Here is a 66,988-nt window from a genome sequence, read left to right as displayed (position 1 = left end):
CTTACTATAGAAGAGTTCCGCCCATGAAGCGAAGGTCTTTGAGGGCAAGACCAGGCGTCTTTTCTTTGGCATCAGGAAGTGACGTTGGGTAGTGGGAGGAAGAAGGAAGAGAGTAGCGCTCTGTCTGATGTTACGTATATTTGTGGGAGAGTGTGCCACTGTCTTATGGGAGGAAATTCTATAGCTACTTTTCTTAATATGTAATTTCATTAAATGCTTTTGCTTTGAACTAATTGTGTGTTCTGACTGACTAGTAAAGTAAACCAAAAAGGAGGAGCACACTGGTGGAAGTGTATAAATTATAGTGTTAGGACTACAGATCCACAGGGTACCCTTTAACCTGGAAGGAATAGCTATCCTTTGGGGACCCAAACTTAGGTCTTTTTTTCTTCTTCTTAAAGAGCCATAGCTTACTGGTGCTCGTCTATTGAACTTGTAGCTAGTCAAAACCTTAGATATTTTCCACAGTATGTCAGTAGTGAGGAAATTGAAAAATAAACAAATCTGACTCCTTCCTCTTCCTCGACAACCTATTCTAGAAGTTGGAAGACACCAACCTCCCGATCTAGGGAAAAGAAGATCACTCTTCATGCTGCAAAGAGAAGACCAGGATCCCTTGAAATTCAATCACAAAAATCCACAGAACCATCTAGACAGTTTGGGTAGAGGACCAATTAAAATTTTATTGGTAAGAGTTGGATTAGTAGACCCTCTTTACCTCATTAAAAATCCCATTTATGCTTATACATCTCATTCAGCTAAGTAGAAACTTTTTGCAGAAGCCATCTTGTACTTAGGATTATAAAATTTAGGAATTAGACCATGGAGAACATCTTCCTCCAACAACCTCTTCATTTTACACATGAGGAAATTTAGACCTACGGAGTCAGTCGTATTCTCCCCCTGCCTCAAATTCATTATTTATTTATTTTAAACATTCTTTAAAAAAAAATTGATTCTGAATTCTCTCCCTCCCTCCTGCCTCTCCCCCAGCCAGTGAGAAGGCATGAAATATGATATCAATGATACATGTGAAATCTTGCAAAGCAATTTTTAAATTAGCCATTTTGAAAAAAAAAGGCAAGAAAAATAAAGAAAGTGAAAAAAAAGTGCTACAGCTTAAAATCTAGTACTGCCAGAATACATTCATTTACATTTTTCTTCATTGATTCCCTTGGTATTCTTGACCTTTTGTTCTTCCAGATGAATTTTGTTATTATTTTCTTCTAGCTATATTAAATAATTTTTCATAATTTGATTGTCATAATGCTGAATAAGTAAATTAATTTAGGTGAAGCTGTCATTTTTATTATATTATCATGTTTTACCATAAGCAATTAATATTTCTCCATTTGTTTAGATTTGTCTTTATTTGCATGAAAAGTGTTTTGTAATTGTGTTCATATCATTCCTGGGTTTGTCTTGTTAGGTAGACCTCCAAATATTTTATATTGTCTGCAGTTATTTTAAATGGAATTTCTCTTTCTATTTCTTCCTGCTGCACTTGGTTGGTAATATATAGAAATGCTGATGATTTATGTGTTGTTTTTTTTAATGTTAAGAACTTTGCTAAAGTTATTGTTAGTAGTTGTTAATTATTAGTTTACTTTCTAGGATTATTTAAGTATATCATCATATTATTTGCAGAGTGATAGTTTTGTTTTCTCATTGTCTATTCTGATTCAATTTCTTTTTCTTATTGCTATAGCTAGCATTTCTAGTATAATGTTAATTAATAGTGGTGATAATGAACATCCTTCTTCACCTCTGATCTTATTGGGAAGGCTTTTAGCTTATCCCCATTACAGATAATGCTTGATGATGATGATTTTAGATAGGTACTACTAATCATTTTGAAGAAAAGCTCCATTTTTCCTATGCTTTTTAGTGTTTTTTTGAAAGGAATAAATGTTATTTTGTCAAAAGTGTTTTCTGCATCTATTGAGATAAGTATATGATTTCTGTTGTTCTTACTATAGATATGGTCAATTATGCTAATAGTTTTTCCTGATATTGAACTTGTCCTGCATTCCTGGTATAAACCTCGCCTGGTCAAATTATATGATCTTTGTGATATGTTGTTATAATCGTCTTACTAGTATTTTATTTAAATTTTTGCATAAATATTCATTAGGGAAATTGGTCTATAGGTTTCTTTCTCTATTTTTGCTCTTCCTACTGTGTTGATTGAAATTAGATGGGGGTGCCTATCTCTGTCCCAAGTTTTAGGGAACTTAGCTGGGGTTTCTAATATATTGCTACTTAGAAATGAGAGGCTACAGCATCAGTTTGGGGCATTAAGCATTTATTAAAGTATATTAAATATTAGTAGAGAGCATGTGGTTCAGAAAGTTCAGAAGGGAGAGAGAAAGAATAAGGCGTGGGTGCTAGTCCCAAGTCCCAGGCCAAGAGTAAGAGAGAGTGTAAGCTTCCTGCAGTCTGGAGGAGAGGCAGCCCTTACACACTGCTCCAAGCTAATTGGCTAGCATCATTCAAATCTATTGGTTTACTGGACTTGAGAGTGGTCCATGAACAGTATGTGATGAGGTCAGAGACTCAGAAGACAGACCCTCTGAGGGGAAAGGCTTTCAGGTAGGTGTGGTTTTAATCTCTATTATCTGTATTCACAGTCCAAGGTCCAATTTGACTGACTCTGGGCTGGCCTTAAAAAAAGTCAGTTAGATCCTCAAGTTCAGAGGCCTCTGTGAATCCCCAAACCCATTGTTATCTCACACTGGTTTAGGTATCAGCAACTTATTTGTGTCATAAAAGAAATTAGGTAGAACTTCTTTGCCTATTTTTCAAAATAGTTTATATAGTATTGAAATTAATTGTTCTTTAAATGTATGATAGACTTCACTTGTGAATTCATCTGGTCCTGCGGAATTTTTTTCTTAGGGAGCTCATTGATGGCTTGTTCAATTTCTTTTTCTAAGATAGGGTTATTTAGGTATTCTATTTCCTCTTCTATTAACCTTGTCAATTTGTATTTTTATGACTTCATTCATTTTACTTAGATTGTCATATTTATTGGCATTTAATTAGGGAAAATAGCTCCTAATAATTGCTTTAATTTCATTTTCATCAGTGGCGCATTCACTCTTTTAATTTTTGATACTGGCAATTTGAATTTTCTTTCATCCTTTTTTAAAAAATTAAATTCACTAATTACTTATATATTTTATTTTTTATTCACAAATCACCTTCTGCTTTTATTTATTAGTTCAATGTGGTTTTTTTTACTTTCAATTTTATTAATCTCTCCTTTGATTTTCAGAATTTCTATTTTGGTGTTGAATTGGGGATTTTTAATTTGTTCTTTTTCTAGTTTTGTTTAACTATATGCCCAATTCATTGATCTTCTCATTCTCTATTTTATTGATGTAAATGTTTAGAGATTTAAATTTTCCCCTAAGTATTGCTTTAGCTACATCCTATGAATTTTGAGATATCATTTTGTTGTTATTCTCTTTGATGAAACTTGATTGTTTCTAGGTTTTATTTTTTGACCTAATCATCATTTAATTAGATTATTTCATTTTCTAATTAATTTTTAATCTATGCTTCTGTGGTCCTTTATTGAATGTAATTTTATTGCATTATCATTTGTAAAGGATGCATTTAATATTTTTGCTTTTCTGCATTTGTTTGTGAGGTTTTCTGCTCTGATACATGGTCAACTTTTGCAAAAGTTCCATGCACAACTGAGAAAAATGTATACTCCTTTTGATTCTCAGTCAGTTTTCTCCAGAGGTCTATCCTATTTAACTTTCAAAAAAATTCAATTCATTTCCTTACCTTCTTTCTTACTTATTTTATGGTTAGATTTATCCAGTTCTGAGAAAGTTGAGGTCCTCCACTAGTATAGTTTTACTATCTGTTTCCTCCTGCAACTCATTTAACTTTTCCTTTAAGAAATGGATGCTATGCCATTTCATACATATATGTTTAGTATTGATATTACTTAATTGTCTATATTACCTTTTAGCATGATATAATTTCCTTGTTTATCCCTTTAAATTAAAAAAAAAATTGGGTGAGGCAATGAGGGTTAAGTGACTTTCCTAGAGTCACACAGCTAGTAAGTATCAATTGTCTAAGGCCAGATTTGAACTCAGGTCCTCCTGAATCCAGGGCTGGTGCTCTATCCACTATGCCACCTAGCTGCCCCTTGTTTATCTCTTTTAATTAGGTCTATTTTTGCTTTTGCTTTCTCTGAGATCATGATTGCTACCCTTGCCTTTTTCTATCTCTGCTAAAGCATAATAGATTCTGCTCCAGCCTCTTAATTATTCCTCTGTGTGTCTTTCTGTTTCAAGTGTGTGGTTTTTTTAATAAACAATGTATTGTTGGATTCTTCTTTCTAATCTATTTTTCTATATGCTTCTGTTTTGTGGGTGAATTCATTCCATTCACATTTATAGTTATGATTACTAACGGTGTATTTCCTCCATTCTATTTTTGCCAGCTTGTTGTTGTTGTTGTTGTTGTTCTTCTTCTTCTTCTTCTTCTTCTTCTCTTCTTCTTCTTCTTCTTCTCCTTCTCCTCCTCCTCCTCCTCCTCCTCCTCCTCCTCCTTCTCCTCCTTCTCCTCCTCCTCCTCCTCCTTCTTCTTCTTCTTCTTCTTCTTCTTCTTCTTCTTCTTCTTCTTCTTCTTCTTCTTCTTCTTCTTCTTCTTCTTCTTCTTCTTCTTCTTCTTCTCTCTCTCTCCCTCCCTCGCAATCCTCCTCAAAAATCTATTTTGCTCTTGACCACTGCCTTCCTTAATCCACCCTCCCCTCTATCACCCTTCTTATCCCTTTCCTTTCCTACTTCCCTGTTGGTAAGATATATTTCTATACCCAACTGAGAGTGTATATCATTTCCTCTTTGAACCAATTCCAATAAGAGTGAGGTTTAAGCATTAGCTGCCACCCTTCCCATTTTCCCTTCCACTGTAAAAGCTCTTCCTTCCATGCCTCTTTTATGTGAGATAATTTCCCCCATTCTTCCTTTCCCTTCTCCCTTCTTCCAATGCATCTCTCTTTCTCATTCCTTATTACTGCTATTTTTTTTCAAGATCATCTCATCATAGTCAACTTACACTTATGGCCTTTGTCAATGTATAGTCCTTATAACTGTCCTAATAATGATAGAATTCTTAGGAGTTACAAATATTTTCTTCCCATATGGGAATGTAAATATTTAACCCTATTAAATCCCTTATGATTTCTATGTCATATTTACCTTTTTAACTTTTCTTGAGTCTTGTGTTTGGATGTCAAATTTTCTATTTAGCTCCGGCCTTTTCATCAGGAATGCTTGAAAGTCCTCTATTTCATTAAATATCCATTTTTCCCCAGAAGGATAATACTCAATTTTTCTGGGTATGTTATTTTTGGTTGTAATTCTAGCTCCTTTGCCTTCTGGAATATCATATTCTAAGCCCTCAGCTCCTTTAATGTGGAAGCTGCTAAATCTCATGTGATTCTGACTGTGGCTGCATGATATTTGAATTGTTTCTTTTTGGTTGTTTGCAAAATTTTCTCCTTGACCTGGAAGCTTTGGAATTTGGCTATAACATTCCTGAGAGTTTTCATTTTGGGATCTCTTTCATGAGGTTATTGGAAGATTCTTTCAATTTCTATTTTATCCTCTGGTTCTAGGATATAAAGGTAGCTTTCCTTGATAAAAAAAATTCTTAAAATGTGATTCTAGGCACTCTTTTTTATCTCTTTTAAATTATCTCTCCTCAATCTATTTTCTAGGTCAGTTATTTTTCTGATGAGATATTTCAAATTTTCTTCTATTTTTTCATTCCTCTGACTTTGTTTTATTGTGTCTTGATATCTCACAGAATCTTAGCTTCCACTTGACCAATTCTAATTTTTAAGGAATTGATTTTTTAATGAGCTTTTGTACCTCTTTTTTTCCCATTTGACCAATTCTTCTTTTTAAGGAATTCTTCTCTTCAGTGAATTTTTGCTCTTCTTTTACCGCTCAGCCAATTCTAGGTTTTTTAACATGTTATTTTCTTCAATTTTTTTTGGTGGCTCTTTTATGAAACTGTTAATTCTCTTTTCATTATTTTCTTGTATCATAATTTCTTTTCCCAATTCTCTCTCTTTCACTCTCTCTCTTTATCTCTCCTTCTGTCCCTCCCTCCTTCCTCCCATTCCCCTCTTTCTTATTTGATTTTTTAAATCCTTTTTGAACTCTTCCAGGAATTCTTGTTGGTTTTTTGACTGATTTACATGTTTTTTCTGAGGCTTTGCTTGTATCTGTTTTGACATTGATGTCTTCTGAATTTGTGTCTTGATCTTCCCTGTCACCATGGTAGATTTTTATGGTAAGGATCTTTTTTTTTGTTGTTTGCTCATTTTCCCATCCTATTTCTTGACTTTTAACTTAATGTTAAAGTTGGAATCTGCTGTTGAGGTGGAGGGGGCACTCTTCCGAGATTCAGGTTTTTTGTGCTGCTATTTTCAGGATTAGTCCTGGAGGTTCTGGGTACTTACAAAGTGGCATGATCCAAGGAGAGGTGTGGTCAGTGCTCTTCTGGCTTGTGGTCAGGTCTTTACTCAGGCAGAGACCTTGTTCTTCTATAGCTACAAGTGTTAGGGCTTTTCTTGGCCCTGGACTGTGACCAGATCCTCTCCTCTCTTCTGGCTATAAGCGCTAGTGCCCCTCTTTGCCCTGAAACTGCGACTTGGAACTGAGTATGGGCAATACAAGAGGGTCCTGCACCTAGTGGCAGAAATGGGTCCCCTATAATCTTTCTGACCAGTTGTCCAAATCCCTTACTGTCTCTGGGCTGAGAGTTTCTGAAGCTGCTTCTGCTGCTATTGCAGCTGCCTCCAAGGCCTGCTGCTAGAATTGACCCTGCATGCCCTTCAGGTTGGCCCCCACCCCAGTGTCACAGACCTCTCCTGCCAATTTCCTAAGGTGGCTTGGGCTGGAAAAATACCTCACCCCTACCTTTTGTTGACTCTGCTACTCCAGAATTTGATTTAAGGCATTGTTTTAAAGTTGTTTGTAGGGGAATATTGGAAGAGTTCAGTCAAGTTGCTGTCTGAACTCCACCATTGTGTTCTGATGCGAGACAGTAGATTTCCAACAATACATGGCTGAGTGAGTGGCAGAGGAAGGATTTGAACCTAAGTGCCCTGACTCCAAATCCCAATAAACCAGGGCTTCTCACACAGATCCACCAAAGGTGCATTCTAGGACCTGGACTTGTGGTGTAGCATTGACACTCTATGTTTATAGAGTCATTTCCAGCTCACCCATTTGGCGACATGTCCAGGTTTAAAGCAGGCAGGAGCCACTGAGATCCATAGTCTGCTGAAGCTGCTGCCATTAGCTGAGGGATTGGGAGAGCCAGCTCCTTTGTTAGGCTAGACCTCTGCTTGAAAACAGTCTTGAACTTTTAAAGGAGCATGACTTAAATCCTGGGGTATATGTAGTCTCTTGTGTTGATTTGGGAGTTCTTTAAAATTTGGTTGGACATAGAAGAAATGTACCCTTTTCTAGAAGTGTTGAGGGTGAGGGGTTTTTTTTTGGGGGGGGGTAGTTATGGTACATAATGAGCAAGGCCAAGGTCATTGGTTCAGACTGACTGTCTTTATTAGTTTCTGCCTCCTCTATTACCACACCACATCTTTAGGGCTCCTTCCCTGCCTGGCCCAGACTTTCTCCTCCAGTGGCTTCTCAGTCTTAATTCAAATAAACAACACTATCTTCTAGTGATATAGCATTTGAAGATTTTCATTACATTTCCCCATCTTATTATCTCCATGTCTTTTCACTAGTTGAAAGATCACTGGATTTGAAGTCAGAAAACATGGATTTAGTCTCCAGCTCTGGTCCTTCCCAGCTGTGTGACCCTGGACAAGTCATTAACTTTCTTTGGACCTTAGTTTCCATATCTACAAGTTGAGGAGTTTGGACTTGACGGGAGGTTCTAGCTCTAAATACTAGGAAGCTTGGGAGGTGAAAATATCTTGATGGGGTAAGATTGTGTGTGGGAATAAAGAGGAGATTTCATAGGATAATTAGACAGAGATGGAAGGGGACCTGAGAATGCATTGAATTCAACCTCCTTGTTTTATGGGTGAAGAAGTAGAGGACCAGAGAGGGGAAGTTACTTGCTCAGAGTCATGTAGCTGGGAAGTACCTCAAAGGGCGTTTGAACCTATGTCTTCCCAAGTCCCAGTTCAGCTATCTCTGATCCCACATAACTTGATAACATTTCATGCTTTTCAAAGTGCTGTCACATATGTGGCAGCATTCCATTCTCCCAACAACTCAGTGAAGTTGGCAGGACAGATAATATTGATATTAATTATTGACATTTATTATTTATCATCCCAGGTGCCTCATAATGTCTCAGATCATTTAATATTAAACAGGGTTTTGTGGAGATTGAGTGAAATGTCTGTGAAAGTACTTTGAAGATGGTAAAACCTGCATATCTTCAGGGGTTATGGTTGGTAAAGAAATTCAGTGGGGAAACATGTTCCAGTGCAGTGCGACTGGCCATAGGTCACTTCCCCTTCCTGTGACTTCAATTTCCTCCTCATCAAGATGGTATAGTAATTTTGCCACACTTAATTGACAGGGTGGTAAATCATACATGTGAAGCTATTTTTCAAACTATAAAAGCTGGATAAAGATAAGTAACTATTAGTATTCTCATCTGACAGATGGGAAAGCTGAGGCCTAGACCAAAGTCACGAATCTAGTTGGTGGCATAACCAGGACTAGACTTTAGGCCTCAACTCCCATCTGTCAATTAATTCAATAGATATTTACTAAGTACTCGCTGAGGAAAGTCCTTTGTAGACCTTAAAATGCTAGATAAATGTGAGTTATTATTATGGGGCTCTGGAGGAGACACAAAGTTAGATAAAACAGTACATTTTCACTATAACATATTGCTCCCTGAATGCTAACATAATGACAGAATGTCGCAACTGGAAAGGACCCAAGAGATCACCTAAATCAACCTCCTTATTTCACCCCTGAGGAAACTGAGGCCCAGAGAGGGAAAGTGATTTTTAAAAAGTAACACAGTTAATCAATGTCAGAAAGAGTGTCCAATGTCTGACTCCAAGTCCAGTAATCTTTATATTTTACCGTAATGCCTTTCTGTCATATCCTAAATTCTCCAATAAATGTTTATTGTTTTGTTGAATTGGGCATCTCCATTAATTTATTCATTAATTCAGCAAGCATTTATTAAATGCCTACTATGTGTCATCCTTGTCCTAAGGATACCAAGAAAAAAACCCCCACCAAACAATTCTTTTCCTCAAGGAGCTTTCCATTTGACTGTAAAGGCAGGTCCTCAGATAATTAAGTACAACAATTATACAATGTAAATAGAGGACTCAGTGGATAGAGTGCTAATCCTGAAGTCAGGAAGATTCATCTTACTGAGTTCAAATCCAGCCTCAGACACTAGCTGTGTGATCCTGGGCAAGTTACTCAATCCTGTTTGCCTCAGTTTCTTCATCTGTAAAATGAGCTGGAGAAGGAAATGGCAAACCACTCCAGTATCTTTACCAAGAAAACCCCAAATGGGGAGAGTCAGACACGACTGATATGGCCAATCAACAACAAATACAGAAGTTGGGTGTGGTAGTACACCTGGGTCATCTTGGCTCCTGGGGAGGCTGAGTTGGTGAATCATGTGAGTTTAGGAATTCTGAGCCTCAGTGGGTATCAGGTTGCCTATGGTGGAATAAAGCAGCCCAGGTTGGGAGCAGAGTGGGTCAAAGTGGCCATGGCAATCAATAGTGAGATTGGGCTATGAGCAGCACTTGTGCTTCCATCTTATTTCAGATAGGAAGAACCAGTCCTTTAAAAAAAAAAAAGACCCACATAAATTGGAAGTGATAGAGTGATATTTAGAGCAGGTGGAGAACTAGGAGAATCAGGAAAGGCCTCATGTAGGTGACCCTGGAGCTGAGTCTAAAGAAAGCTAGGTATTGTAAGGTAGAGCTGTGGAGGGAGTGAATTCCAGGAATGGAGGACAGTCTATACAAAGATGTAATCTAAAATGAATAGTTAGTTAACAGGCCATTTTGGCTTCTGTGGACAGTAGTGGAGGGGAATAAGGCTCACTAAGCTTCCAAAGGAAGGGTGGAGCCAGGTTGTGAAGGACTTTTTTTTTTTTTGGTAAGGCAATTTGGTGTTAAGTGACTTGCCCAGGGTCACACAGCCAATAAGTGTTAAGTGTCTGAGATCGGATTTGAACTCAGGTACTCCTGAATCCAGGGCCAGTGCTTTATCCACTGTGCCACCTAGCTGCCCCTGTGAAGGACTTTTAATGACAAACAGAAAATTTTGTATTTTATCCTTGAGACAGTAGGGAGCCACTGACATTTCTTTCCTTGAGCTGGGGAGTGATATGGTCAGATCTAGGCTTTAGGAATGTCCATTTGTCAGCTCCGCAGACGATGGAAAGGAGGGAAAAGAAACTGCAGGCTGGAAGACCAATTAGGAAGCTGTGGCAGTGGTTCAGGTAAGAAGCTCTGAAGGCCTGAATTAAGGTGATCACCTTGTGAGTGGAGAGGAGTGGATGGAAGTGAGAGATGTGGAGGTAGAATGGAAAAAAACCTGGTAGCTAATTGGCTGTAGGAGGTGAGGGAGAGGATGACTCCAAGGTTGCAGACCTAGGTGTAGATACAGCACCAGAGTCTCTCCAGGACTCTGTTTATTCTCTCTGTTTTCTTTTAATTCCTTTTAAGTGATGTGATATTGTCCACTTGTAAAATGATCAGTTTAGGCAAGCTAGCAAAAAGAAAACAAGGCAGGGAAAAGGAGGAGAGGAACTTCCTTGTTTCCCAGAGCCTCCCATTTTCATAATGACAAGTTACAGCATCAGCTAAGTCCTGCGGCTTCACTTTTGCAAATCTTTTATTTTAGATTTTGTGCCGCTAATACAGGGCCAATGTTTCCTAGGTAACCAACATGCCTGGTGCAGGCTGTACCACATCTTAATGTTAAAACAATTAGAAATCTAATTTGGGCCCCTTCACTTTTTTTTTTCCTAAAAGGTCTTTGTATCATTTTAAACATTTAATTAAAAATTGTGATTGGGATACCCATCCAGGGTGTATACAGCATGTACTGCTTTGTATACGTTGGGGAACAGCCACCATCCCCCAGCATATCATTCCTCAATAATAAAAATGCATTTCTAAAAGCTCTGTAAGAAACAAGTCATTCAGTTCACAGAGGACATGACAAATCAATTACATCCATGGGTGGGTCCCTGAGGACTTCTAGCCATCTGCTGGTAATGAGCTTAAAACTCAGTGCTAGGTGTGAAGAAAAAAACGGAAAAAAAAAAACGCACGTAGGCAGGGTAGCCAGGCCAAGTTTCTGGGATGCAGGAAAAGGGGTGTCTTCAGGACAGGCTAGCTACTTAATAATGTGCTTCACATCTCTTGCCTGGACTTTTGGAATCGCTTATTAACCTGCCTCTTGGTTTCCAGACTTTTCCCCATCTAGTTCATCTAATCACTGCTTTCTGATATGAGCCTCCCCTATCTCAAATCCCTTCAATGACTCCCTGTTTCTGACCCATCCTTATTTGGAGAAAGTTCAAATTCCTAAGCCTGATGTTTAAGTCTGCCCACAATGAAAATGTTTTAGCTCACATTTCTGTTGCCCTCCCAAGTTTACAAAGCACTTTTCTTGCAACGGTTCTTTGAGGTAACTAGGACAAGTATTAGACCCATTTTACAGATGAGGAAGATGCAGCCCAGAGGTGAGCTGACTTGTCTTTGATCAAACAGCTAATTGAATTCAATTACCACGGATCTTTCCACTGTACAACATAGTGGGCCAAAAGTTACAATGTTTTCATAACTTTTTGAAAATTATTTTTTCTTGATTTTTCACACAAAATGTAAATTCATTTCCTATATATACTGTACATGATACTATAGTCTTGTAAATTAAAGACAAAAGGTAGAGTTATTAAATATTGAAACCCCTTTTTGGCTTTTGGCTTTCGGCCCTGTATGTTGAGCATCTTGTCTATAGCTGGTAAGTGGCAAATGCTGGGATACAGAAACGTATATATGTTGTGCTGTGAAAGTGGGTAGACCCCTTTCCTTCTCTGACCGTCATTTCATTCTATGATCTAAAATGTAGCTCATTATCTTTCTTTATGAGCCCTCCCCTTGTCCTGTCTTTCATATTACTCAGGGGACCAACATCTTCCCAGTCATCTCAGCTCATGATCTAGGTATCATCCTAGACTCCTCACACTCTCTCTCACCCCACCCCCCAAACCTAGCATCCAATCTGTTGACAAGGCTTGGGGATTTTGCCTTTCTAACATGGCTTAATTTTGCCTTTGTAGCATTTTACTCCCTATTCTCTTTTCTGATACTGCCACTGCCCCAGTGTAAAGTCCTAATCACCTCAGGCCCAACTCTTGCAATAGCTGCTGGTGGGTCTCCCTGCCCATTCCAGTCCAGTCTCCATTCAGCTGTCATATTGGTCTCCCTAAACTAGAGATTGGACCACGTCACTCCACAAAATCGTGTTTATTATTCAATAAACTGCAATGGTTCCCTATCCCCTCCCGGATCAAATGTAACATCTTCTGCTTGGCCTTCAAAGCCCCTTTTAACCTGGCCCCCTTCTACCATTATAGTCTTGCAGTCTTTACTCCCTTCCCACCCCATCCTTGTCCTCCCCTCTCGCTCTGACATCCAGTGATGTCAGTCTCCTGGCTATTCCTGGAAGAAGACTTCGTCTCTCGATTCTGAGCATTTTCTGTGGCTATTCCTTTCCTCATACTTGAACTACCTGCCCTTCTCATCCCCACCTTCCACCTTCCCTGGCTTCCTTCAGGTCCCACCTTGTGTAAGAAACCTTTCCTGATTCCTTTTAATGCTGATGCCTTCCCTCTGTTGCTTATCTCCAATTTACTCTGTGTATATTTCATTTGTACATAGTCGTTTGCATGTTGTTTCCCCCATTAGATTGTGAGCTCCTTGAGAGCAGGGACTTCTGCATTTCTTTGTATCCACAGCTCTTAGCATTGTGGCCTGGCACAAAGTAGGCAGTTAATAAATGTTTTTTGACTTGACTTGCTCCTTGAGGGAAGGGACTATTGTGTTTTTTTTCTTTCTCCTTCCATCTCCAGAGCCCATCACAGTGCCTGGGATATAGTTGGCACTGAATAAATCCTTGCTGATTGATTACTGATTGCCTGTAGTACCTAGAACATAGTAAATACTTCAAAAATGCTTGTCGAATTGAATCAAATCCAATGTTAAATAAAGGGATTGGACCAGATCATCTGTGTCCCTTCCTCATCTCTCACCACCCCGCCCTCCGCCATCCCCCGGGTTCTGTGTTGTTCCAACTCTGACATTCTATTTTCTAAAGTCTTCTAAATATAAATTTAGAAATCTGTGATCCTCATGCAGGTTGAAATGGGTGCTCTCTCCACATTTGACATCAAGTTGTGTAGGTCCAAAAGGGAAAGCTGCCCAAGGCCTGCTTCCAGGTTCAGAGGACTAAACGATCAAGGACATAAGAAAGAAATCAGAGAGCAAGATTCATGATCTCTCTAGCTGTGCATGCTCACATGCCTGTGTGTATATGTATGAGTGAGGTATATATATATGCATGTGTGTTTACACGTGTGTGCTTGCAGTTGTGCCATATTTATTCTTTTTTTTACTTTCTGGATTCTGGAAATCACCCTCGCTAGGAGAGCTGTTTTGCAAAACCATCTACTTTCCCCGTAGAGCCCACAAGTGCTTTTGAAAGAGACCCAGACTCTGGAGTATATGCATAGCTAGAGAACATTTATAGGCAAAGCAATTTCCTGCCTGGTTGTCCTCAGCATTCCCATTGCTATTACAGGAAGTATTTATGCTTGAATAAGAATGTTCTCTCCTGGTGTCAACTCTTTGGCTTTGCCCTGGGTTTGCATCCCTCTGGTTCCATTCCTAAGATATAATAACTGAAAATTGTGCAGCCTTTTATGGTTACAAAGAGCTTAGCATGCATCTTTCTCGTTGAATTACCCATAACTAACCTGTGAGATAGGTAAGGCAGATATTATTGTAGGCATCTTTCAGATGTGGATAGGAGTATGGAGGAGGTTAAGTGTTTTACTGAATGTCACACCCAATGTAATCTGATCCAACAAATAATTATTAAGCACCTACTCTTTGCAAGGTACTACATTGTCCTGGGTGCTAGGACTGCAAGGACAAAAATGAAATCCCTACCCTCAAAGAGCTCACATTTCACTTTGGAGACAGAACATGGACACAGGTCAGTAAAGGGAAAATAATTTTAGGAGGGTAAGCACAGTAATGACTTCCTATAGAAGGTAACATCTGAACTGAGCCCTCAAGGAGAAGCCAAGGACACTCATGGCTAACAATTAGCAGGGTTGGGCTTGGAATCCCTACTCTTCTGACTAGTGCTCTTTCTACCAATATAGATATGGCCCAATATTAAATGCAATAGAAAAACCAAGCTATTCTTTCTTTCTTTCTTTTTTTTTTTAAGTGAGGCAATTGGGGTTAAGTGACTTGCCCAGGGTCACACAGCTAGTAAGTGTTAAGTGTCTGAGGCTGGATTTGAACTCAAGTACTCCTGACGCCAGGGCCGGTGCTCTATCCACTGCGCCACCTAGCTGCCCCTATTCTTTCTTTTTTAATAGTATTTTTTTCCCAATTACATGTCAAGACAATTTTTAGCATTCATTTTTACAAGATTTTGAGTTCCAAATTTTTCTCCCTCTCTCTCCTCCCCTCTTCCGAAAATGGTAGGCAATTTGATATAGGTTATACATGTGCTTTCATGTAAAACATATTTCCATATTAGTAACAGTCATGAAAGAACCAGTTCAAAAGGGAAAAACACAAAAAAGAATAAAGTAAGTGAAAAAAGTATTCTTCAATCTGCATTCAGAGTCCATCAATCTTTATCTGAATGTGGATAGTATTTTTCTTCATGAGTCCTTTGCTCTTGTCAAGGATTATTGTGTTGCTGAGAAGATCTGAATCATTCATAGTTGATCATCACACAATGTTGCTGATAGTGTGTACAATGTTTCTCTGGTTCTGCTCATTTCACTTTGCATCACTTTGTACGTCTTTCCAGATTTTTCTGAAATCTGCCTATTCATTTTTTCTTTATTGCATAATAGTATTCCATTACATTCATATACCACAGCTTATTCAGCCATCCCCCAATTGATGGGCATCCAAGCATTTCTTAAAATACCATTAGCTAACATTTCTGTAGCTCATATACTACTTGCCTTTCAACAATAGAGTCAGTGTGGTACAGACAGGTATGTGCTGGAGCCAGCTCATAACAGCACCAGAGAGAGCTGATTGGTAAAATTTCATTGTGAACATTACACCTGGGAAATCAGCAAATGCTACAGATCAGAGTCTGATTTATTGTTTTGTTGAAGAAAATTGTAGGGAAAGTGTTAATAATGCAGATTAAATGTAAAAGTGTATTATTATTTCTCCTTCCATAGAGCTGGTTGTTAAACATTTACTAGCACACCCATAGGTACAGTGGAAAGAATAATAGCTTTGGAGTCAGAAAAGCTGGTTTCAAATTCCACACCATGTGTGACCTTAAGCAAATTACTTAATCTTGGCCTCAGTTTCTTTACCTGTAAAATGAGGAGGTTGGAGTAGATGACCTCAAAGATCTCTTCTAGCTTTAAGTCTATGAACCTATAAATTCCATTAATTCCATTAATTCTAGGAGATAATGAGAGTGTCATCTCCATTCTACTGATGAGGAAACTTAGACTGAAAGAAGAAATGATTTCCCTACAATCCCACAATTAATGGATATTGGAGGAATATTATCTCTCTTTTTTTATACAAAAGCCTAAAAAAGTGTTAAAATTGCTTATCTAATTTTCTTTCTTTTTGCCCTTAGACAAGAGAAGATGTAGATGGTAGGAGGGTGTGACTCATAAAAGACTTGAGGATGGGCAGAGAGGAAGTGAGGAGAACAAAGTAAATCATTGCCTGTTGTTGGGATGGTCTCAAGAATCAGGAGACCTGAGATCTAGTCCGAGCTCTAGCCCACCCAGCTGTATGTACTTGGGTAAAAACCTCCCCTTCCCTCAGCTTTCATTTCCCTTTTTTGTAAAATGAGGGAGTGGGACTAGTAGGTTGCCAAGACCTCTTCCAGCTTTTATGTTCTGTGAATCTGCTTTAAACCCTCAAATCTAACCAGTCGGTTTTGGTCAGAGGCCAAGGATCTCATGGTGAAACCATTGCCAATGAAATGGGACACAGATGTTCTGTCCTTTTGTGGGAGACACTGTCATAATTCATATTGGTAATAAATTAGAGGATGCTTGATCCCTACAAAAGAACACAACTGTCTTTCAGCCACAGGAACACTCTTCTCCCTGCTTCTAATAAGGTCTGAAGCTTTGTGTTGGGAATTTGGAACACAAAGGCCTAGGTTCTTCTTGGGGTAAAAGATGCCTCTTTACTCTGTCCCTCTGAGTCTTTTGGGAAGAACAGAGTCAAAAAATCTCAGAATCTCCAAGTTGAAAGGGATTTGAGAGAATATCTAGTTCAGCTTGCACATGTGCAGATATTCCCTTCTTCCTTCCATTTCCCCATCAAAAAGTCATCCAGAGGGGCAGCTAGGTGGTACAGTGGATAAAGCACTGGCCCTGGATTCAGGAGGACCTGAGTTCAAATCCAGCCTCAGGCACTTGACACGTACTAGCTGTGTGACCCTGGGCAAGTCACTTAACCCTCATTGCCCCACCCCTCCCCCAAAGTCATCCAGAACCATTCTGGAGAGCAATTTGGAATTATGCCCAAAGGGCTATAAAGCTGTGCATACCCTTTGACCCAGCAATACCACTTTTGGGTCTGTTTCCCAAAGAGATCATTAAAAAGGGAAAAGGACCCACATGTACAAAAATATTTATAGCTGCTCTTTTTGTGGTGGCAAGGTGCCCATCAATTGGGGAATGGCTGAACAAGTTGTGGTATATGAATGTAATGGAATGTAATGGAATTCTATTGTGCTGTAGGAAACAATGAGCAGGAGGAGTTCAGAGAAACCTGGAAGGACTTGCATGAACTGATGATGAATGAGATAAGCAGAACCAGAAGAACATTAATCACAGTATCATCAACAATATGTGTTGATCAACTATGATAGACTAGATTTTTCTCACTAATCCAACAGTACAAGAAAGTTCCAAAGGACTCATGATGGAAAAGGCTCTCCAAATCCAGAAAAAAAAGAACTGTGGAATATGGATGCTGATTAGACCATACTATTTCTTTTGTTTTTGGTGCTGTTGTTTTTCTTTTCTGAGATTTTTCCTTTTTGCTCTGATTCTTCTTATAACATGACAAATGCAGAAATATGTTTAATGTTGTTTTATATATATATATATATATATATATATATAAAACCTACATCAGATTATCTGCTGTCTAGGGGAGGGGAGAGGGAGGGGAGGGAGAGGAAGGAGGGAGAAAAATTTGAAATTGAAAATCTCATATAAACAAATGTTGAAAACTATCTCTACATGTAACAGGAAAATAATAAAATACTTTTATTTTTAAAAAAAAGTCATCCAGACTTGGCTTGAAGAATTCCAGAAACAAGGGACTCTAGGGAGACACAAGGCAGCCCATTCTATTCTGGGATTTCTCTGATTCTCCCTTATGTTGAATTGGAATTTGTCTCTTTACAGTTTTAACCTATTGTTCCTAGTTTGGTCTTTGGGGACCAAGCAGAATAAGTCTAATTGTTCTTCTACATGACAATGGTTCAAGGCCTTGAAGACACTTGTCAGGTCGTCGTAAATCTCCTCTTCTTCAGATCAAACAAACTCATTCTACTGTCACTCAAATGCACATGTGCATGCACACACATACACATGCACACACACCCATGTCTACTTTCTGTAAAAATATACTCACCTCTGGAAAAGAACTCACATGTTTTTTAATAGAACTGTGATCAGAATATGTAAGAAAGTCAATGAAGAATGATAATATATGCAACCGAACTTGCCTATAAAACTTAGGAAAACAATTAAATAACCAAGTCTCAAATTGGCCAGGATCCCAGTGCTAATGCAGAGATATGCCTCATGGCACTTGTCAAGAGAGACATGGACCTCAAGAGGTCAGAATGTGTTTTTGGACATGCTATAAATACTTTAAGAGAATAATCTTGGGGTTGGGAGAGCAGAGACACATAGCTATCAGTTTTCAGGGAGAAGGTGAAAGAGGCAGCGAGCACTGGATTTGTATTCAGTCCAAATTTTTCTTTTGTTACTACTTATGTGGACCTGGGCAAGTCTCTGGAACTCAGTTTCCTCAACTGTAAAAGGGTAGAATTACAATTGGGGTTCAGCAAACTACAGGTACTCCCCCCCTCCACTTTTTGTGACTAAAACAAGATAAGAATTTTTTCATTTTAAAATAGTTTCATTTTATTTTAAACTGTAAAAACCATTCTGAGCTAGTGGGCCAGCAGTTGACCAGATTTGGCCCTCAAGTCATAGTGTGCCAATTCCTTGGTCTAGATGGTCTATAACGTCCTTTCTAGCTCTGGCCCCATGACTCTATGATCATTATCATGGTCAGCAAACACTGATCACCTCCTGTGGTCTGGGCAAAGACTTGTCCTAGATACAGGGTCTACAGAGAAGTAGCACAAAGTCCCTGCCCTCAAGAATCTCTAAGTCTGGGGCAGCTAGGTGGCGCAGTGGATAGAGCACTGGCCCTGGAGTCAGGAGTACCTGAGTTCAAATCCCGCCTCAGACATTTAACACTTACTAGCTGTGTGACCCTGGGCAAGTCACTTAACCTCAATTGCCTCACTAAAAAATTAAAAAAAAAAAAAAAGAATCTCTAAGTCTAGTTGAAGACAGCACAACAAGACACAAAGACATTCTTCTCTTCCTTTCTTCATCTCCCCCAATCTCCAAAACGAGGCAACATTTGAGAGGTGATAAATATAAACACTAGGTGCTGGGGTTCAGGAAAGTAGAGTCTCAAGTGTTATCAGAAGAAAAGAAACACTCTTGGGCATCAGATCTAACTCTCCATCACTTTTGCCATATGCCTTTTTTAACTGGCTGATTAGCAACACTGACTTTAAGAGGCATCATGGATTAGTAAAAACATTAGTCTTACAGTGAAGAAACATCTGTTGATGTGTCCATATTTAAGTGTTTCCCTTGGTTTCCCTTCCTTCCTTCCTTCCTTCCTTCGTTCCTTCCTTCCTTCGTTCCTTCCTTCCTTCCTTCCTTCCTTCCTTCCTTCCTTCCTTCGTTCCTTCCTTCGTTCCTTCCTTCCTTCGTTCCTTCCTTCCTTCCTTTGTTCCTTCCTTCGTTCCTTCGTTCCTTCGTTCCTTCCTTCCTTCCTTCGTTCCTTCCTTCCTTCGTTCCTTCGTTCCTTCCTTCCTTCCTTCCTTCCTTCCTTCCTTCCTTCCTTCCTTCCTTCCTTCCTTCCTTCCTTCCTATATTCTTCCCTCCCTCCCTTCTTTCTTTCCCCTCCTTCATTCCTTTGTTCTTTCTTCCTCCCCTCCCTGCACCCCAGCCCCCACCTGGGCTAGGCTTTGATACTTAATGATTGTGATGGTGGACAGGTCATTTCAGATTTTCCATTTTTCCATCTGTAAAATGGAATAGCAATACTTAAAATTCTAGATTAATGTGAGTTGCTATTACTATCTTCTTAGTAGTGGGGCATGGCAAATTTTATATAGTAATATATGGGTGAATACTTTCTTGAATGGTCTTTTGGATTTTATTTTTCAAAAGAAAAAATCAGTAAGAGCAAATGGAATTTTATTTTCAAATCTATAATTCTCTATCTTTGAGTTTTCTTAAATATTTTTGGATGGGGTCTCTTCCTCTTTTCTCCTTTCCTTTGTACCCCTCCTCTCCCTTTTCATTCTCTTCCCTTTCCATTCTTTTTCTCCCCTCCCCTACTCATGAACTCCAAGTCCTCCAGACATAATGTTAATTATATGGTTTTCTAAGTTACTATGTGACCTACAGGGATCCCTATGGATGTATTGTGGCCCTGTTTCTATCTGAGTTTGATACCACAGCCTGAGACTATCCTCTTTTCCTCTTTGTGAAACTAGGGTTCCATAGCAATGTCTGATCTCCCTCTTAGCATGGGAGTCAGTGGGACTTGGGTTCTAGACCTGTCTATGCAGCAAGTTGTAAGGGTCACCTTAGAAAAAAGTAACTTTTCCTCTCTAGGTCTTAGTTTCCTCCTCAGTAAAAGATGGCCCCAGATAATCTTCCTTTATGGGTACAAGGAGAGATAAGTCCAGGTCTCTACTAGTGGACCTAATAGACACTCCACTTGGCATCTACTTCTCTGCCCGATTTCAACTCCAAAGAGCAAGATGCCCCTTTTAGCTTCAGTGTTCTATATTCTGAGGTCCTTCCAGCTCTGACATTCTATTATTCTGTGACTTTCCTGCTATTCCATGGTTATCCTTTAGTCAGACACTTTCTAGACATTGTGGAGTAGCTTTGAGGACCCAGTTGCTCCGATATATCTAATGGAGGTAATAATACATCTAGTACCTTGCTCAAAGGGTTGTTGAGAGGATCAAACAGAATAATTTATGTAAAGATTTTTGTTGGCCTTAAAATACCATATAAATGTCAAGAAAACAATTACTACAGCAATGGAAATGGAAAAAAAAAACAGCTACACACATGAATCAGAAATGAATGTAGCAAAAGTGTAAAGATTAAGCATTTACTGGAATGAAGAATATGAGAGAACTCCCCCAATCTACCCCTTTGTAGAGGTAAGAGGTTTATAGGCATTGCACATTATACATATTTTCTGACTTTTTCAATGTATTTATCTATCTATCCATCCATTCATTTATTTGTTTGTTTTTATTCATTCATTCATTCATTTATTTGTTTATTTTTTATGGAGCAATGGGGGTTAAGTGACTTGCCCAGGGTCACAAAGCTAGTAAGTGTCAAGTGTTAGAGGTTGAATTTGAACTCAGGTCCTCCTGAATCCGGGTCCGGTGCTTTAACCATTGCACCACCTAGCTGCCCCTTTTTCAACTTATTGATTTGGTGTATGGAGTTTCTCCTCATCTTTTTCTTTTTTTTTCTTTAAAAATATTACTTGTTCTATGGGATGGCTTTCTGGGAGGGGCAAAGGGAAGGACACTGGGGGATAATATGATTTAAAAAAGACATCAATAACAACTTTTTTTAATGTCAGTTCTTACTGTAAGATCTTGATTCTAGACCTCTGATCCTGATTAGTCCCATGGGAAGTTGCTATTGTATAGGTTTTTATGATCAACCAGCATTAATTTGAGAACTTGCAATTAGATTGCCATTTGCTAAAATGAGTGTGTGATTTAAATCAGCCTTGGCTCTTCATTCAGACAGGATTTTATTGGCCCCTCCATAAATGTAGCCATTTCCTGCCTGGCCTCTCCAGACCGAGGTCTCTTGGATGACAGCAGAGACTTACTCAACTCAAATGTAAAGGATAATAGGAATCCCTCTGAGAGATGAAGGGAAAAGTCCTAACTCCTTTACCTGGAATTCAGGTTCCTTTTAATGATGATGATGAACACCACCACCACCACAACAAAAACCATAATATTGGCTAACATTTATATAATAACACTTTAAAGTTTGCAGGTTTTACTTATTTGATCCTCACAGCAACCCTGTGAGCAAGATGTTATAATTATATTCATTTTACAGATGAGGATACTGATGTTGAGAGAGGTTAAATGACTGGCCAGGGTCGTATAATTACTCTGAGGTAGGATTTGAATTCTTTTTCTTTTCTTCTTCTTCTTCTTTTTTTTTTTTTTGGGTGGGGCAATGAGGGTTAAGTGACTTGCCCTGGGTCACACAGCTAGTAAGTGTCAAGTGTCTGAAACTTGATTTGAACTCAGGTCCTCCTGAATCCAGGGCTGGTTCTTTATCCACTGCACCATCTAGCTGCCCCAGGATTTGAATTCTTGAAGTTTTTCTTCACTGCATGTCTGACACATTGTTCACTATACCACCTACTTTTTTCCCTTGTTACACCCATAAAGGAACTGATGCATCATTTGTACTATTGATATAATATCTTCTCAATGCCGTTTATACTGTTATGCCCCCATTGACTTTCTCATGTCTTTGCCTTAGTCAGAAAGAAACAGAATCTGCAATTAGAAGGGACCTTATCTGGGGCAGCTAGGTGGCGCAGTGGATAGAGCACCGGCCTTCGAGTCAGGTGTACCTGAGTTCAAATCCGGCCTCAGACACTTAACACTTACTAGCTGTGTGACCCGGGGCAAGTCACTTAACCCCAAATGCCTCACCCCCCCCCCAAAAAAAAAAGAAGGGACCTTATCTAGTCCTTGAATGCCTATACTCTTCCCTATATGTACCTGGACAGGAATCTGCCCTATGGCATCTCTGACAAAAGTTATCCAGTCTATGCTTGAAGACCTTTAGAAGAAAAGGCGGCCAATATACCTCATTCATCTCTGGAAAATTTTAAGTTGTTCTTTACATCAGCCTAGAATCTGCCTTATAGCTACTTTCCACCATTGCTCCTGGATCTATCCTCCAAGGCCAAGCAGAAGCCTAATACTCTTCCACAAAACAGGCATTTGGATATTCCAATACAAGCACCAAATCCTGCTCCTGCCACCTCCCTCACCTGAAGTCTGTTCTTCTCTAGGCTAAATAGCTCCAATTGCATCAACTGATCCTTCAGTGAAACAGTATCTGATATTGTCAACGTCCTGCCAGCTATCCTCAGGACATTCTGCACTCGGTCAATTTTCTTCCTAAATTGTGGCACTTAGAAACAAACACCATATTCTGGACCTGTTCTCACCAAGGCTTAGGATAGTGGGAACTCTCTTCCAGATAGTCTACTGTTGTTATTATTTGTTGTTGAGCCATTTCCATCACGTCTGACTCTTGTGACCCCATCTGGGATTTTCTGGGCAAAGATACTAGAGTGGTTTGCCATTGCCTTCTCCAGCTCATTTTGCAGATGAGGAAAATGAGACAAACAGGGTTTGCCTAGGGTCACCCAGCTAGAAAGTGTCTAAGACTGGATTTGAACTCATGAAGAGGAGCCTTCCAGACTCCAGGCCTGGCACTCTACTACACTGCATAGCTGCCCTAAAAATTATTATTGTTTATGATTAATTATTACCACTGTTAATGTTAATTGCTAATCGGGGCAGCTAGGTGGCGCAGTGGATAGAGCACTGGCCCTGGATTCAGGAGTACCTGAGTTCAAATACGACCTCAGACACTTAACACTTACTAGCTGTGTGACCCTGGGCAAGTCACTTAACCCCAATTGCCTCACTAAAAAATTAAAAAAAAAATTAAAATGTTAATTGCTAATTTAGCAATCCACAAACATTTATTAAACACCTGTATGCTAGGCACTGTACTAGATACTGGGCATACAAGTTCAAAACAATTAAACAACCCAAACTCCTAAGGAGCTTCTGTCCTGTCAGAGGTGGGGACAAAAAGAACAAGAATATATAGAGAAAATACAAGGTGGTTAGAGAGGGAGGGCACTAGCACTTGAAAGGAGGGGGAAAGGTTGCATGCAGAAACCTAACATTTATCTAGTGCTTTAAAGTTTGCAGACTGTTTCATGTATAGTATCTCCTTTCATCTTAACAACAACCCTGGAAGGGAAATGCTATTATTATCTTGAACAGACTAGGAAACTGAGGCTGAGAGGAGTGAATTGGCCTACCCATGGTCATACAGCTGACAAATCTGAGACTGAATTTAGGTGTTCCTGACTCCAAATTCAGTGTTTTATCCACTGCGCAACTCCAGATTGTATTGGCTTTTGAAATTTGAAATTTGAGGGATAACGGGTCCTTCTCCTCCAGCCCTTTGCTTATTCCAATCCTATCCATCCTTGAGGCTCCTACATGAAGACTTCCTTGACCTTGGGATGGCCCAGCTGAAAGTGACCCCTCCTATACCTGAGCTCTCCTGGCAATGATTGATTTATACTCCTTTTGCACTTTTCCAATCCAATCCAATCTAATCCAATAAATGAGTATTAAGTATTTACTATGTGCCAGGTACTGTGCTGAGTGGTGAGGATATAATTAATAAAAAGAGAGACAGTCCCTGCCCTCCAGGAGCTTATAATCTAATGGGGAGAGACAACACTCTAAAGGAGAGGGGAGGGGGGACCACAAAGGAGTATCTTGTTCCTTGGAGATTAAACCAGAAAAAGCAGCAGGTGGGGTAAACTGAGTCCAGTTTCTGCCCTCTATAAAGGAAGGTACGGGGAGAATTTTGATAGTGCACTCTCTAGCCTTCCAATCAGAGGAAAGAAGGGCAAGAGCAGTGGTGTTGCTTAGAGGTGGTTGGTTAGCAGTATGGAGATGAGATTAGAAGTGATGAGTTTATCTTGGGAGGGGCATCATCTTCTATGGAATTGAAACCCTGCAGAGCAGCAAATGCAAAACGGAGTGAGTATCCACCATGAAACCTAGCCTTGTCCCTCATAGTACCCATAAAGGAACTGATGCTCCATACCATACTGCCTAGTTGCTAATGGCCAATGCTTGTTACCTTTTCATACTCCTCTCCCAACTAAACTGTAAAGCCCTTTGAATAATAACTCCCATATCGATGGCATTTTAAAGTTTACAAAGCACTTTCTTTACAATAACCTTGTGGCTAGGTGATACATGTAATGCACTCTTTTTTTTTTTTTTTTTGGTGAGGTAATTGGGGTTAAGTGACTTTCCCAGGGTCACACAGCTAGTAAGTGTTAAGTGTCTGAGGCCAGATTTGAACTCAGGTCCTCCTGAATCCAGGGCTGGTGTTCTATCCACTGTGCCACCTAGCTGCCCCTCACTCATTTTTTAGATTAGAAAACTGAGGGATAGAATTTGGAACTCAAAACTTAAAAAAAAATGTTTAAGAATTGTTTTAACATGTAATTGGAGAAAATTTAAAATGAGAAAAAAAATTGTATACGGAAACATGTATTGTCAGCAAACTCTAGAGAAAGACAACAGATTTTGGTGGCTAAGGGAACCTAATCCTCTTTTTCATAGGTTCAGTGTAACAGCCTTTGCATTTTTTACTTTTGTACTATGTTCTAGGAACATGGTGCCCATGAAAGTTGAGGATTGATTGTAGTTCCAGTGTATCTCTTGTCTGGTAGATTCACAAATATTTTATACATTATATAGTTATCTTAAGTGGAATTTCTTAATCATCTCTGTGGATTTTGATCTTGCCAGGGCCAGACATTGTCTTCTATATGTTCTGCATATCCCTTAAGGGTTTCAAAATTTCCTGCTAGCTCTCTGGATGAGGTCAGATAAGACTTCTGGTCCCTTTGACTTGTGAGAAAATAATTATTAACAATAGATTTCTTGGGGGGACCCAGAGATCAATTCCTCAATCCTTTCTCTGCCTCACTCCAGAAAGTCTGATTCACCTTGAGATCTGGGACAAACCCAAGGAAACAAAAGAAATGGAGAAAGACTCTCTTGTCTAGCTCCGGGAAGAACCACACCTAGATAATGAATGGACTTTGCCTTAAGCAACTTAAGTGAGGTTCTTTTGCATTCTTTTCCCAGATGTCCTCTGTAGAGTTCATTTTAATGTGGACCACCTTCAAATCATGTCAACCAATGGAAATGAATGATGCTAACTAATTAGCTTTAATCAATGTATAATGATTCACCTCTATTAAAAGAGGATATAAACCCTTGGGAGATGCTATTAGGCCCTGTTTGGGTTTTAGAGACTCTCTTTGCTCTTTGGCTTCTAGGACTTCTGGGTCTTTGAGTGCTTTTTTTCCTGCTCCAGCTATCTGGCATGCTGAAGCTCTCTACCTTTATTATCACACGGCCAGAGACCATGAGAAATTAGGGAGACACATGGTCTTTACTCTGGTATATAATTTTAATAAATTAAAATATGCTTACCCCAAACTGATATCAATAGCAATAGTAATTATTTTTTAAAACAGACTGAAGGATTGCTACTGGGATAGATACCATATATCACAGAATGCTAGAGCTAGAAGAGACGTTAGAGACCAACCACCTCAGTCCCCTCATTGTTTCATTATTGAAAACTGGGTCTCTCTATCTTGCCCAGTCTGGAAGTGCAAAGGTTACTCAGGTGTACTGTCCCACTCTGATCAGGAAGAGGAACTTTGACCTGTTCTGTTTCTGTCCTGGGCTGGTCCCCCCACACCCCAGACCCTCACCCGGATACACACATATCGATGCCAAACTTAGTTTGGACACCCAATTGGCTTAACCTGCTGAAACTCAGAACTCTTGAGCTCAAGAACGCTTCAGTCTCCCTGTGGCAGGGATTATAGATATGTGGTAACATGGTCATCCCCTTTCCTAAATTTATTGAAGATAAAGCTGAGGCCCAGAGAATTAAAATTACTTGTTCAGGGTCACACATTGAGCAGCAAGGTTGGGACTTGAATCCACATCCATGAAGAGTAGTTAGAGGGGCAGGTACCTCGTAAGGGTAGATAAAATTGAACCGACCCTCCCCCCTTTTAGGAGCTGATATTTTAGGAGGAGAGAAGATTGGGACACAACATTAAGGAGTAAACTGCACTTACAGTTGTAAGAGAACCAAGAGCACAGGATTATGGGAGTTTCTGGAAGGAGACATTGCTTTCAGGGCTTGGGAGTATCAGGAAACAGTAATAACTCTTATTTCTCTAATTTTAAGGTTTGCAGAGGTCTACAATGCAAGTATTGCTATTCTTTTTTTTTTTTTTTTGGATGAGGGAAAGTCAGACTTTAAGTGATTTGTCCAGGGTCACAGACACCAAAGCTGGCTCTGGGTCCCATGATTTTTCCAGACACCACTTGAAGCTGGATGGGTTTAAGGATTTTGACTGCTGTGGTTTTTATGTGTGCCAATTCTCTGTATTTGTTTTTGTTTTCTTTCTGACAGTGACTGATGATTGACTACCTGCAATGGGCCAGGGTTAGAATGGGGAAAGAAGAAAGAAGAGCTCTTGCTCTAGTTGAGGATGGGTAAAACAGCCTGCTGTGTTAGGAAAAGCACTGGAACCCAAAGCGGGAGACTAGAATCTGGGTTTTATTGTGGGTGTGCTAGTAAATGTTTAATCACTGGCTCTCAGGGTTGATGGAACTTCAGAAATCAGCTAGTTGAACTTCCCCATTTTTCAGAAAAGGAAACTAACAGTGCAGGGAAAGGAGAAGACTTGCCCAAGGTCATGTGGGTACTAAAGATGTAACAGAGCTAAGATTTGAACTCAAGTCCTCTAACTTCAGATACATTTCTACTTCTGCCATGTTGCTAATGGGAGATCATGGATTTGTTAGTGGTGACAGGGAAAGTCAGTACTGGTTTTAGGCCCAATATCAATAGCCACAAGACTGGGATCCTTTTATGGCTTTCCTCAGTCTTAGGGAGTTTTACAGTTGGAAACCCCAAGGAAAAAGAGCAGCTAATTTTTCCTGTTTTAGCTTCCCTCTCTGCAGTATCTCCTCTGAGCAGATGAGATCTGACAGCTTGTCTTGTTCATCAGCTGGAAGCAAGACCCCAGCATGACCATGCCTCATCTCCCTGAGCTCAGGTGTTCCTGGACACACGTACTGGAGTTTCCTTCCTGCCCCAGCAAACTAAGCTGTTCTCAAGGGCTGTAGCCAGGGAGGGAGGCTGGTTCAGTCATTAAATGCTCAGCTGCCCGGCAGGCGACTTGGTGATGAGGCGTTCAGTTTACACCGAGGTCAAACTACAATGTTAATTCTGGGGCAAGTCAGCTCACGGATTTTGTTTTTTTAATGTTAACCAGGTGCAGACTCTGGGAGGCAGCGGCTGGACTGTCTAATGGGAGCACAGTTGCAGGAATTCCAATGAACCTGACTCCCTTTGGCCTGCACTTACATGTTCCAAACATCCCAGTTCCCATAGTGGGAAGCTAAGAGGAGTTCGAAGCCATCCCATTGCTGGAAACGGTTTCCACTTCAAAAAGAACAATTTGGCCCTTGAAGCCTCTTCTGAGCATGTATATGGCCTGAGACATTGATGAATGCAAGAAGGTTTTTACGAATCTGGTCTGCTGTCCTACACAGACCAAATGTTTGGCAGATCAAGTGGGCCTAGAGAGTGGTATAGGACACTCCTGGGGAGGAAACTCCCTCTACCCAACAGTAGTCTTAGAAAGTTGCCTAGAGCTCTCAGGTTAAGTGACTTATCCAGGGTCACCCAGTCAATATGTGTCAGAGGATGTATTCGAACCTATGTCTTCCTGCCTTTGAGGCCAGCTCTCCTATATACAAATCACGTTGCTTCTGACAGACCAAGTATCATAGGGAAAGAGTATATTTGAGGAGAAAGAAAACATGACTGGGAATCATTGAATTCTGGAGCTAGAAGGGGGCACAGAACATAGATAACTGATGTTCAGTAAAGTAAACAAACCAAGAAAATGACACACCCAAGACTCACAGTGAGAAATAATGTAAAGAAAATGCCACAGGACATCAGAACTCCTATTGATACAAAGAACAATCAGCTCCAGGGGACTGATGATGAACCATTTTTTTCTATAGAGAGTTAGTGGATTTCAGGTTCATAGAATGAGGCTTATGGTGTCATCGCTGATCTGTCTATCAGTTTGTTTTGTTTAACTGTATTTTATTACAAGGGAGGATTCCATGAGAGAGGAATGGGAAACTCATGTCAGTCTCCTATAAACTCCAGTGGCTCCCTATCACCTCCAGGAGCAAATACAAACTCCTTTTGGCATTTAAAGCTCTTCATAACCTAGTCCCTTCCTGCCTTTCCATTCTTCTTACACCTTACTCCCCCAACACTTGTTCTGATTCAGTCTCTGGGCTGTTCCACCAATAAGACACTTCATCTCTCCACTCGGGACATTATCTCTTAAAGTCTTCCATATATGGAACATGCTCCCTTCTCATCTCTGCCTACTGAATTCTCTGGCTTCCTTTGAGTCCCAACTAAAATCCCATCATCTAAAGAAAACCTCCTCAATTCTAGTTCTTCCCCCCCCCCACCTTGTTTTTGGTCATTTTTATCCTGTCTATAGCTTGTTTGTATGTTTTTTGTTGTCTTCCCCATTAGACAGTGAGCTCCTTGAGGGCAGGCACTGTCTTTTGCCTCTTTTTGTCACCCCCAGTGCTTAACATAGTAAGTAGCATGTGGTAGGTGCTTGATAAATATTGATTGATCGATTAATTCAAATGCTAGCAGTGTTTTTTTCCATAAAAGCAACAAAAATTTGTTTTTGAAACTCAAACATCAGAGCAGAAGAGGACCTTAACAATCATCTAGTCCAACCACCTCATTTTATAGAATAAAAATTGATGTTTGGAGTATAAATATTCCTTGTCAGGGCTCAGGGACCTAGCAAAGTCACAGGGGACATGACCAGTTCTCATGGGGATAAATTGATCATTTGCCTTCCTAGCATCTGGGGGTTTCTTGCTAGAGAATTTCTAACCAAAGAAACTGATTTGTTTGTCAGTGATTTTAGCTTCACTTTCATATACAAATGAGCAGAGATCAGACAATCATTCCAAGAAAACTCCTTTTTGTCCACGTACGTGCCATGAGGCATAGGGGAAAGATCACTGGATTCAGAATTAAGAGGAAAACTAGGGAGACTAGCAAACAATACATTTACACACTAGAGTTGACCCAAACAAACCAAAAGGTAAAATGTCTACTTGTGCCTTCTTTGTACAAACATGCTGTGAAGAACATAAGAAATAAATCCTGTAGTTCTTGTTAGCTTTGCAGAATTTTCAAAGAAACCTCCAGAAAGATAGAAGCAAATATCTGAGAAGGAAAAATCCAAGTTTGATGAAATGGCAAAGGCTGATAATTTTTTTTTTTTGCAGGGCAATGAGGGTTAAGTGACTTGCCCAGGGTCACACAGCTAGTAAGTGTCAAGTGTCTGAGGCCAAATTTGAACTCAGGTCCTCCTGACTCCAGGGCTGGTGCTTTATCCACTGTAGCACCTAGCTGCCCCAAAGGCTGACAAATTGTGACATGATTGGTATATGAAGGATTATGGACCAACTAAAGGAGACAGGAAAAAAACGATCCTACTGCACCCTCATTTGGCTTCTCCCTGTTCTAGTCAGTATTTCACCCTGAGGGGGGAAAAATCTATAAGCCCTGGCATATGCACTGGGGATGGATAGCAAACAAACAAACAAAAGAAGCTTGGTAAGATGTGGAATAATCTGCATGATAATAAAAAGCAGCCCTACAACAATAAGGCAGCAAAGGTATAAGAAAAATATGAAAAAGCTGTTGCTGATTTTAAGGCTAAAGGAAAGTTTGATAGTGCAAAAGGAACAGCTGAAGCTTCCCCAAAACAGGACGATGAAAATGAATAAGATGATGAACACAACTGTATATTATTTGTCTTTTAAACACTAGAGAGTAGGGGAAACCCTAAATTAATTACATTTATTGATACAGTATCAGCTACACTTGTAGCATTCAATTTTTAAAACTGAAAATAGGTGCTCTAGATATTTTGCCTGGTTTATGGAACATGGATATAGATGTTATGGGCACAGTGAAACCGTTGTACAAAATTGTACCTGTTTCCAAATGTTTTAAAAAAGAAAAGGAAATGTAGTGTTTTCCTCTTGCTATGAATGTTGCTGTTGCTATCACAGAGCATTTACAAATGTTTCAGGCTTATTTTTGTGTGCAATAATTATGGTGATTGGTTAGAAATCCTAGATTGGAAACTTATGCTCCCCCTCTGTATATCTGGAGAATGAGACACGTACATGTTTCCACAAAGCCAGATATACATATAAACATGTTTGAGTATATGCATATAAGCACATTCACACATATACATACACATGTGTGCTGTCCATTTATCTATAGTAAAACTAGACAAATTATTTTCATAAATATTTGGAATTCTGATATTGTAGGAAGGGAGAATGAATTTGGATCTTTCCTAGAATGCCATGGCCCGAAGCACTCACTGCTATAGTGGTCCTTTGTACACTAATTGTCCGTCTAACTTAAAGTTGTCATTTTGCATAAAGTAAAAGAACTAACCACTGACATTCTTAGATATGGAAAGGGGGTAGGGTTTCAATTGGCATTAAAAGTGATTTTTCGGGTTGTTTTTAAATGGAAATGACCTCTTTTTCAAAAAAAAAAAAAAGAAATGACATTGTAGCAATAGAAATTAAAATACATCCTGTACTTAATATTTGGAACATTTTGTTGTTTTTTGGGGTATGCTTAGAATGTTAAAATGTTTTCAAAGCAAAATAAACAGGATTATTATTTTTTTTAAAAAGAGAAAACCTGGGTTCTAGGATCAGTTCTACTACTTTCATGCTCTGTGATCTTGAGCAGGTTATTTAACTTCTCAGGTTCCTAATTTCCTCACCTGTAGTTTGTGGGATAATAATCTTTGCCTACCCTAATTAATAGGGTTATTAAAAGAATTAAATGAGTTGATAGGTGTGGAGGTACTTAGTCAACTCAATAAGTATTTATTAAGTACCTACTGTGTGGCAAACACCTTGGCAAACCCTGAGGATTCAAAGACCCTTTGAAACAAACAGCCCCTGCTATCCAGGAGCTCCATTCTATTTTGTGAACTGTATTTATCATATTTGTGGGAAGGGATAATTATTATTGTTGACACTCACTGGGATAGAAACAGTGCTCAAAGTTCAACTCTGCCCAGCAATTGGAGGAGTTGGGGGAAAATTTTGATATATAAGTAAGTGTAATAGAAATTACAGCAGTCTGAGGAATTAAGACTAAAAGATTTCAGAGAAGGCATGGGAAGACTTATTTGAAATGATGCAGGGTAAAGAATGAAGAACCAAGAGAACAAAATGTACACAATGAAAATAGCAATAAAGTCACTACAGAGAGGAAACAAACTGGTTAGTGCTAGTACCGAACTATTAAATTGAGGGACCCATCTCTCCTTTTTTTTTTTTATTAACAACTGATCATCTAACTTTGGTGGAGGTAGAAATACACATTTAAGGGGGTTTGTATGAGTACTTATTGGAAAGTATCTGTTTAATGAGGCAGCTAGGTGGCTCAGTGGGTAGAGTGATGGGTCTGGAGGCACGAAGAACTGAGCTCCAATCCAGCTGTGTGACCCTGGGCAAGTCACTTTACCTCTATTTGCCTTAATCCTCTGGAGAAGGAAATGGCAAACCATTCTGGTATTTTTGCCAAGAACATCCCACATCTATGGGGAGTCATGAAGAATCAGACATCTATATATCTACCTATAAACATGTACATATGTGTACATATATGTATACATATACAACAGCAAATCTGTTTAATAAAGGGGGAAAAAAACCTCATATTCCTTAGCCTGGGATTCAATACTCATCCCAATTTGCTAGCCCCCCCCCCTTTCCATTCTTATTTCACATTACTATGCTCTAAGCTCCAGACAAATTGTACTTCTCACTGGAAACAACAAGATGTAAACTTTCTCCATATGCCCATCCTTTAGCATCAATGCCTGAACATAATAGGCACTTAATAAGTGTTTGCTGTAATGGAAGGAACACTGAATTTGGAATTAGAGGATTTGGGTTAGAATCTTGGCTTTGCTACTTACTCACTGTATGACCTGGGACCACTCACTTCATCTATGAGCCTCAGTTCCCTCATCTGTAAAATGAGGGGGTTTAACTAGATGACCTCTCCTTCCATCTCTGAATCTCTGATCCTATCTTATCCTAGTAAACTTGCCTTATTACTTCAAGTATTACTTCTGAATGCTCACTCCCTCTGATGGAGCACCAGAGAAGCACTTGAGTGGAGGTTAAAGCAGTTATAGTACAAGTCTATGATATGACAAGGAATCACTTTCCCCCATTTTACACCAACCAGGAGGGATATCAGGTAGGGAAATACTGTTAAGTACCTACCCCCTCTCAAATATTGTGTCAAGAAATGGAAGGCGGGGCAGCTAGGTGGCACAGTGGATAGAGCACCAGCCCTGGAGTCAGGACTACCTGAGTTCAAATCCGGCCTCAGACACTTAACATTTACTAGCTGTGTGACCCTGGGCAAGTCACTTAACCCCAATTGCCTCACTAAAAAAAAAAAAAAAAAAAAAGAAATGGAAGGCCATGTTTCAGATCAAATTACCTTAGAGGACCTTAGTCCTTCCTGTATGTAAATAGAAACCCAGTCTATAGCATGCCTGGTAAGTCATCTGCTAGGCCTCCTCAAACACTTCCAGCAGGAGGGGAAGCCCACTGTCTTCTAAGGCATCCTGTTCCTCATTGGGATATGCTCACTTTTAAGAAGTTTTTCCTTATTTCATTATTTTGTCACTTAGTGAAAGTTTTGGTTGTAAGTTCCCTTCTCTCCAGTTTCTTTATGTCTAGAATGCTTTCCCTTTCCACCTTCACCTCTTAGAATCCTTGCCTTCTTCCAACATAGCCTTTTCCATCTCTTTTGGAAGCCTTTTGGATCCCTTGCTTTTATCTACTCTCTTCCTTTTTGGATTATCTTGCTCTTACTTAACTGTGTGTAAAGAAAGTCCAGTTAATGACATCTTGGTCCTTAGAATATGTGTGGATTGGCTTTCCCTTAGGGTTATACAGAACACTGATAATGTGAAACCAATTTCTGGGCACAAGTGATCATGAGATGATGGTTTGTCTCAGGAGGGGCAGACATGGTAAGGGCTCTTTGAAGGAAGGAGAGGATTCCTGAGGTTGGCGGTCTTGAGGTACCCCTTGGTCCCACAAGTTCCCTGTGTATATCACTAATTTTGTGTGGGACTTTGTGTCTGTGTGTGTGTGTGTGTGTGTGCCTTGCTTCACTTTCTCAGTAAATATCCTTTTGTAAAAACTAATTGATACCAGCTGTTGATTGATATTGGGGTGCAAAGTGGATGGAGACTTATGAAGGAGAACATTAGAATACCCCAATCCCAAAACCCTTAAGGAAGACATCATCAGCTGCCTTCCAGGGATCAAGTGCTAGAAGCTTGAGGGAGGGTTTGTAGAAAGAGTTTGTTTTTAGACATGTAAGTGTTGTATCCCTTAGTGACCTGCTTGAGGTCAGGGGCTGCTTTATTCTTATCTTCCTATCCCCACACACATGTGCACATGCATTTTCAGTCAGTCCTTCATTTTTCCCCAAGGCTGGTTTGTTATCTCTGCCCTAACTGTCCAAGATGATCTGTGAAAATTACATCAAAACATCAAGACTGCATTTCCCAAAGGACTATGTGTTTATTCCCTGGAGTTTGGCTGGAGGCTGGGGGTTGGGGGCTGGGGCAGGATGAGGGTGGTAGTCTATCAAGTGTTACTTGCAATAATCGTAAAAAATGCTTGATGAATAATAAAAAACGCTTGGTGAACCAAATTGAATTTCATTGTTGTTGATCTCACTGTTAGCTCAACAAAGGATTTTCAAAATAAAATTTAATTTTTTTTTTGATTCAAAGAAATCTGCTTCATTGTTTATTTATGTCATGAGGAAATAGGTGGTGGTGGTGGGGGGGGGGGTTCTTAGGTATTCCTCTTTAAAAAATTACAACTCTCGGGGCAGCTAGGTGGTGCAGTGGATAGAGCACTGGCCCTGGAGTCAGGAGGACCTGAGTTCAAATCTGGTCTCAGACACCTAACACTCACTAGCTGTGTGACCCTGGGCAAGTCACTTAACCCCAATTGCCTTACCAAAAATAAAAAAAGAAGCCTATGCCAAAAAAAAATGTACAGTTATTTCTTACACAATCCAATTAGAATTATTCTTTTATTTGTGTGCTTAGAGAAAGTGACCAAGAGGGAAGTAAAAAACTTCACCTCAAGGGGGAGAGGAGATAGTTTAGAGACATGTTTCTCTGAGTCACCTTTCTCCCCTACTGGGAGAGAGGATGATGCTTTATAGAGAAAGGATGGTGGGGAGACAGATGGTAGAGGGACAGATGGGGTGACCACCTTACTATGGAAAGTTCCCTTTGGGGGTGGGGGAAAGATTCCTGAGAATCAAGGAGAATTTTCTTTTGGAATGATAGTCCTGATCTCAGGAATTCTCTCTATTTCCTAGCTCAGGTAGTAGCCCCACCTAACTGACTTTTCTGCTATAGAATTTAATCCCCCCTTACTTCTTAGGTGTTTCCAGCCTGATAGCTGGTTGGCTAGATTAAATTTGAATAGTCCCTTAATTTCTCTATATGTCTCAATCTAGATTTTCTCTGTATCTGGGCAAGTCCAATATGCAGATTTGCAACTGGGTCGATTCATTTGCAGAGTAGCCAGGCTTTCTATGTGTCATTATGAACATAGCTTTTTTTAATTTTTAAAAGGGTGTCTCCTCAGCATGCAACTGATTTGAAGTGAACATTCTAAGCCTAGAATGCCCCTAATTGCATTAGAACTGCCTTAAGCCCCTGAAGTTATTGAGGCTTTTATTCTTCGGTTGGGATAATCAAGAAAACATCTCAAATAACACTTCTTGCTTGATTAACATGAGGTTCCACTGAGTGCATTTCTTTTCTTTTTCTTTTTTTTTCTTTTTAAATGATGATCAAAGACTGAAGGCTGATAAAGGGTTCATGAAAGAAAGTAAAAAAAAAAAGACTTGCTGGTGGTCCAGGCTGAGCCAACTGCTAGGAAGACCCAACCAAAGGAACGTCCCCAATATAAGAACTGATAACTTAGAAGGGACCCAGTGCATTTTTCTAATACCCAGAAAAACTCTACTGAAAGGAGAGCAGAGAGTTGTTTGCTCTGGGTTTGGGAACGTAATTGACCATCAGCTCTTCAGCTCTTCTCTTTTCCCCATTCTAAAGTTTTACAAAGAGCCTTGGAAGCTGAGAACTCTTTGTGTGTAAGAGATAGATAGACAGACAGACAGACAGACAGACAGACAGACAGACAGACAGACAGACAGACAGACAGATAGATAGATAGATAGATAGATAGATAGATAGATAGATAGATAGATAGATAGTCTCCTGTTTCTGCCCCAGTATTTTTCTAGACAGAGTATTTTCTCTCCTTTCTATCTGGTTCTGTGACTGTTTCTCTCTGTTTTTCCCCTCAGAAATAAGGGCCTTTTGAAGCACATATGCATAGTTGATGGAGCTGAGGGGCTAGAAGATTGTGACTGAAGCTAACTTGAGGTTGTTGTTTATTCTTTGTTCCCAAAGAGGATCATGACATCAGGGTGATGTCATCTGGGTCCAAGATATACATCACGATTACTGGAGATGGCCCTGGATGTTTAAGACAAATGGAGCTAAGTGATCCAGTGTCACAATCTAGTAAGTGTCTGAGGTGAGATTCAAACTCAGGTCCTCTTGACTCCAGGACTAGCACTCTATTCACTTTGCCACCTAGCTGCTCCAAAGGCTTCTTGAACTGCCTATCTGAACAGGCAATCAATCTTTCCACTTCCTCCTACCTATCTTTCACACTGCAAATGATACACTGCAAATGATTCCTTCTTTGGCTGTTATGCTCTCTTTGTCTCTGTCTCTCTCTCTGTTTTTCTCTCTTTATGTTTCTCTGTCTCTCTGTCTCTGTCTCCATGTCTCTCTGTTTCTCTCTCTCCCTCCCTCCCTCTCTCTGTCTCTGTCTCTCTTTGTCCTTTTCTTTTTCAATACCATCACCAGTATCCCAGGATCCCAGGGCCTCCCCCAGCTTAGACACCAGGTATTTTGCCAGAAAAGGGACAAAGCCCATATTCTGGTCTGTCCCCAGGAATATTGTCAATCAGGCAATCCAGAAACAAACATTTATATGCAAAAGCATTATGCTGGTGCTAGAAATGGAAATACAAAGAATGAAACAACTCCTTGTTCTTGACTCCCAGATAGTCCACATTTGAGGGACCCTCATGAACAGAATAGTTACATGGAATCTCAAGACATGTGACAAGGCCAGGAAGCATCAGGTAAATAATGGCGCTAGAAAGCACTGAGGGCGTGGGAGTCCTGTCCTTGGCATGAAAAACAATCCCTGTTACCTCCACTTTCTCAGTGCACCATTTCTGGTGTTGGTGATGGAGGTAAAGCCCAGGTGAGGATGGTCTGACAATCAGCTAATGTGTTACTGGGGAAAGAGCAGTAGTCTGAAAGTAAGGAGAGGAGGCTTCTGGTTCTGGGTCTTCAATATACACTAGCGTACCATGTGGCTGTGGCTGAGTCACTTGTTTTTTTTTTAAACCAAGAAATCCAAGTCCAACCCTTATCCAAGTCGATGGCAAAAACAGAAATCAGAGAAAGTATATTTAGGAGAGTATGTGCCAGACAATGCAGAGTGAAGGAGTGCTCCCACTGGGAGTGAAGTGATTCAGCTCAACCAACCACTGCCTCAGTCTTCTCATCTGCAAAATGGAGATAATAATCTCAGTCCTACCTCCCTCAGGGGAACTGTAATCAAACGAGACTTGAAAAGGGCTTTGAAATAATACAAAGCTCAATAAAGGCAAGGGGTTATTATTAAATTAAATTTGAAAAGTCCTTTATGAATTAATCAAGTATTAAGCATCTATTATTTGCAGTTCATTGTGCTTGGTGCTGGGAAAGATAGAAAATTCAAGGTCAATAAGACATGTGAAAGCTCTCCACAGACCTGGGTAAGGGAAAGCAGGAGAGGGACTGCTACACCGAGCTGCTTCTCAGCTCCAAGGAAGAGTCTTCAGAGAGATGGTTAAAGATCCTGAGTGGTCAGGGCCATGCAGAAAAACCAGTGTTTCCTCGTCTTGAAACATCTGGTCCAAACATGTTTGCCGGGGAGTCTGGGGACTAGGGGCTCCCCTTTCACAAATACACAACTAACTGAATTGTTGAAGCTTGGCAGCTTGTGGCTGAAGGTTACCTGGGCATGAGGTGGCAGTCTCTCCATTGGCATCTTCCTATATGCTAGATGTCACCTCCAAAGCTTCACATTTCTGGAACCAAGGGAGACCCCACTGTCCAAGTTCGGTGTTCCCTATGCCTCCCTTCCCAAGCAAATGGTGCGTTCTGTTGGTCTCTTCTATGCATGGTATAGATCTTGGGGGGGATTATGTAGATGATCCTTCAAGTGCTTGGAGATCTTCAGATAAAAATTCCTTTAATATGTGGCATGCTAATGGGATATGCTGCAATTTTTCTTCCAGTCCTAAATCACTTCATAGACATTAACTAATGAATCTGGCTCACATTCCTGTGGGGAATTATTATTTATATTATATCTTATTTTATGCATTTGTGACCATTTGTGATTATAACTCAGAAGGCACTTGAAATGTGGCTGGGAAACCCCCACCTGGGCTTCTCTAAAGTATGGTTTGAGTTGGGGGACACTGGAGGGGGGAATGAGGTATTGATTTCCCACCTCCTCACTTTAGAATGAGCACAACTTTCCCCCTCTCTCCTCTTCCCCTCCAGTCTGCTTTCCTTAACTCTTCCCATTTAAAATTTCCAATCTGATCTACCCTATTTCCCCTCTTCCCTTCCATCTTCATCTCTCCACCCCCCTATTTTTTCTCTACTTGTCTTCTTCCCTTTCTGCTCCTTCATCTTCTCTGTCTCTCTTTTTTTTTTTTGGCAGGTCAATGAGGGTTAAGTGACTTGCCCAGGGTCACACCAGCTAGTTATGTGTCAAGTGTCTGAGAATGGATTTGAACTCAGGGAGTCCTGAATCCAGGGCCGGTGCTTTATCCACTGCACCACCTAGCTGCCCCCCATCTTCTCTTTTTTTTCCTCAACCCCTTTAAAAAAAAAGTATCTCAGTTTTAAACTTAAAAGCTTGAGCATTACTGGGTAACGTGGAAGACCTAGATAAAACCTTCTTTCTTTCTCCTACTTCCAACCTCCTGCCTCCTCCCCTCTCCCTGTTCCTTTTCTCCTCACTGTTCTCCCTGCCCCCACCTCATCCAAGAATGGGTAAATGGATTCTAGCTGCTTGTGGTTTAGTGGTAAGAGAACTGGATTTGACACTTAGTGCCACTGTGAACTAAGACAAATCACTTCCTTTTTCTGGGACTCAGTCTCCTTCTCCATAAAATCAGAGGACCGGACTACTACGTGACCTCTATGGTTCCTTCCATTCTTATATTTTACAATTCTAGTAAGTAAAGTTAAGGAGCATTCTCAGCTTCTTCCTTCTACTTCCCACCCCCTACCTTGTGAGAAGAGGCAGACAAATAGGTACCAGACGGGGCTCATTTGCAAGGTGTCTAGCCTGGGCTCCTTCTGTTTATTCCCTGGAGAGCCCTAACCAGAGACAGTCTCTGGCTTTTTATTTCTTAGCTTAGGAGATCGGTCACCTTGGCAAGGTGGTTTCAGAACTGAGTGAGGACTGTAAATATTTGTAGTATCCAGGCTCCCATTGTGGGCTTGGGGTGGGATGGGAGGGTGCAGAGAGAATGGAGAGGAAGGAAAAGATTTGTCTGGGGTTTTGTGTGTGTGTGTGTATTTTAAATCCGAACCACCCTAGGTTCATTAAGCAATTTGGATGTGCAAAGTATGGACTAATTCCAGGGTATCCTCTAAGGACCCAAAGACTCCCAGAATAAAAGAGTTGAAAGGGCCCTTAGAACACAGAATATAAAATGTCAGAGTTGGAAGGTACCACAGGAGCCATATATTTTGACTTCCATATTTTAAAGAGAAAGAAATTGAAGCCTAGGGTAGAGAAGAGACTTGAACCAGATCACACAGTGAATTAGGAGCAGAATTGGGGTTAGTACCCAGGCCTCCTCATCCCTAGGCCAGTCCTTCTTTCAGGACCTTTGAATCAGTTTGGGTCTCTCTCAGAAAAAGCCCTAGAGGAATCAAGTAGCTTTTGTCTTAGTCAGATTAAACTGGGATTATGGCAAAAACAGGTTTTCTCTTTGTATTTGGTCTGTTCCATTGGCCTAGTAGTATGCAAAGGAAAAAAACAAATGGATGGAGAATGTTTTTTGTCCAGATTGTGGCAGACAGTTGACTGGGCAGCCCATTGAGTTAGTCTATTAGTACTATATTTGGGACAGGAAGTACAAATGGACAAGGAGGTAGGCCCAGAATGGAATTCCTATTCAATCCTGAAAATGAGAGGCAGTGTGAGACAGTGGGTACAGAGCTAGCCTTGGGACCACACACTGGCAGTCACTTATCTTCTCTGTGTTTTAGCCAGCTCTTAAGACTATAAGTTACAGAGATGGTACTGGCTGACCTGTATTGATAAAGACAATTTCTTCACTAGGGAGTTGTCTGTGCCAATGACATCACAGGGAAATCACATGGTTTTTTTCAATGATCCCAGTTACACCATTATACAAAAATTCATTTTTTTTCTTACTAGCAATAGTTATATTGGATGCCTATGAATCACAGAACATTACAATCCCCAAAGAACCAAAGTTGTGGCTGCCCTAAAGAGTAACAGAAGGACCTAGTGCTCAGTGGGCATAAATAAACTTCATTATATTACCAAGAATTGCTTGTATACAGGAAGTGATCTAAATGATTTTTTTCTGCCTTTGATACTTACTACCTATGTAACCATGGGCAAGGCACTAACCCTTCTGCCTCAGTTTCCTCATCTTTTAAATGAGATAACAATATAAATGTTGTAAAGCTCATATAAAATAATGCATTGAAAGTGTTTCATAAACTCTAAAATGTTATATAAATTCTAGTTTATTAGGAGGTAGGCTGGTCATTCAGCAAGGGGGAAGTATAACAGATTGCCTGAGTGCTGCAATGCTGGTACCCACAAGGAAAAGGACTGTTTCGTTTCAATCCTTTTGGCCTCAGTGCCTCATATAGTTCCTGGAATATATTGGGAACATAATAGATGCTCATTGGTTGATTGATCCAGGACATCCAGTAGATGCTTTATGAAGGACTGCTAGGAGGGCATGAATAAAAACCCCATGGGGTGACATAGGCAAGGATGATTTGTGATTTGCACCATTGGAGAGAATACCCTCATCAATGGCATCATGGGTCCATTGAAATATTTAAGTATAATTAAGTCCTACTTTAAAATGATTGTATAAAGAGGATTGGAGCGGGGCTCCAGGGTGGGTGTGGAGCATTTTGGTAGGGGAGGTATTGACTATAAATATTCAAGCCAAAGATTAAAAAATTAAGAGAAATGACAGAAACCATAAACAAGCACACTAACTCTGACTATAATGGTATGCTGCAGAGGAAGAAACACTGGACTGAAAAATCCAGAAACTTGGACTCTGGGAACACTGTCAAATGACTTTCTCTCCAAGCCTCAGTTCCCTTACATGTAGAATGAGAGCAGTGGACTGGATGATCTCTAATGTTCACTCTATTACTAATAGGACTTGATGGTCCTATGATTTGGCGCTTCAGAAAACCATCATATCATCCAATCTAGCCAAGGAAAAGGTCATGATCTCGATTCCTCTTTCTTTTTTTTTTAGTGAGGCAATTGGGGTTAAGTGACTTGCCCAGGGTCACACAGCTAGTAAGTGTTAAGTGTCTGAGGCCAGATTTGAACTCAGGTACTCCTGACTCCAGGGCCATGCTCTATCCACTGTGCCACCTAGCTGCCCCTCAATTCCTCTTTCAGTGAAAGGGTGAACTAGGTTTGCCATTTACCGGTGGGGATGATCATTCAGGGGTGTTGAGAGAAAGACCTGCTTTCCTAAGGAGGGAAGAGGTTTCAGCTCTGACATGAGTGACTCTTGAACTACTATACAACTAGTTGACTGAGGATTTCTTCATGGAGGGAGGGGCAGCACATCATTTTGTCATGGGGCGCAGAGCACCCCAGAATTTCTCTGGGGCACACCGAGGAATCTTCTCCTTGAGAAACTAAACCAGAGGACAGATAACGCCTAGAGGAACCAAATCGGACTGAGCTAGCTTGGGATTCCTACCCTTCATTCCGGTCTCCCTTACTCTGGGGAGATAAGTTTGGGTGTGGCTTCGGCCTTTGTGTTCTGAAGAGGGATCCGTAGCCACCCCTCACCCAATTCCTTTAGTCACTACCAGTGGGGGATGGTCCTCCACTGCTCACCCAATTCCCCCAGCTACCACCAGTGGGGGATGGTCCTTTCTCACTAAAGGAACTTTTCACGGGCAGATGGTCCACCCCCATCAGTCCTCTATAAAAGTACCTTCCGGTCTCCTGTTCGAGGAGATTTGGTACCTCTGAGCCATGTGCTTTATGCCAAATCTCCCCATGAAAAGTCTAAGGATTTCTTTCATGGTTTCCCTCCCCCCACCCTTCCCTTCCCTTGCTCCTAAATAAACTATCACCTTGTTCTAACTAAGTTTTGTGTGCAAGAGGGTGTAATTCTTTAAAGAGGAATTCCCAAGAACCCCAACTCCCACCAACCCGTACCCCATTTTTCCACTATATCATCTTGTAGGGACATGCTTCTGTCCCATAGTGGTTCTCCAGGCTGTCAGTTCTGTGTGCTGTGGTGCTGCAAAGGTGCTGGCCCAATTCTGGGGCCCTCTCTCCACTGCGAAGGGACCTACTTCTCTCCTGCCCTCTAACAAGTCCCATCTGTCTCCTTATCCCTTCCTATTGGAAGTTTCCGGGTATGAATGCACCTGATCATGGTACACTGTCCTCTGTCTTCTCCCATCTCTAGGCCACTCAGCTGAATTTGTCTTGGGTGCCATAAATCCTAGTTAGTTTCTGCTTAGTCCTGAAGCCAGTGAAAAACCGCACTGAGCTGTATGACCTAAGTTCTCTGAAATGCTTGGGATCTAAGAACTCCCTGACACTTGTAATGCCTCCTTTAATAAATGCTCTTTGCCTTTGGCAGTGAACTAAACAACTTCTGGAACACAGGTAGTGATTTAAAATGAGAAAGAAAGTGAATGCATTTAACAGTCTGCATTTTAATCAGGAGAGCAGCCTGAATCTGCCCCTTCTTGGCTAGGAGCCCTGGGTTTCACCTTGAGCAGGATTTCCCAGCTGAAAGGGGAAACTAGTTGGCTGGAACAGCCAGTTAATCAATCAGAAAAGCATTTATTAAATTCTTACTGTGTACTAGGTGCTGTGTTAGGGACACAGGATAAAGGAAACAGGCCCCATCCTCAATGAGTTTTCATTCTATCCAGGTAGACAAACATGTATGTAAATGAGTATACACAAAATAAATACTAAGTAATTTCTGGGAAGGACAGTAATAGCTGGGGGGGAGGGATCAGGAAAGGCTTCATGGAGAAGGTGGTGATTGAACAGAGTTTCAAAGGGAACAAGGGTTTCTAATAGGGGAAATGAAGGAGTGGCTTCTAATCATGGGGAATACTCAATGCAAAGACCTAGAGATGGGAAAGGAGTGTCTTAGTAAGAAGGCTGGTTTGTCTCACCCATACTAATGAATAATAAAATTGGACAGGTAGTAGAGGCCTGGTGGAGAAAGGCTTTAAAAGTCAGAGTCAATTTAATCTTAGAGACAACAGGGAGTCATTAGAGTTAAGAGTAGCAGAGGAAGGGGCAGCTAGGTGGTGCAGTGGATAGAGCACCGGCCCTGGATTCAGGGCGACCTGAGTTCAAATCCGACCTCAGACACTTAACAATTACTAGCTGTGTGACCCTAGGCAAGTCACTTAACCCCAATTGCCTCACCAAAACAAAACAAAACAAAACAAAAAAAGCAGAGGAGAGTATGTGCCCCCTGGTTGGTGGAGAACGTTTCATAACTATTAATTTTGCTTTACCTTCTCAAAAATTCCCTTTTCAAGAAGCTGGTAAAGTTCTACTGGTTGATTGATATTGGAGCCAGTGAGGCCAGCTAATCGGGGTTCATGTGCAACATCATTAGATGCCATAACCCATAGAACACTGAGGAGAGAAGTAGGATTCTCCCATCAAGAATCCTACCTGCCAGTCCCAGTGTGAGTAGGGAGAGTGAACCAGAGGATGCTTTACATATATGCATATACTTAGATAATTTTCATATATATGTACATATGGCACATATATGCATATATGTGAGTTTGTATGCTCCATAGGTTGTCCATCCAATTACATGTCATCACCTGGAACAGAACCAGAACCAACAGCATGTTGGCTGGGGCCACATCCCACAGGGGAACATGATTCCCACCCAGGGAGTGCTTCCTATCCCTTGGCCTCTCCTGGGTCTAGCTTACCAGTCAACCAGCTCTCTCTCCTTGTCTTAGGTGCCATTCCCCAGGGTCCTGCAGACTGCTGTGCCCCTCTCTAGGGTGCTTTCCTATGGGATAGAACAGACTTTTCTCCCCCAACCCTTTCTGTCTCCAGACAAGTTCCTGGCCTAAAGACCCATGCTACAGAGCACACAGTATCAATGTGAGGGAAGTAACAGGGAAGGAAGCCAAATTCATTGTGCCTTTCACAGGAAAATAAAGCCAAATTCTTTGTGTCTTTGACTGTAAAGATGCCAGCCTCAAGTACAAGGGTTGGGGGTGGGAGGTGGAGCAGAGGGGAGTGTTTCATAGCCTGAAGGGGGCTGCTGAGGGCTTTGACCTGGACTCTGGTATGGCTGTTTGGTCCAAGTGCCCAGGCTTCATGGGAATAAGAAGGAGCTTTGGCTGTGGTTGGTCTCTACTGAGACAATGGGGTCTTTGAACAGTTCTCCCCATCCCCCATCCCCTTGGCAAGACCAAAGAACATTCAGTACCAAGTGCTTTGCAGAGCATCATTTGAAGGGCAACATAGGGAATAGGTTGTTGGACTTCAGATGAGGGGACCAGGATTTGAATCCTACCTCAGACACTTACTAACAGTGTGCATAGATTTGTCATTTACTTCTTAGAACCTCAGTTTCCTCATCTGTAAAATGAAAAATAATATTACTTGGACTACTTACTCCCAGGAGGTTGTTGTGAGGAAGGCACTTTGTTAGTCTTAAAGCACTCTAGACACGTTCTTGTTATTGCTTCCTTTCCACAGGGAGGGCACAGGGTTTGGTGGAAGAGGAGGTGTTGTTGTCTGGAGCAAAGGAATGAGTACATGCCTGTCTTGGAGCCAGTCCACACCTCAGAGTTCCAGGCAAGTAAGAGCACTGGGTGAAAGCTGGGCCTTTTCCAAAGAGCAGCTGAGGCCACAGCTTGAGCAAAGTCAAGGATCTAGTGATAACAAAAACTAGGTTTGGAGTCACCCAGTGCTCAAATCCCAGAACGAAGATTTTTATTGTCATATCTTTGGTCAAGTCACTTCCTCTCTCTGAGACAGTTTTATTATCTGTCCCAGGTGATAGGTCTGCATTGGTTATTTCTCAGGTCTTTTTTAGCTCTCAAACCTATGAGGTGGTGTGGTGTAGCAGGTAGAGGCCTGGACTTGGAGTAAGGAAGACCTGGGTTCAATCTTGCTCTAGGCACTATAGGTATGACTCTGGGTAAGTCACTTAACTTGCCTCAGTTTCCTCATATGTAAAGTGAGGGTAGCAGTCGTTGAACTCAGAGTTCCTCTGATGTCCATTCTAGTTCTAAATCCTTTATCCTTTCCCGTAGGATCTCATAGGCTCCCTGTCACTGACTGCGCTTGTGTCAATAGGAAGCATATTTGATGCCCTGGGGCAAGAACTGTTTGCTTCATACAACTTACAGCTGGGGTTGGAGCAACTCCCAGAGAACATCTGGGCCTTGGCTCATATTTACTGGACCTCTCTGACATGAGGACTAGAAAGGACCTTGAAGTCATCAGGTCTAGCCCCTTCACTTTTTAATCTGTCAATAAACATTGAATTAACTGTTACTATGTGCCAGTAACTGTGCAAAATTCTGGGGATACAAAGAAAGGCAAAAGACAGCCCCTGCCCTTGAGTTCACAATCTAATGGGGGGCAAGTCGATGTGCAAATAACTATTGACAAGCAAGCTACATGCAGGCCAAGCAGGAAATCACCACTGGAAGGAAGCCATTCGAAGGAAGCGGGCTTAGGAAAGGCTTCTTTCAGAAATGGAATTTTCAGGAAACCAGGGGAGCAGGGAGTCCGAGATGAGGAGCCTTCTAAACATGGGCGACTTCCAGAGAAAATGCAGGGAGCTGGGAGATGGAGCGTCTGGTCTGGAGAAGAGCAAAGAGGCCAGTGTTCCTGTCTTGGAGTCACTCCACACACACCTCAGAGTTCCAGGCAGGTAAGAGCACTGGGTGAGCATTGAGCTTTTTTTTCAAAGAGCAGCTGAGGTCATAATTTGAGCAAAGTCAGGAATATAGTGGAAACAAAGACTAGGTTTCTAGTCTTTGTTGTATTGAAAGTATATGGGGGGACAGCTAGATGGCACAGTGGATAAAGCACCAGCCCTGGATTCAAGAGGACTTGAGTTCAAATCCAGCCTCAGACACTTGACACTTACTAGCTATGTGACCCTGGGCAAGTTACTTAACCCTCATTGCCCCACCCAAAATTAAAAAAAAAAGTACATAGGGGTATGTAATGTGTAAGAAGACTGAAAAGATTCTGGGGACGGGTGGGATACAGATTATGAAGAGCTTTAAAGACCAAAAAGAGGGTTTTATATTTGAACCTGTGGGTGACAGGGAACCGTCGGAATTTATGGGAAAGGGGGGGGGGTCACATGGTCAGCCCTGCACTTTAGGAAGATCACTTTGACAGCTGAGTAGAGGATAGACTGCAGTGGAGAGAGATTTGTGGCAGGACAACCCACCAACAGACTATTGTAATAGTAGCAGTATGAGGTTATGAGGGCCTGCGCCAGGGTGGTGGCAATCTCAGAGGAGAGAAGGGGGCATATTAGAAGGATGTTGCAAAGGCTGACAGGACTTGGTAACAAATTGGATATGGGGAAGGGAAGAGAGAGTGAGGAGTTGAGGAATATACCTAGATAGTGAACCCGGAGGTCCGTGGGAATGGCAATGTCATCAGCAGTAATTGGGAAATTGAGAAGGAGGAAAGCTTGAGAGGAAAGATAATAGGTTCAGTTTTGGACATGGTGAGTCTAAGATGTTTATAGAACATTCAGTTCCAGATGTCTAATAGGCAATTAGAGATGTGAGACCTCAGGTTAGCAGAGAGGTTAGAGCTAGATATATAAATTTGAGAATCATAGGCATAGAGATGAAAATTAAATCCAGGAAAATTGTTAAGATTGCCAAATGAAATGATACTCATGGTTAGTGGACACATCCAGGATGAAGATCCAGCAAAGAAGACAGAGAAGGAGCCGTCAGATAGGCAGGAGAACCAGGAGAGAGTGGTGTTCCAAAAACCTAGAAAGAAGAATATCAGGGAGAAGAGGGTGATCAGTTGTGTCAAAGGATGTGAAGAGGTCAAGGGTGAAGATTGAGTAAAGGTCATTTTTGTGGCTGTTGTTATTCTGTCATTTCAGTCATGTCCAACTCTTTGTACCCCATTTGGGGTTTTCTTGGCAAAGGTACTGCACTGATTTATCATTTCCTTCTCCAGCTCATTTTACAGATGAGGAAACTGAGCCCAACAGGATGAAGTGACTTGCCCAGGGCCACACAGCTAGTAAGTGTCCGAGACCAGACTTGAATTCAGCAAGATGAGTCTTCCTGACTCCAGGTCTGCCATTCTATCCTCTGTGCCACCTAAGTTGCCCAGAGGTCATTATATTTGGCAATGAAGAGATTGTTAATAACTTTGGAGAGAGCAGTTTCAGTTGAATGATGAGGTCAGAAGCCAGATCTCATCTGAAGCAGAGAATTAAGAGAAAGTTAAGAGACGGTGAGAAAAAAGGAAATGAAGGCAGCTATTATAGATGGCCTTCTCAAGGAGTTCAGCCACAAAAGGCAGGAGAGATGGGACAATAGTTATGGGGGGAGAAATAGATCAAATGAAGTTGTCTTTATTTATTTATATCTTTATGTATTTAATAATTCATTCATTCATTTATTTATTTGGTTGTTTGCTTGTTTGTTTATTCATTCTTTTGATTGTTTTTTTTTCCTTTTTTTAAAATGAAATTTTTTTTTAAGGATGAGGAAACACCAGTATGTTTGTAAGCAGTAGGGAAGCAGCCCATGGACAGGGAGAGATTGAGCAAATGTGAGAGAGTAGAGATGATAGAGGAGCCAATCTTTTGGAGAAGACAGGGTGGAATGGGACAGATCACTTGTGCATAGAGAAGGACAAAGTTTTAGCAAGAAGAAGGGTCACCTCTTCATGTTATTATTGGTTCTCATGAGATGGGGGTAAAGGAGAAAGTGATGGCAGAAAGCATCGCAATGATATGAGAAGAGGAGGAGGGAAGAAGAGGGAGTTCTTGGCAAATGGCCTCAATTTTTCCAATAAAATATGAGGCAAGTTCTTAGCTGAGAATGTGGGGGGAAGGGTAGCCGCAGGAAGTTTGAGGAGGGATGAAAAGATTTAGAAGAATCACTATGGAAAGTGAGATAGTGAGTTCATTAGAGAGGTATAAAGGGATTACCTTGCCATAGTGAGGGTCCAGTTGAGGTTATATAACCTAAATTTGTAATGCACCTAGTCAGCATGGTTTCTCAATTTTCTCATTTATTCCAGTGGCATATGCATAGGAGCGAAGGCAGCAGATAGTGGAAATTATCCAAGGCTGAAGCTTTTCAGGGTAAGATTAGCAATGATAATGGGGCAAATGCCTGGAGAGATGGGGACAGCATAGAGCTGAATTGGCTAACTAAGGGGTCAAGATGGAGAAGGAAGGAGAGTGTGGCTATTGCAGGAGTAATAGCCTGGAAGGGGATTCAAGGGTCTAAAGAATGGATGTAATAATGTGGACCAAGAAAAAAGGGTTTGGTTTTGGAAAGCAGGAGGAGAGGTGGAATGCTAGTAGAGTGTGTGTGATCAGGGAAGGGTTATTTCAGAGTTCATGAAAATAGAAGTGGTGCATTTGTGGGTGATGGTAAGATTGAGGATATGAGCATCTTTTTGTGTAGCTGAGGTGGGGTGGAGGAGTAGGTCATTGGAAACTAGCCAGCTGAGGAACTGAGAAGTTAGAGTGTTAGAGAGAGTAACAATATGTGTGTTGAAGTTTTGAGCCAGGCACTGAATTCATTGGAGAAGGACAGGGACTGTTCTGGAGACTGGTAGACTGCAGCAACCAGAATTTTAATTGGGTGGCAGATCTAGATTGAATCCATTTCAAAGGAGGAGAAGTTACTGAGTGATAGTACTAGAGATAGAACCTGGAAGTGGCAATGGAGAGCAATGAGTGAGCCAACTCTCCCACCTCAACCAGTGAGATGGGATGGTTGCAGAGAATGAGGGAAAAGTACAGTCAGTGCTGCAAAAGGAGGCTGTGTGATCAAGAGAATCATGTCTCAGTCAGAATCGGATGCTGGAAAAAAGTGAGAAAGGAAAAAGATTGAAGATGAAAGGAATTTTGTTGCCTATGTATCAGGCCTTCACCAGAGAACAGTGGCAGTGGGTAATTGTTGGTCGGGACACTGGGGGTAGTTTGAGGGGGATGGGAATAAAAGATTGAGCAGCGAGGGGACAGCGAATGGGGTGTGAATGATGATCTGCTGAGATGTGGAAGGGTATGATTAGGGGGGAGTGATAATCATAAAGGGAAAAGTGGAGGTAGATTTTTCAAAGTTCATAGTTTTGGCCTCAGGTTAGAATCTTTTCACAGCCTAGGGCAGTTCAGTCAGTCAAAGGAACAAGTACTTAGCTCAGAAAGGAGTTGTTGTCCTTCCCCCAAAGCAGGGGATCAGGCTGGAAACTTGATGAAATGACCCTCTATCCTCACCTCAGCCACAGGAGACTGGTGCCTGACCTTACTTAGTACAGTGACTAGCACATAGTAGGTGCTTAATAAATGTTAATTGATTGGTACAATAGACTGGCACTTCTTTTCCAGGAAACCAGGCACAAGTTACCAGGGGCTTTGATGGCATGGATAAAATGGAGATCTCTCCTCTTGCCATAGGAGGAGACTGAAATATTTCTTCTCTTCAGAGGCAGCTTTTCTCGTCCCCTCCCACAGCAGCAGGAACCTGAAGTGGGGGTCCAAGAACCAGGCAGGAGACATCCCATGCTCCTCTTCCTGCCCATTTTTAGAGATGAGGAAAGTGAGCCCAAAGAGGTTAAATAATTTATCCCAAATCATCCAAGGAGTACCTAGTAAACAGAACTGTAACAAGAAATACTTCCACCTGAGATCAAAACATTTGGGTCTGGGAGTTGGGGACAAACAGGGGTGGTTCAGAAGAAAGTTTGAATTCAGGTCTAATCATACTGTTAGAAGAAGTAGTCTGATGCTGGTCCCTCAAGGGTGTGTGTATGGAGGTTGCAGGGGACATGGGCTCCTCCCAGTATTGGGTTAATGGAGGGAAATCCTCTTTGCTTGATGCTAATTCTATCTGTGGAAGGGCCAGTATTTTGAAACTTCTGATTCTAAATCCATTGGATCATGCTGGAATTTCTTCTTTTTTCCCCTGGGTCTATGATTTCATCTGGACAAAAGAACCGGGTGAGAAAGCAGTCTCCCAAGGTGGCAGATCCATAACTTCTTGTCTCAGAGTGTGGCCCAGAGGGATGGAGAGGTCAAGTGATACAGCCAATACACATCAGAGACACAGTTTTCTTCCAGACTCGCCACTGTTTTAGGCCGTATCTCTCCAGGGCTCTTTCCACACAGTAGGTTTTATTCCTGCTTTTATCCTGCCTAGGCAAGTCCTGTTCCTCCTTCAAGTTTCTACTCAAGTCTGATCTCCTTGTAGGCTGACTGCTCAACCAACCCCCTTCCATAGAAATTTCCAAGTTCCTATGGCCTAGAGCACTTTCTGCCTAGGGTGCTTACCTACCAAGGCTTTGTCATTATTGAGGATCTTTGTCATGTATAAAGACACATCCTGTCTTCCCAGACAGCTTACAAGCTGTTTACATGCTCTTTGACAGCATGGGACTCATTTCTTTACATTCCCCTATAGTGCCTAGCTTGGTGCTGAGGGCATAGACACTCCATTAATGTTTGTTGAATGAGTGAGTCAATGCAGACGTGCCCTGATTTAAACCTGACATACAACAATCTGGATTATAATGAGACACCAGGAAGTCTTTTTTACAAAAGGATAAAGAGCCCTTAGCTGGGAGTCAGCATACCCGCTCCACCACTGACTGACTAGCTGTGGATCTTTCTGGCAGATAAGGAATCTAACCCTTCCATACCTGGCCCTCATTTTCCTCATCTGCAAAATGGGGTAATGTCTGCATTACATACCTCACAGGTTATTATGAGGACCAGATAAGATATTATGACATTTAATGTGTGTAAAGTTCATCACAAGTTGGAAAGCATGGCCCAGTGGATAGAGCTCTAGATTTGGAGTGGAAAGACATGGGATCAAATATTGGCTCTTCCTGCCCATGTGGTCTCCGTCAAGTTACCTATATTCTCTGAACCTCATTTTTAAAATGAGGTCTCTTCCAACTCAAAATCTACAATCCTTTCATCATTTCTACACCTTTTTCCAGAGCTTAGCACAAGGATGGCACATAGGAGATGCAATAAATGTTTCTTGACTTGACTTGACTTGCTCATATTCTCCCATTCATCTCTCCACCCAGAAAACATTTATTATGTTTGTTTACTTTGTGTTAGGTGCTGGGGGAGATAAACACCTTAGGTAAGACATGGTCTCTGGGCTCATGGGGCTTATCTCTGGTAGTGAGTGGGTTGAGACCAAAGCAGAGATAACTATAATATGCAACATCACATAAATGCATTGGAGAGGTAGAAAAACAAAGAATCCTGTGAGATCTGAGGGGGAAGAGCAGTACCAGGCAGGGATGGTCAGGAAAGGTTTCCTGGAGCAGCTGGCATTTGTGCTGGATTTTAAAAGAATGGGCAGAAATTTAACAGGCAGAGAATGAGGAGAACATATGACATATGGGACAATATGAGCAAAGGCATGGAGGTGGGAAAGCATGGGGGCGATTCCTTAAAATATCAAAGATAATACTCCCCACCCCCGATCTTGCATGTAAAATGTGATTCGATTTACAAAAATTTGACATACGCATGATTTCTCTGTTGGCACCTGCTGTGTCAAATAAGGACCACCTGCAGATTTTTTCCCAGGGTCCCCTGGCACCCTGAGCCAGCCATCATCTGATTTGGGAAGGAGGTGGTGGTGGTTCTTTGGAGGCTGGGTGGGAAGTGTGGCATATTATGACACTTGTGGAAGAACAGAATTTACTCCTAGAATGAGGAATCTGAGGCCAGAGGGTGGCTAGGGCGTCCCCCTCCCCCGCTTTTAAATTTCAGATCTGTCAGGCTAGAAATGAAAAAAAAACAAAAAACAAACCCGCCCAAGAGGCCCCGCACCCTCACCTGCTCTCCTCAGACTTCTCTGAGATGCTTTAGTCTGTTAGTGTTATCAGATTGTGACATTTCTGAGTGCCAGTCTCGGGCTTGTTGTTAATGCTGGTTTAATGGTGCTAACATGATTAACGACAGCAGGCTTTTAAACAATGAGGCCTTGGGAAAGGTGTTAATAACCTCTTAAGTGCTTGAATAGTATTCTGTGCTATCATAAAATGGTAGTAATTGGACCTCTTCTGCTTTCTTTTGCTATAAGGAACATCTCAGCTGAGCTGAAAGGCCAGAGTATTTCTCAAATAAAGAAAAGGGAATAATGGGTAACAGTGGCCTATTTGTCCAAGGAAATGCTCATCACATTCATTTTTGTGCTTCCAAAAAAGAATGATTTTGCTCTTTTTAAAGATCTTTAGGGGGAAGAACATGAAAACCAAAGATACAGTGGAGAAAAACCAAACACAAGTGGGAACTTCCACAAATAATAGGTTTTATACCTGGAAGGAAGGGTCCAGAGAGACTATTTTGTCCAATTCCTTTGTTTTATATTATTATAAGCCAATTTTTATTTCCTAAATTAACAAGCATTTCTTTCTCACCCACCTCTCCCCTAACAAAAAAGGGGAAAAAACAACTTGTAATAAATGTGAACAGCACAACAAAATAAATTCCCATATAGTCCACGTTCAAAAATATATCTCTCATTCTGCATATTGAATCAATCACCTCTCTCTGATGGGAGGTGATTGATGGGAGGTAGAACTTTTCATCATTAGCCCTCTAGAATCATGGTTAATCACTGCCCCAGTTAGAGATCTTAAGTCTTTCAAAGTTGTTCTCTTTTTACAGTGTTGTTTTTAATTGTAAAAATTTTTCTTCTGGTTCTGCTCACTTCACTTTGTATCAGCTCATTTTTCTTCCCAGATTTTTCTGAAATGATCCTATGCTATAAATGAGGAAACAGCAGATTGAATGAAGTCAAAGCCTTTCACCTCTGGGTCTGTCTCCCTCATCTCCTTTAAAATAAAGAAGTTGTTAACTTTTTTTAATGAAAAAAAAAGCATTTATTAGAGACAGTGTTCCAAGCACTGTGCTGCTAAGCACTTGAGGAGCTTATATTCTAACATGGAGAGAAAGCACACCAAGAAGGAGTAATTTGGCTTGGAAAATTACAGAGATGAGATAGTGAGTAAAGTTATAAGGGAGTTGACTGGCACCTTCTTTCTGGGAGTGATGAAGGCTCAAGAAGTGGAAAGGGCAGAATCATTCTTATTTTAGAGAAGAGGATACTGAGGCCCAGAGAGGTAAAGGGATTTGCCTTCATTTAATCTCTCAAGGCCACAATTTCCTCATGTGTAAAATGGGATAATAGTTCCTTCAGTACCTACCTCACAGGGTCCTTGGGAGGCTGAAATGAGAAGCTGTTCACAGAGCTCTTTGCAAGTCTTAAAGTGCTATGTAAATGTCACTTGTCAGTTTCTTTTTTTTTCTTTTTCTTTTTCTTTTTTTTACCCACTGTCTTTCTGACCCTGAGGAGCAGAGCCAGGATTTAACTGTCTCCAAATAAAGGGCTCTTTCCTCTATCCCTCACTGTCTGGATCAGAGCCGTACCCTCAGATAAATGTGAATCGGAGAGTCAGAACTACGAAATGTTAATATAGAAATATAAGCATACATAAGATATGCGCGTGTACATAAACATATTTATAAAGAATCCTAATCCTGGACCTGCTAGCAAGTGCCGTATAGGCAGACGAATCCTTTAACCTCACTGTGTGCCTCAGTTTCCTCATCTGTTAAAGGAGGATAATAATATCTCTGGATAAAAGTGTTGGAAAAGTTCACATTACAAGCAAATAGTAGAAAGTGTTATTTATTGTTGTTGGAATGGGGGCTATTATAGGGTTTTTTTTGGGGGGGAGGACACCAAGCATTTAAAGTCCTGATAGAGTAAAGCCTGAGGAGAAAAGGTCATGGTCATGTTTCTTCCCTGAGTATTCTGAGGTGGACCTGTTTGAGGTGACACAGAGCAGTTTTGAGTGTGAGTGATTTTTCTGTACATGTGTTTATGACTTGTAACCATCTCCCGAGGGTGGGGATTTACAGACTGCTCATTTGAAGCCATTTTCTCTTTCTGTCTCTCTGTCTGTCTCTGTCTCTCTGTCTGTCTCTCTAAGAGTTGTTGCTGTTGTTCAACACATAATTATTGAGTTTATGCTATAATGCAAGGCTCTTTTTGGGGTGCTTTAGAAGCTATGTAGGTAATAGCTTACACTTATACAGTACTTTAAGTTTTGCAAAATACTTTATATTCATTATCTCATTTGATTTTCACAGCTATACTTTAGGGAGGTGCTATTAGTATCCCCACTTGACAGCAGTGAAAACTGAGGCTCAGAGGGGTTGCCTAGGATCACACAGCTAGTAAAGTATCTGAGGTGAGTTTTGAACTTGGGTATTCTTGACTCCAAGTCGAGCACTCTTTCCGTTATGCTATGTTACCTCTGGAAGACAATCAGACTTGGACATTCTTCTCAGAGAATTTATAGTTTAGTAAGAGGGATATCAGGGCAGCCAGGTGGTGCGGTGGATAGAGTGCTGGTCCTGGAGTTAGGAAGCCTCTTTCTGAGTTCAAACCTGTCCTCAGACACTTACTAGCTATGTGAGCCTGGGCAAATCACTTCACCCTGTTTGCCTCAGTTTCTCCATCTGTAAAATGAGCTGGAGAAGGAAATGGCAAACCACTCCAATATCTTTGCCAAGAAAACCCTGAATGGGGTCACGGACAGTAGCACACAACTGAAAAGCATCTAAACAACAAAGAGAGAGATCCCAGGGCCATTCGTTCTCATCATTTCCTTCAGCTTGTTTTTTCTTGGCCTTTACTTACCCAGCCCAGAATGCCCTTCTGGATCTTCATGGGGCCAAACGGGGCAACACTGACTTCCATTGCTTCTTTCCACTCTCTTCAATTTGTAATTCTAATATGCATTCAAAGACTCCAATAAACACAGAGACCACATGCACCCATTTTCTGAGCTACTCTTGGAGTCTCAGGTATGGTGATTACTCCAAGCAGGATGCCGTGCAGCATGTCCTATAGGGCAAGGACTTTCACTCTGAGACCTGGGGACTCCCCTTCCCCACTACCTACCCCTCCTGTCACACCTTCTCTATTTTTTCAGAAGGAATTTGGGTAACCAACTGGGAATCGTTGAGAAGTATTTCATTTTTATATTTGTTGGTTAAAGAAAAAGTGTGAGTAGCAATGATTTCCTTCACAATCTCTTCTCCCTAAGGGCTAGGAAGTTGATATTCCTCTGACTTCAAAAGTGGTTCCATGTTTAAAAATAATAACAAAAACAAGAAGCAACAGAGAAGAAGTTGTTACATTATTTTGGTCCCTTTCTCTCAGAGGAGAAACTATTTTCTGTTTTCCAAAGCTTTATGGAGACATCTGAGCAGTGGCCCTTGAATACTTAGCAGACCTGAGACTAGGGTGCTGAATTCAGAGCTCGTAGAACTGCTGGTGATTGCACTTGTAGTCAGTCCATCAGCAGGTAGAAGTAAAACAGCTGAACACCTAGTTTGTGAGGCTAATTAGTTAAAATAGGAAGTTTCCAGAGCAGGACAGCTTCAGGCCACTTTGCTTTTGGCATGGTTAATGGTGCTTGCCTCAGGTGCAAAAATTTCTAGTTCCTGCTCTGAAGTTTACCTCTTGCCACAGGTCTTCTGCCTTCTGGGCTGCTCTTGAGTTTTTGGGTTGAAAGAGATACAGTTAAAAAAAAGGAAACTCCTTATAGAATGATCTCTAGGCACTAAAGATGAATCAAGACAGTGACTCCAGGGGCACTAAGAATTTCAAAGTGAAAGGAGTCACTTTCCTGCAAATGGGGACACATTCCAAAACAGGGTTGTTTGGGGATCAAAATGATGCTTCTTCGCATTTCAAGGAGAAAAAGAAGGGTGAAGCTGAGAGATATCGAGTGTGTTCAGGGAATTCTTGACTGTTGGGAAGAGCCTGCAGTATGAAGACCTGGGTTTGAGTCCCAGCTTCACTCCTTACTACTGTGTTTGGTACCTTGTGGTAAGTTTCCTTCTTTGGGCCTCAGTTTCCTTATCTGAAAAGTAGAGGGCTTGAACTAGATTACCTCCAAGGTTCCTTCTAGTTCCAGAGCTTCTGGTGAATGATGAAGAAATGATTAGAATATTAGAATCTCTTGTTTCTTTCAAAGTTCAGCTCAGGTGCTACCTGAAACATAAATGATCCTTTAATCATTTTCTTGGTTCTCCTCAGATTCTTCCTTCCTCTTCCCTTCCTCCTTCCTGGGCCAATTACTTTGTAGATAGAGATATATAGATATAGGTACAGGTACAGATACAGATACAGACATAGACATAGACACACACACACATATATGGAGAGATACATACATATTTATATTTGCATTTTCACCTCTGTATGCCCTTTCCTTGTATCTCCAGTGCTTAGCACACAGTAGGCACTTAATAAATGTTTGCTAATTTATTTGGAGGCATTTACTAAAATTGTTGTCTATGTGGACACTGCATTGAATATGTTACTTATCATAGAATTTGGAACTGGAAGGAATCTTAGTGGCCACCAGTCTCTTAACCTCTTCATCTCAGGCTTTTTAACTCTTCCTTTTGCCAAAGGAGTCCAGAACACACAAAAAGTTAAGACTCTAGATGCTTTTTGAGGTCCTTCCAAGTTCTAAACTCTCTAATCCTGTGCCCTCTCCAAAAGTGGTGGAACTAAAATGCTGCCTTGGGGAGGGGCTGGGGTGCCTGTGGTCAGTGGGGGTCAGAGATGAGTGGTGCCAGTGAAGGTGCTAGCAGGAAGCCCAAGAGATGACTTGGGAGGAGGCAGAAACAAACACTATTCCCGAACGACAGCTTTGCTCACTTCTTTCCTATGCCTTTGACTATGTCATGTCTGTGGCTCTGACAAGACCATGGGACGTGGCCTTGTAGGAACATGACTCATCAATTTCTATGGAAGGATTCATTTTGTCTCTTGTCAGGCTGGGAGGTGCTGGACAGTGCTTGCTCATCCTCTAATACTGGGAAGCCTTGGGTGTCCTATCAATCAGTTGGGGTGGGGTTGGGGAGGGGTGCAGAACTCACTGAGTCTTACACTTAGGAACAGTAACAGACAGACCCCCATTGGGTTCTGGTTTGCGGGCTGGTTGTGGTTTTTCTTTCCCCCAGCCCCCCTTAGTAGCCTTGTTTTGCACTTGGCTGCAAATTCATTTTTAGCAACCCTGCCTCTCTTCCAGCCATCTCCTGATTCTATTCTTGGAAAGTAAACTGTGATGTACTCTTGATTCGAAAGTGAAGTCATAAGGAAGTTTGCTCACGTTCCCCGACACATGAGATATGGAGTTAATTAAAAATTGTTCTCTGAACGACAGGTTTGTTTCGATGGGAAATGTGTCTGGCTGCTTACTGGTGATTGCCAACTCCATTCAGCAGCCTGCCACACAACCTCTCCTCTCCTCTCCTCTCCTCTCCTCTCCTCTCCTCTCCTCTCCTCTCCTCTCCTCTCCTCTCCTCTCCTCTCCTCTCCTCTCCTCTCCTCTCCTCTCCTCTCCTCTCCTCTCCTCTCCTCTCCTCTCCTCTCCTCTCCTCTCCTCTCCTCCCCTCTACTCTGATCCCTTCTCTCCTTCTTTTCTCTCCTCTTTCATCTCTTTCCCTTCTTTTTGCCTCTCCCTTCCCCTCCTTTCCCCTTTTCTCTCTTTCCCTCCTCTTTTTGTCCTCCCCTCCCTTCATGTCCTTTCCTTCTTTCTTTTTACTCTTTCCTTTCTTTCTCCTCTCTTCATTCTTCCCATCCTTCCCTGGTTTTCCCTGAAGCAAGTGTTTGAAGAAGAGATTCTGGGGGTAGCCCTGGCCTATGAGTTCTCCAGGGGGCCCTCAGAAGGAAGGGAATGCTTAGCCTGGCATTCTGTGTGGGGAATGAGATACTGTATCTTCCACACAGAGTACTGCCGAAGGATTTTTAATTAGATAAATAAATTTTAAAAGATTTGGAAGACTAGTTGCCCCCAGCAACTATAACAAGCCTGAAATGTACTTTATCTGCTGAAGGGAAATCAACCTTTCTTTAGGCTGGTCTGAGAGAGACAGAGAGAGAGAGAGAGAGAGACAGAGAGAGAGAGAGAGAGACAGAGACAGAGACAAACAGAGAGTGGCAGAGACAGAGAGAGGAACCTGGAGACAGACACACAGAGACAGAAAAAGAGACAACGAGTGCTCCTGGAGATCAAGGTACAGATTCTTTAGAGATGGCTCCTCTTCTTTAAAAAAGAAGAGGTGAATTTTATTTAATCTTATTATCAGATGATCTCAAGATCTGTTCTGGGCCCTTCAAAATTCAAGAAGACCTCTGAGCATGGATGCAGTCTCCCTTGATCACCAGGCAATCTTGAACTAGACTCAGATGTTCCCCAGCTTGGAGAGTGCAGAAATGAAATCCAAGGAGATTTGTTGTCCTCAAGGGCACTAACAGCTTGTGACTGACATCTCTCAAGACTAGGTAGGAGCTGGAGAAATGAATGGCTCATAGTAGGCATTCAGTAAGTCCTTGTTGAATTGGAGGAGAGAAGGAGGGAAGAAATAATTTAATCCTATTATAAAGCAAACAGCTTGATTAGAAAAGAGAAAGGGCACTGAAGTTAAGGGCAGTCAGGAAAATATAAGAGCATAGAAAATCCTAGAGTTGGAAGGGACTAATTAAATTCTTAATTTTACAGAGGAGAAAACTGAGGTCCTGTACAAGGAACTGACTGGCCCCCGTAGGGGAGTAGAACTCACACCTCCTCATTTCTACACCAGTCATACTACCAAATTGCCTCCTTATAAGCCAAGTCTGATAAAATCATAGATCCAACTAGAGGCCTTTAGATTATCAAGTCAACACTCTGTCAACTAACAGATCCCTGCTTCAGTTGACTTATGTGAAGAAGAAATACTCGATGACTGAGAAAGCTAGAAGACCTCAAAGACAAACCTAGAAGAAATTATTTAATTCATATTCTTCCAGACTATGTCTGATAGCTGATTAACAGTAAACCTTTGTTTGACTTTTCCCCAAGATGGTGCCATGTGAGGAAGTGTCTGTCTTCCTCAAGTTCTATCTCCCCCAAGACAGAATCCAAGACAAAGTTCTTGAAAGGCCAAGAAGGCAATGTTGAAGAGTCCACATAATCACAAAAAGAAGAAAATCCAAATGTCTCCCACCTTGTGGCAAACCACTCTGGTTTTGAAGACAGCCCAAATACCCTCTGAAGAGGGCACCTAGCAAGAAAAAGCTTAATCACCATGCCAACATCAAGTTTCCCTTGATCGCTGTCTGCTTTGAGGAAGAATGAGGACAACAACACTGTGGTATTCCTTATGAATGTCAAGGCCAACAAAAATCAGGTCAGACAATCTGTAAATAAGATGTATGATATGAATGGAGAAAAGAAGACTTACATCTGGGTTGGTTCAGACTATGATGCTTTAGATGTGGCCAACACAATTGGAATCGTGTGAACTAGATTCATCTAGCCTGATCCACTTACAACACAGTAATATAAAAAGAAAACATTTGCTCCAGTCAAATGAATCTGCTCCTCCTCCTTGCCTTTTTGCTGAAACACTTCAAAATAGCCACAGTTTCATGGGAATACATGCTCCCTGCGCTGATGCCAATCACATTTTTTCCAGTCTACTGACTTCCTCTATTATCATTCGATCAATCAATAAGCATTTATTAGGCACCCACTATGTGCCAGGCACTACTCTAGACATAAACAAATACTATAAATGAAACAATCCCTACTCTTAGGGAACTTACGCTGTATTGGGGAAGATGAGTACATATATAATTATATAAGGAACAAACACAAAGAGAACAAGCAAAAAATAAATACAAATTAGTTAAATGCAAGGTGGATGGTGAGGTAGGGTTCTACCATCTTGGGGGACTGGGCTTACTAGAGAATGTGGTGCTTGAGCTGCATGTCTCAGCAAAAGAAGGATCCTCTGAGGTCAAGGGGATGAGAGAACTTGTTTTGGCCACATACGCATGTCTAGTATGCCACGATCCATGGCCCATGACCTTCTCTATTCTGTTATATAGCTGGACCTTTCCAGCTTGGTAGAACCTGCATTAACATAGCCTTTAAATCCTTCCTCTTTTCATTCCCTAGAAGATTTTTGGATCATAATTAACTGAGTCTTAACACCCACTAGACTTGAAACCTCATGAGGGCAGGAACTGTGGTTTCTCTAGATGGCATTGTGTTCATCATTCTTCTTCATCTGCTTGCTTTAAGACTTCATGGTGGGCAGCTAGGTGGAACAGTGGATGGAGCACTGGCCCTGGATTCAGGAGGACCTGAGTTCAAATCCAGCCTCGGACACCTAACACTTACTAGCTGTGTGACCCTGGGCAAGAGAGAGAGAGAGACAGAGAGAGAGAGAGAGAGAGAGAGAGAGAGAGAGAGAGAGAGAGAGAGAGACAGAGACAGAGAGACAGAGACAGAGACAGAGACAGAGACAGAGACAGACAGACAGACAGACTTCATGGAGCCATGATTTTTATCAGCATAGGTCACAGCCCATGAGAACCTAGGGCAGGGGCTGTTAACTGTTTGGGGGTCATGGACACTTTCGGCAATCTGGTGGAGCCTTTGGGCTCCTCAGGATATTGTTAGATGCACAAATAAAATACATAGGGTTACAAAGGAAAACAATTATAGTAAAATACACTTCAAAATATTAAAGCAAAAAAAGGTCGCAGACCCTAAGTTAAGAACCCTTGGCCTTGAGTCTTTTGCATACCATGTTTTGACATCCAAGAACTTTAGTGGACATTTTCATATTCATTCACCATGCAGGTAGTTCGTGGTATACTGGATCTGCCTAGAGTTAGAGGTCCTAGGTTCAAATCCTGCCTCTGACATTAACTATGGGATGTTGGGCCAGTCATATAACCTCCTTGGGCCTTAGTTTCCTAATGTGCTTCACCAGAGGGCCTTTGGGGCTTCTTCCAGCTCTCAGTTTGTGATTCTATGACCTTTAATGTCCCAAATACTCTTACAGCCTGTCTAAAATCTCTCCATCTTGAAGGTCTCAGCTCGTTGTCATCGTCCTTCTTTCAAGAGATTATCTCTTACTGTTCTAAAACTCAGGTTACTCTTGGCCACTTGCCACAAGGTTTAGCCCTATGTGTTACAATGCCTTACTTTAAAACTCTCGCTGTTGTTATCTTGCCCAGACTCTAAAATCCTTGAGGTTTCTACTTCATAGCATCACAGAATTTAGAACTGGAAGGGACCACATAGCCCCTCTTTTTTTTTAATAATTGAGGAAACTGAGGCCCATAGAAGTCAGCTGACTTGGCCAAGACCACACAGATTATATGTAGGGCCAGGATTTGAACTTGGCCCTCTGATTCTAAATCTAGTGTTCTCGTTTTTTCTCTGAGATTATGAGATCCAGACCTATCTGTTTCAGCAAGTTTTTTTTTCTTCATGGGGGGAAGCAATTGGGGTTAAGTGACTTGCCCAGGGTCACGCAGCTAGTGAGTGTCTGAGGTCAGATTTGAACTCAGGTACTCCTGACTCCAGGGCTGGTACTCTCTCCACTGTGCCACCTAGCTGCCAGGCCTATCTGCTTCAATGTGAACTTTTTCTTACTCAAGTCTGTGTGGTGCAGTGGACAGAGCTTTGGACCTGGATTCCCCCGGATTGAATTCAAACCTCAGCTCTGCCACATTTGTTATGTGACCTTGGGCAAATCTCTTCACCACTCTAAACGATCTATAAAATAAGGGGGCTGGACTAGCTGAACCCCAAGATCCCTTTCCATTCTGAGATTCTAGGATTCTATAATTCTATTGATTTCCTCCTATCTAATGTATATTTATCTCTGACCCAGAAAGACCATCCTTTCTGGGGCTGGGCTGTGATTCACACAGTCTGCTTACTTGCTTATTCCTGAGCCTCAGCTGAGCAGGGACTGACTGCCAACTGTGCTGAATCATATCTGGATGATTTGTGATTAGGGATGGGAGAGCTCGTTAAAAAAAGAGAGAAAAAAAATCTCAACTCAGGGTGGTGGATTGGAGCCCACACCTCAAATGATATTTAAACAGAACCTATTTGGGGGCTTCAGAATCGCAGAATATATAATAACTCCTCCCTGGATGCTGTGGGAGTGGGTGGTGAGAGCCCCAGGGCTGCTATTTTGAAATTCACTCACAGTGAGAAAGACAGAGAGGGAGGGAGAGAGAGAGACACACACACACAGAGAATAGTGAAGAGAGGGAGATATTCTCTGTCTCTCCCCCACCCCCCTGTGTGTGTATAATATATGGAGATAGATGTATGTATACATTTATCTATCTATATATAGAGAGGGAAAGAGAGATATAGTTAGTAGGAGCTTTAGTGGAATAAAAAGAATTGGAGACGAAGTGGGAAGAGCCAGTATAAGAGGTGGAGCGCGGGAGGAAGAGATGTATAGAAAGAGACAGGAAGAATGCGGGACAGAGAGAGATGAGAGAAGAGAATGAGAAAAGGAAGGAGGCTTTTAGAATTCCTGTCTCCCATGAGGTGAGTGCCAGGAGTCTTAGAGTAGCCTCAGCGTTAGGAGGTTAACCCCCAGTGGCCAGATGGTTTGAGGTCACATCATGTGCCATTTGTTTTTGTTTTTGTTTTTGTTTTTGCAGGGCAATGAAGGTTAAGTGACTTGCCCAGGGTCACACAGCTAGTAAGTGTTGTGTCTGAGGCAGGATTTGAACTCAGGTCCTCCTGAATCCAGGGCCAGTGCTCTATCCACTGCGCCACTTAGCTGCTCCGCATCATGTGCCATTTGAAGTCCCAAGTCTTTTCCCTATGAAAGGAATCTCAGCTCAGAGTTGAGCAGGAGCTAGTGGTAGTGAAGGAGTCATCTCCCTGAGTGCCTAGTACCAGGCCTTATGGCACAGTAGGCACTTAGGAGATGTTTTGGGGGTTGGACTGATCCCACAGATGGAAAGAGGAGTGTCACAGATCTAGAAGGAACCTCTGAGACCATCAATCAATCATTATCAAGTCCAGCTCCTTCATTTTACAGAGGAAGAAACTGAAGCCCAGAAAAACTAAGCAATTTGCCCAAAGACAAGCAGTGGTGTTCTTTCCATTGGCTTTTAGGGAAGAACTGATGTTGGGAAATAAGAATGTGAACAAGTTGGGAGGCAGTCTGGGATAGTGGTCAGATCACTGGCTGGGATGCTGAGAGGCAGTGTGGTACAGGGGGAAGGCAGCTTGGTACAGTGGAAATGGGAATTTATTTGGAGTCCAGCCTCTACCACTTACTACCTGTATCACCCTGGATAAGTCACATTCCACATTGCAGTAACTTGTGTGCTATATGAAGAAATAAAGATGGAGATTCAGAACATGAATTTGGAAAGAGCACTAGTCTAAGAGAGCAGCTAGGTAGCAAAGTGGATAGAACACCAGGACTGGAGTCAGAAAGACTCATCCTCCTGAGTTCAAATCTGGCCTCAGATACCTACTAGCTGTGTGACCCTGGGCAATTTACTTAATCCTGTTTGCCTCAGTTTCCTCATCTATAAATTGAGCTAAAGAAGGAAATGGCAAACTACTCCAGTATCTTTGCCAAAAAAATCCCAAATGGGGTCGTGAAGAGTCAGACATGATTGAAAAATGACTGAACAACACTAGAGTAAATAAGTCCACACAAAAGAATCCTGTGCTGAAGACAATGTAATCTTGAATGCGTTTAGAAACTGATTTTTAAGACAGTCGTTCATTTAATAATCTTTATGCCAGTCCCTGGTACAGAGTAAGGCCTTAATGCATGCTTCTTCATTCATTTATGAAATGCCTCTACCCACTATGCCATGCTAGGTACTGTGGGTTTCCCTTCAAACTATTCTTTACTTGAACCCAGAACCACTCCATCTATCTCCTAAGGAAGCCAGAGAAAGAGATCTTTCCGTTCACGTTTGGAAATCGTTTACCTTGTGCTTCTTGAAAGCAGGACCCACAGAGGAAGCCCAAGGATCATGTGCTGGAGCCTCAGGCTCCCAAGAACTGATGCTTAAATGTTCAGTGTGAGCACTCACACCTCAGCAATTGGCAAATGCTATAATTTTTTTTTTGGGGGGGTTGTCTAAACTTAAGAAAGTAAAAATGCAGATTAAACTTAAAAATGTATCTTTCACATATTTTTTTTTCTGGAGAACCAGTTGTTAAACATTTACCATCACGCTACTGAAAAGGTCACATGAGTATAATGCTTTAAGATTTATGGGGCTCTTTCCTCTCAATAAGCCTCTGAAGAGAAAAGAGTTCCATTATTTCCATTTTGCAGGCAAAGAAACCAAAGCTTGGCAAGGATAAAGTGACTTGTCTGAAGACACACGGGTAGTAATAATTGGCATTTCTATAACTCTCTAAAGTTTACAAAGTGTTTTCTCCACAATAGCCCTGCATGCTAAGCAGTGCAGGTATGTATTATTGTTTCCACTTGACAGGCTCAGAGAGGTTAAGTGATTTGCCAATGGCCACAGAGCTAGTAATTATCACAGCCAGGATTTGAACCCAAGTCTCCTGATTCCTGGTCCAGTGAATGTCCTTTCTCCTAGATCGTGTGGCCTCTCTACACAGCCAGAAAGTGGCAAAGCTGGGATTTGAACCCAGGCTTTTAGATGCCGCATCTATTCCCTTTTCCATTCTATTTAAAGGCGAATTTGTTGGATTTAAAGGCCAAATCAAAGTCCCTCTCCATGCCTTCCTGCTTTGGAGGGACACTCCTACCTCCTTGGCCTCCTGGCCCTCTGCTTTGGCATTCTAACAAACCCTTTTGCCTGTCATAGATAGCATGGAGCAGCCTCGAATCACTCTTCCATCTTTAACACTGACAAATAGAGAAAACCCAGCATGCAGTCCATTATCCTGAAGGAACCTTAATCATCCCCCTTTGGAGGCTGTAGCCCCATCCTGACTGACAGGGCTGGCAATCCAAGTGTAGAGAGGAGAGAGCAGCCACGGGCCTGTCAGGCTGTAGATACACACTCAATCAGCTTAGGGCCAAAAAAAAATTGTTGCCTTCCTAAATCACATCTATATTAATGATGGGAATGACAGGCTTAAGGGGGGAAATTATAAATCTTTCTTTGGAGTTTTTCTTTTCTTGCTCAGTGAAATCTTTCATTTCTGCAGAGCAGTTGGCTCCTGGGCAAGGGCTCCCCTCCTGGTTAAGGTGCATTTTGGGAGACTCACCTGTTCCCTGAGAAGAGCTGAAAGAAAGGGGGAATGGAGGATGACTGATGGCTTTATGGATGCCTCTTTTTGTCTCCGATGATAGTCAAGACCGTGACAAGCTAGTTGTCTGTCAGGAGATGTTAGAGTTTCCTAGCCTGGTTAGTGACTGATAATTGGCTATAGTAATAATAATAATAATAATAATAATACTTTCCATTTACATGGCACTTTGCGTCCATCATCTCCGTTGATCCGCACAACAGCCCAGTGAGGCACTTGAGGGAAATATCATTATCCCCCTTGTACAGAGAAAGACACGGGCTCAGATGGGAAGTGGTTTGCAGAAGGCCATACAAGAAGTAAATGGCCGAAATAAGAGTTGCGCCCAGGCCTCCTGATTAAGGATCTAGCGTTTGATAGGATTTAGAACTAGAAGGAACCTTAGAGAACGTCCGGCCCAACTCCCTCACTTTACAGACGACAAAACGAAGGCTGAGGAAGCTCGGGAGTTTCCCAAGTTCAAACTTGAGGGCACCTTCCTCCCACCAAGACTTAGACCCATGTCTATTTACTCCACATCCATAAACTGGCTGACTGGAGTCAGAGAACTTGGGTTCAGATGTTAGCTCTGCTACTTACTCCCTGAGAACCTTGGGCAAAGCACTTCCCCTCTCTGGGTATTTGTTTTGTTGTCTATAAAATGAGGGGGGCAGAGTAAAGCTAGGTGGCACAGTGGATAAAGCCCAACCCTGGATTCGGGAGGACCTGAATTCAAATCCAGCCTCAGATACTTGACACTTATTAGCTGTGTGACCTTGGGCAAGTCACTTAACTCTCATTGCCCCACCAAAAAGAAAAAGTAAATAAAATAAAATAAAATAAAATGAACGGGGCAGACGAGGTGGTCTCCAAGGGTCCATCCAGTTTGAAATTCCATGATGTTTTTATTATGGAGAATCTGTAGCTGCTTGTTTAGGACATGGCCACCTCCCAATTATCTGCACAAAGGTGACAGGCTGGCTTTGCTCGTGATCTGAGATCTCATCTCTTCCTGATGCCATCCCGGAACATATATGACTGCTGGAGGCCCGAGTTTGCCAGTGTCTATGGCTAGGGCTAGGCTATATGTGCTTGCATGTTTGGGCTGTCAACCCTCTGATTCTCCTTGGAGCGGGGAATAACAGAATGGATTATAAAAGAAATTCCTTTTGTTATAACCCCTAGGAAGCCCCTGGTATAGAGGGAAGAACTCTGGCCTTGAAGTCAGGAGACCTTGACCATGGCCTGTTCTGAGGTTTACAAATTGTCTGACATTGGACAAGTAAGTCACAAGCTCTCTGAGCTTCAGTTCAATAAGCGTTTATCAGTAGCCTACTATGTGCCTGGCCCTATGCTAAAAGTTGGGGATACAAAAAGAGGCAAAACACAGG

At 41.5% G+C, this 66,988-nt stretch overlaps 1 pseudogene; it reads left to right on the top strand.

Moving 5' to 3' along the window:
• The first annotated feature begins 10,441 nt into the window (after positions 1-10,441).
• Positions 10,442-30,485, top strand: LOC122739102 (annotated as a pseudogene).
• The last annotated feature ends 36,503 nt before the right edge of the window (positions 30,486-66,988 follow it).

This window comes from Dromiciops gliroides, chromosome 2 (assembly GCF_019393635.1).
Source record: "Dromiciops gliroides isolate mDroGli1 chromosome 2, mDroGli1.pri, whole genome shotgun sequence".
Taxonomy (NCBI): domain Eukaryota; kingdom Metazoa; phylum Chordata; class Mammalia; order Microbiotheria; family Microbiotheriidae; genus Dromiciops; species Dromiciops gliroides.
The sequence above is the reverse complement of the archived record's forward strand: the minus strand, read 5'-3'. Positions and strand labels throughout refer to the sequence as shown.